Source organism: Ziziphus jujuba, chromosome 5 (genome assembly GCF_031755915.1).
Source record: "Ziziphus jujuba cultivar Dongzao chromosome 5, ASM3175591v1".
Taxonomy (NCBI): Eukaryota; Viridiplantae; Streptophyta; class Magnoliopsida; order Rosales; family Rhamnaceae; genus Ziziphus; species Ziziphus jujuba.
The window spans coordinates 29,526,309-29,588,355 of NC_083383.1; the positions used below are offsets into that span (position 1 = coordinate 29,526,309).

A 62,047-nucleotide genomic window follows, 5' to 3' on the forward strand; every position below is an offset into this window, starting at 1 on the left:
TGCTCTGAAAAACGTTTTTTGCCTAAAAAATTTACACACATATTTTTATCCTTGCGCATAAATTTTTTATCCACCTACTTGGTAAGAGATAGGCATATAAATAGTTAGATGTATATTATAGAATAAGACAGATGCTGACTGTGATTTTTGTTATATAATTTTGATTTGATGTTATATAAATATGGCAGATACAATTGAACGCCTTTGCAACACATAAAAACCCAAAATACTTTCCGGATCCAGAAAAATTTGACCCATCTAGGTTTGAAGGACAAGGGCCAGTTCCGTATTCATATATCCCATTTGGAGGAGGGCCTCGAATGTGTCCTGGAATAGAGTATGCTCGTCTGAGTATACTGGTTTTCATGCATCAGATAGTCAAAACTTTTAAATGGGAAAAGATAATCCCTGATGAGAAAATTACTGCAAATCCAATTTCAGCTCCCAGCAAGGGCCTTCCTATTCGCCTTTATCCGATCAATCAAAGTCATTACTAATTGGCTTCGTTATTGTCAACTTAATTAATTATGCACCATGTCATCACTTTGTCTCTACATGTTTTCTTAAGCTTGTTTATGCTCATGTTCAACTTTTCTTTTTTCTTGTCTTTTTTTTCTCTTTTTTTTTCTGAATAAGTCATGGTCAAAGTTGCATGTGCATTCGTCGACTGTGCTTAATAAAAATTGTTAAGCGGATTTCAATGTCCGACTTAACACGTTGTAAAATATTATTTCATATTTGAATAGTTAATTTATGTGGAGTTGTTTTATTATTATCGTTATTATTATTATTATCGGCCAAGATATTCACTTTCCTGATCATCTTTTTTTATCATTATTGGTAGAGATGTTCAAACTCTTCATGTCACTAGATTATCCCCACAGATTCCGCCTCATGAATTCCTCAAGCAATCTTGGATGGTTCCGTTTAAAAAAAGTTTCATTGAGCAATTTTGTTGGATAATTCAACTGTCAATCAATTGTCAATTGTCAATTTAACCATGAACAACCAAACGCATGCAATTAAAAATAATAATCCAATATAATAAGATTAAAAAAATTAATTTCAACCTTTGTATTTAAAAAACAATTAAACTGCAATCCTTACCTTTTAGATATGCTTAAACTCTGTCAAAACTATCCAACGTGGCAGCTCAGTTACATTAATACCCCTATTTGCTTTAGAAATGTGGGCCCACCTTCGCTAAATTATCTACTTTTTACTCTATCAAAAATTATTTTTGTATGATTAGAAACCGAGAAAGATAAATCAACAAAATTTTTAAATGTTAAATATAAATTTTATAAAATAAAATTAATAAAAGCTAAAATGCAATTGACTCTATTAATTTTATAATTTATATATATATTAAAAAAAAAAGGGTTTTATAAGAGTGCCGTCACATATACATATTGTGTCTCATATCCTTAGACTGGTTTTAGATTGGACAACTCTTTTTTTTTTTTTCTTTTCTTTTTTTTCTTTTTTTTTAAATAAGATTGGACAAGTTAACCATATTAATTTGTGACAGTCTCTCTCTCGCTTCCTTCCAACACCCAGAACCACACCCCACCCCCCCCCCCCCCCCCCCCCCCCCACCCCCACCCCCCCAAGCAACCATGTCTCTCTCTCTCTCTCTCTCGCTTGTTCTTTCTCTCAATCAAATGAAACTAAAAAAGTTAGCTCAAGCTAGGGCTAATACTAGGATTCATTAAGCTAATAACATTGAAAGGATGTTATGAAAAATTGGATGTCTTTCTATAGACCTGCGCTTACTTAAGCAGTTTAGTTCTTTAGATTGTCTTATAATTAATTCCACCCAATTATTTTAAGTAGTTCCGATTAATTAATTATATGATCGAAACCATATACAATATATGCTAGTTTTTTTACTATTATATAAGTATAAATCCTCTTTTTTTTTTTGGATAATAATATAAATAAATCCATTAGAAACACCATGTATAAGTCATGAATTATTGTGTTGCCAAAAAAAAAAAAAAAGTCATGAATTATTGAAGTATCTTTGATAAGTACTTAATTAGATTTTGTTTGCAGTGTTATGTTGGGCTTTTTTTTTTTTTTTTTTTAATGAAAAGTTGTATTTCTGGACATTGTGTGTGTAGTAGAAAAGTTATGTAATGGAATATTATTAAATATCTGTTTCACCAGGCCCAAGACAATTTGAGGGATGGAAAAGGCTACTTTTGTTATTCAGTGTTTAAAATAAGTTTATTTTCTCATTTTGAAATACAAATCAAAACCAAACAATCTTCTTGTTTCAGATTAGTCCTCTTTAATTTCTCCAACTTTTCTCTCTATATTTTTCACTTTATTCTTTCTTCTTTAATATATAAATACTACTTTGAATCTTATATTTATATATAAAACTCATTACTTATTTTTATAACTTAATTACAATATATAATACAATTTTGTTTTAAATTCAATGAATACTATATAAAGATATACAAAAACAATTATTAACTAAATACCAAACCAAGTGCACCTCAATAGACATATACTTTACCTCGTTAACTTTAAAAAAGGTAACAAAAAAGAAAGTTTAGGATAATAGTCATGTGTGTGTATATATATATATATATATATAAAGGGCAATAAATTTAAAGAGGCAACCATATTGTTGGATTATTAGTTTTGGTTAATGAATGGTCAGGGAGCGTTGAAGCTTGAACAAGGCAGGTCGGCAGGCAATACCTGTAAAGCAAACTACTTCTCCCTAATTATTACTTTGTTTTTCTGCTGCCAACTTTTTTTCTTTTTCATTTATGTTTTCAATAATTTGCTCCAACTAAATTTAATATATAACGTAATACTAAAAAAAAAAAAAAAAAATATATAACGTATTCTATCATTTGATATATATATACATTTAATAAAAGGTTTCTGTTCATAAAACGAGTGTATCTATAGCTCTCTCTGTGTTAAATCTAAAATGGATTAGTTATTAGACACGTGTAGCATTTTCATTATGCCATGTCATATCTTGAGTAACGTGTAAAAACAAATGATATAGACAAACCCATGTACATACGTAAGAAACCTCTTGAAGTTCCATACAACACAACTCAATACTAAAAGAGAAGAACTTTGATTGCAAATACATGCACGTACATATATGTAGGATATACATAAGGCAGCTATCATCTCCCTCATTTAATTGTTTTCCAAAGAAATAAAATAAAATAATGTAATGTATGTGAATATATATATATATATATATATATATATATATATTTATATATTTATATATTTATATATTTATATATACATTTTTATATATATTTTGATCATGTATGTAAATATATTTGAAAGAATGATCTTTGGCATTATATAAAAATTGTTAGGCGGATGTCAATGTCTGATTTAACATGTTGTAAAATATTATTTCATATTTGAATAGTTAATTTATGTGGAGTTTTTTTTATTATTATAGTTATCATTATTATTATTATCGGCCAAGATATTCACTTTCCTAATCATCTTTTTTTATCATTATTGGTAGAGATATTCGAACTCGCCATGCCACTAGATTATCCACGTAGATTCCGCCTCGTGATTTCCTCAAGCAATCTTGGATGGTAGCAATTTTTATGGAGAATTCAATTGTCATTTTAGCCATGAATAACCAAACGTATGCAATTAAAAATAATAATCCAATATAATAAAATAAAATAAAATTAATTTCAACTACAATTTTTAAAGTTTTGATAATATCTATTTTAACCTTTGTATTTTAAAACAATTCAACTGCAATCCTTACATTTTAGAAATGCTTAAACACTGTCAAAATTATCGGACGTGGTGGCTACAGTTACATTAATACCCCTATTTGCTTTAGAAATGTGGGCCCACCTTTAAACATAGAAAAAGAAATTATGTTTATTTTCTTGCACTAAATAATTAATTTCCTTGTTTTCTTTTTTTCTTACACCTCTTTTTTAATGTTTATTTGTATTTCTTTTCAATACATTTGAATTTAATTTGCGCATAAAATTTTGCAAAAAAATCTACTTTTTACTCTATCAAAAATTAATTTTGTATGACTAGAAACCGAGAAAGATAAGTCAACAAGATTTTTAAGTGTTAAATATAAATTTTATAAAATAAAATTAATAAAAGCTAAAGAGATAAATAAACAACATTTCATTACGAGTTTTATATAATAAAATTTAAAAGTAAAAATGAGATAAATCAATAAGATTTAATTATTGAACAAATAGATAAAATCATTTATAAATTTATATATAAATCCAAAAGCATAAAAATCAAATCCTTTATAAAATTTTATTTTTTTCTTAAGACCAATATATATATATATATATATACATTTTCTTTGGCCATTAATTTTTAAATGCAGGTTAATTTACCAAAATAAAAAAAATAGTGGACGTTACTCATCACATAGCAAATACTCCCAACTCCAGTGTGTAATTCCAAACTTGCGAAGTTTGAAAAGCAGCTTCATTCTTTAAGCCCCCACCACAAAAATAAATAAATAAATTTCCTTCAGGCATGTCTCACCATTAATTCCTCTACAGTAAAAACCCAGAAACCTTATTAGTCCCAACAAAAAAAAAACACTAAATTCTTCTCTGCTGATTCTTGTTCTTGATTCTATCGATTTAGGTTCTCTTTAAAGAAGCCAAATAAATGGCCGGTTCTTCCCTCATGAACACCTTAAATTGGGTTCTCTAAGTGACGAGGTCCTAAGCCTCCAGAAAATCAAAAACCCTGTAGAGATAACCCACATTGCCCACTAAAGTGTTGTGATCGTCGACATGATAATGTAGAAATAAAATATCCAACATTAATTCATCCAATTAGTTTTAGATGTTAATCTTTTAAAAAAGTATATATTTATTTTTTAATACTAAAACTCTAATATGGGAAAGTAAATTTTTAAAATTAAGTATTCAAATTTATACAAGATCATACAGGATTTACTTTTAATATCCACTGAACGATAGTTTTTAAAAAAACTATTTTTATACATATATATATATATATATATTAAGTATTTATTTTATTGTTCATAATAAGTTTTATTTATTCTTTTAAATGTTTATTTATGAAATTTATATTGATTTTTTAACCAATAAAATAATGTCGTATTACCTCATAAATTTGGTAACCAAAACTTAATATCTATTCACCGTAAACAATTTTACATATTAAAAACGAAACCTTCTATCAATTTCATTGCCATATAAAGTGATACTTGTATTATAAATTAATTAAACTGAATTCTTGAAAATTATATAAGCATTAAATGTATGCGGATTAGAAAGAATAATAAAATAGTTTAGGATTAACCTTTAAGCTTAAAAAAATTATTTTAAAGTCTCAGTTTAGAGATAATCCAACATTCAAAGTTTTGAAAAAATTTCATGTACTTTTAGGAGTTCTATCAAGATCCTTCCAGAGTTACCTATTGAAACTCTAAGATTGTCCCAACCAGGGAAAATCCCCTTTAAATTTTTACAAAAAATTTGATAGTATGTTCCCTATAAATTGGACTCTCTCAAATATTTACTACATAGAAAACATACTCCAAAGTATAGATTTATCTTATTATTCCCCCCTCATTACATGTTTCCACAAATTTATAGAACTTCGATAAAAACAACATAAAATTATAAATATATAAATATAAATAATAACAATAGATCATTAGTACCATTTGATTAGTCAAGACCCCTTTTTGAGTTTCTTATTGAACCTTAGGATGGCCCTGACTCTTCTCAAGTTTTTACTCAATATAGGAAATACGTACTTTTATGAATTCATAACTGCCTACGCCTCCCATAATTTTACAGCACTTCATGAATATACCAACAATAAATATAAGTAAAAAGATAATGATGATGATGATAATAATAATGATGGTTGATGGATAATGGGTCCTAAACACTAAATCATATAATCTATATCTCAACATTAAAGAAAACATACAGATAGAAGTTTATACTGTTAAGAAAACATACAAAGAAGTTTATACTGTTAAGAACCAATAAATTGTAAGATCTCTTTAAATAAAATAAATTACATTAACACATACTTATAAAAATAATACTTTAAACTAAATAGCTAAAGTCATGCTAATAATTTCAATAATAATATCCCTGCCCTGAACCAAGATGAATACATATTTTCTTTGTATATGTATATATATATACACCTAAATAAGAATATGTATACGATCTCTCGAAGGACTTAAGTAACCTGCACATAGGCTATATGCCTACTCAAAGATTAGAATATCTGTCTAGAGGCTAATACACTTACCCAAATGTTAATACACATGTTTGAAGGCTACAATACTTGTCCGAAAGCTAATACACCTGTACGAAGGCTGAAGTACCTGCCCGAAGGATAATATACCTATCCAAAAGCTAAAGACTTGCCCGAAAGTTAACCTAAATTTCTATTGCGAATGTTGTATGAACTTTTCCAATACTATACAATGTTACACATGTTTCCCAACCCCCAAATCTATTAAATCATCAATTCAGACAAATATAATAATTGTGCAGTTGACAACAATAATTATAGTCGTAATAGTAGTAGTAGTAATAATAATAATAATAATTAGGTAAAACAAAACTAAATATGATAAATATGTTATATAAACCGCACATTCGTAGCAGAAATATACCCGATGTATCATATGATAAACCAATGCACGGTCCTATTATATCAACCTTCTATAGGTATACCACTACCAGAACGGTTAGGGGTGATTGCCTATAATGGTCATTTAATCCATTGATCTTATAGGGAGCAGAAATACAATACTAAACCATTCATGGACCGAACCGGGGCAATTCGTTGCTCCAGTATGATATAGTACACCTGACACGTAGCATAATATATATATATATATATATTGAAAGGACATTTAATGCACCATACAATATACCAGTACTATTAAGTGATGCTTAGTATCCCAAACACGACTTGACAAAAAAAAGGAGAAGAGAACCCGCATGCGGCCTCTTTAGCATCCCAAATGTGTCATTGTTAAATAACCTATCATCCTACTGCTAAAGGAGCAGTGACTAATATTGTCACTATAATAATAATTATCTACCCTCGCTCACCTTAGTGCCTATAAGACGACTAAATATAATCTATCATCATTGGACTATAGGAAGGGTGGTTAATGCTATCACTGCAAAATACATGTCTACCTTCACTTACCATAACACACAAAAGATGATTACATATGACCTACACACTAACATCGATCAGGTGTATAACGAGAACACTGGTACTTTATTGTGCATCTAAAAACTAATAATCATGAATAAATATACCAATATGAAACATTTATTTTTCATAATCTCATTTTAGAAACTAAAACAAATATTAGATTATAAATACATAACTAAATCAAAGAAATTTCATATAAATAATACTTAAATTCAACAACAAATCAAATAATTAAATACAATCATAATCAATTTACAGTACTATAGATACACTGGGTAAGAACATTAAGAACCCAATTCACTTTTCTAAACATAATGAAATATAATATAATAATAATATAATAATGATATAGTTATTGATAATAATAATAACAATAGTAAAATATATTTCTCTCTCTCTCTCTCTCTCTCTATATATATATATATATATATATCAATATCTGAATCTGAATGTACATGAGCATGGTTGAGAAAAGCCATAATTAAAATTTAAAGTGAAAAAAAAAAGTAATGATAATTACATATTTAATCAAGCCTAACTTCATACAAGCATTTATAAATGGATAAAATAAATAAATAAACAGATAATTAAGGAAATAGATACATACAAAATTAATTAGAACATTATCATTTTTCCAGTTTTGCTCATAACTCGGGTTTGGACGGGTTAAGTTGTACAACTCTTACCACGCATCACTTCCCAGCTTAGTAAAACGACTCCACAATCAATCATGATGTATAAATCATTATTATATGAACAAATATGTAATCCTCTACCTAAGAATGGCAATTTTCCCCGAATAACTCAATACCAGGGTACACCGCTTCTAACGGGATGAGCTTTTTTTTCAAAAATTGGGATTGCAGGGCAAGTTAACTCGAATCGGGGATGAGCTAGAATCGGATCCCCCGATCCAAACTCGACCCGGTATATAGAATTATTTATTTTTTATTTTTTATAATTTCATTGTATTATTCTTTGTATATAAATAGAAATATTTATTATTCTTTCTCTAGTTGTGACTAAGCAATTTCATGACCACCAATGAAAATAGTCAATGAAATTATCAAAATATTTATATTCAATGAAATTGTAAATACTTTATAATTAATATTTAGTCAACTTCAAACACTTTTTTTTACTATTGATATTGACTGCCAACATCACATTGATGTATTTTATTGAATTTTTGTTATATTTTAGTCACTTTATTTATTTTTTATTCATAAAAAAAATTTATATAAATTTTTCAAAAAAAATTATATCAATTATTAAAAAAAAAAATTGATTTGTCCCGTCCACAATTGGGAAATCTGCATCCCTGCCCCACCCCTGAAAAAAAGGGAAAAAACCACTAAGACTAGATGGAAAATTCCCCGCAGGAATAGAAATGAAATTTTAAAAATCGACCCCACTCCATTCCGTTGATATTCCTACCTCAACCAAGTATACCTAATTATATAGACATATCCAACCACATGTATAAATATACACACACATTCAGTACTTTGGGAAATTCAGAAATAAATAATAATAATCATCATAATAATAACAATAGTAATAATATGTATAAATTTTAACATATATCTACAAGCAATTAAGAGAATGAACCATTCACAGCGTTGAAAATATATCCTTTCAAATCCATGGAAGAGTCTTATGACTAGGTGCAACACTTGTAACGTTTAGCTGCTACTCCTCTGCATGGTCAGACGTCTTAGGCACAATCCAACCTCAAAAACCTCGAAACATTCCCCAATAGATATGTTAGACTCCTAAAACTTTTACAGTCTATGTAAATATATTTTTAAATCTAAAAATGTATATATATATATGTATATGGATGTGTATATATATATATACATATTTATATCAAAAGAATACACACACAGAGCATATATATATCCACAAGGTTATGGAAACTATATAAAAATTCAAGTCAAGAAATAAATAAAATGACTAAATAGATAAATAACTAATTAAATGCATCTATATATATAATTCTCCCAACATATATATATATATATATACATATATAATTATATACATGTTTATATGTGCATTTACATATTAAAAAAAAAAAGAAAATAAAAGAAAACATATATTCAAACTTTGTAATAGTTAGGGCCATAGCACCAAATATAATTTTAAAAGAAAAAAATTAACACTCACTAATTCATATATATACAATTATATATATATATATATATATATATATATATACGTGTATATATATATATATATATATATAATTTAACTTAATTGTGAAGTCCAGCCGCACCACCACTGCACCGACAGTGTGAAGACTGCTCAGCCACCATCTTTGACAATGGCCATTGCTGCATTTAACATCGAACTCCAACTTGCTCAACAATTGTGGGCTACTGTCAGAAGCTGTTGAAGATTGTGGCCATGCAACCGACCTTGTAAGCCTATAAATAGGTTCATCCCGTTGCATGCAAGGCAAGCCAAGAGAGCAAGCTCAATATCATCCCAAGTGAGGAGTATTGAGAGTAAACTCTAAGAGAGAGAGTGTTTAAGTTCCAGAGAGAGCTTGAGAGAAGAGTGAGCAATTCCAGAGAGAATTTGACAATGTAGAGAGAGGTTCCACGTGAGAATCCTCCATGAGAGAAGTTTTTATTTTTGTATTCTATTTCCAAGAGAGTAATAGAATTTTTTTTTTATGTTTCTTCTCATATTTCTTCTCTAAAGTGGTCAGAGAACCATAGCATTCAAGGAGTTCCAAGGAGTTCAATGCCTACTGTAGAAGACACAGCATTCAACATGAGAAGACGGTCCCTCGCACCCCACAACATAATAGAATAGCTGAAAGAATGAACCGAACCATTATGGAAAAGGTCAGAAGTATGATCAGTATGGCTAAGCTGCCAAAGCCATTCTGGGGAGAAGTCGTTCTTGCCGCCTGCTATTTAATTAACAGATCACCGTCAGTACCGTTAAATTTTGAAATTCCGGAGAAAGTGTGGTCGGGTAAGATTCCCTCCTACTCTCATTTGAGAGTGTTTGGTTGTTTAGCTTATGTACATGTATCCAAGGAGCTCAGACAGAAGCTTGATGTAAGATCTACTCCATGCATCTTTATAGGATATGGAGATGAAGAATTCGGATACAGGTTATGGGATCCAAAAACAAAGAAGGTTATTAGAAGTAAGGATGTAATATTTCATGAAAAGCAGAAAATGGAAGACATTGAAAAGCCCAGAATGTCTCCTAATTGTAGTTCTAGTGCCGAGAATTTTGGTCCTAATCCAGCACTAGCACAAATAGCCACAGAGGATAATGAGGTGTATGAAGATATACCATAAGCAGACCAGAAGGAAGAAGGGGATATTGAGCAGGGGGAGACTCAATCCTCTCAAGCAGCTGCAGGGCCATCACAGCGGTCAGATGATGGTACACCTCCTGAAACCAGTGATTTACAAGTTCGGAGATCTGAGCGAGGCTGAATTCCATCAAAGAGATTTCCAGAATCTGAGTATATTCTGCTTACTGAAGAGGGAGAGCCAGAGAGTTTCCAGGAAGCTGTTTCTCATTAAGACAAGGAAAAGTGGTTGCAAGCAATGCAAGATGAGATGGAATCCTTGCAGAAAAATCATACTTATGAGTTGGTTGAGCTTCCAACAGGAAAGAAGGCACTAAAGAATAAATGGGTGTTCAAGCTCAAGAAAGATGGCAGCGGAAATGTGGTGAAACAAAAAACTCGATTGGTGGTCAAAGGATTTCTTCAGAAGAAAGGAATTGACTTTGATGAGATTTTTTCACCAGTAGTAAAAATGACTTCAATTCGAGTCATTTTTGGTTTAGTAGCAAGTCTAAACCTAGAGCTTGAATAGATGGATGTGAAGACAGTATTTCTTCACGGTGATTTACATGAAGAAATCTACATGGAGCAGCCAGAAGGATTTGACGTTTCAGGGAAAAAAACCTCGTATGCAAGCTGAAAAAGAGTTTGTATGGCCTCAAGCAAGCACTAAGACAATGGTACAAGAAGTTTGACTCGTTTATGGTGAGTCAAGGCTATAAAAGGACTGCAGCAGACTAGTGTGTTTATATTCAAAATTTTTCAGGTGGAAACTTCATTGCACTTTCGCTATATGTGGACGATATGTTGATCGTTGGACAAGATGCAATGAAGATTAGTCAACTGAAGAAAGAATTGTCTAAGTTCTTTGATATGAAAGACTTAGGACCAGCTTGTCAGGACCCGTCCAGAATTCCTTCCCCGGAACCCTAGACAAGCCCTGATCCTAGGGAAACCTACCGGACCCTCCAATGGAAAATCCGACAGAGCCTCCCCTAAGGGATTTACTTACCACAAATTATCTGCACTGAAAACACACTTCTAAATCACCCCCTTATTTCTCCCGCAAACTACAAATTGTTCCACAAATTTCAGCACTTCTCAAAAACAACAACAGTCCAGTGCATAAATAAAACATAATTATCCCAATAGTATACAGAGCTTTAAGAAGTGCTAAACAACAAAAATACAACAAGGCTGAAAGAAATAATACACTGAAATGAAAGAGTACAAAGATACTTCTCGAAACACAACAGCAGCAGAAAACTTGGTTCGCTCCGGAAGAACGTCTACCACCACTTGCACCTAAGGGAACGGAATTTAAGAGTGTGAGATGCTAATCATCTCCGTGAGTGACCCTATCTACTAAACACTTTTAATAATAAAATAATAATAATAAAAATTAAGGGAATTGAATAAATACCAACAACTAACAAATAAATAATAATAACTGTTGGAAAATAATAATTTCCCTCAAAACTCTCACCAATCGCTCCGTTTGAAATGTTCCCTTTTTAAAACCTTTTCGCAAAACCCAATGTACATACCTCCCAAAAACCAAGGGATTAAACCATTTGATAAACAATAATTAAATAAATACATACCCCAATATATAATAAAAATATAATAAATTATAGTAAATAATTTTGAACACCTTTGGGGTTTAAACCATTATTTGCAATTTACACCGACGCACCACACCATATACCGGTGATGCCCTCCGATACCCAGCGTCCTGAGCACCGACTGGTGGGGGGGGTTTAAAGAGAGAAACCTGCAATGGTCACTTCAGCGTCCCGACAGTACCGCTGCTAAAACCATCAACCCGGCCAAGGAGGGGGGCGGCTGTGGCCAATAACAACTTGCCTGCCCACGGTCCAATGGCAACTCACGGGTGAAGTAATAACCGCACGCTAAACCGCATAATAACCGCGTGCTACCACGTGTCCATACACCATATACCAGAACACCAATACTATATGAGTGCGTCTAAAAATAAACATTAATAACCAACCATACCGTTTTCCAAAATTACCGTGGGAAGTATACCAAATTTTCACAAAACACTATCCCACATATTTTCATTTAATAACCCGGTACGAAACATTGATAACCAACAAACCACAATTTTCTCGAAGTACGAGATGCAACCATAAAAATACCGCGGGCATAATTTATAAAATTTAACCAAATATTTTCGTAAAATATTTAACCCAATTATGCTCGGAAAATCAATTTTAAAAACCACGTACAAATACTACCAAAATACACCTTGCTCATGCATAATAAATTAAACTACAATATAATTTATAAATAAATCACACCACATGAGCATAATTTAAATACCAATTTAAATACCAATTAAATATAATTAATTGCCCAAAATAATTTTTGAAGGTGGGTCACTCACCTGGAGCACACAAATCAACTAAGATCCTCCTCGGGATCAACTCCACTACTCGCGCGTGCACCTAAACAACCACAGTGCACAAACCAAAAATATTAATATTTTATTCGGATAATTCCCAAATGGGTACCCGGGGAGCGAACACCAAACGATATCTAAGGGTTATGAGTTATATACCGAATCGAAGCTCGCGTGATGAGGATCACGGATTCGGTCTTACTTTCCGGTGATCGGACCCGACGGGGTCGGAATCTCGCCGGAAAACTTTTCGAGTTTCGGCTCCACAATTCTCCCAAACCGTCTCGAAATGGCTGAAACGGAAGCCGAATTTAGGTTAAGGAGGTCGAACACAGTTGACTGGAGCTGGCTGGAAATTTGGGTACTTGCCGGAACAGTACTTTCCGGCGAGCGGCCGCGGTCACCGGCGGCGGCGCGTGCGGTGGCCGTTGATCGTGAAATTTTGCAGACTTGTAGATCGTGAGGAGAGCAACCCAACGAGACCGGCGGTGAGCAAAACGGAGGCCGGACGGCGGAGAAATCACCGTTTGAAGATTTCCGGCCCCTCGCCGGAAAACACTCCGATCCCGGCGCGTCGGTGGTCCGATGGCCGTGATTTTTGGTGGGTCGGCCGGACTTAAGGATAGGATCAAGGGTGTATGGCGCGTGTGGCTGGAAAATGGCCAGAAGTGGCTCGATTTGCGGTGGCCGGCGGTGGAGGGGAGAAACTCGCAGCCGATCTTCGGACGTCCGATCCGGGCGCGTCCGGCAGCCGTTCGCCGTGAAATTTGGAGGTTTTGCCGGAAATGAGGAGGGGAAGCTTGCTGGCCAGTGTGTGCACAGTAACTCGGCCGGAACAGTTGAAAATCTCCGGTGGCCGTCGGATCCTCTCTCTCTCCTTCTCTCTCCTCTCTCTCTTTCTCTCTCTTCCCCGAGAATTTTATCAAATAAAAACCCCTGTGTGACACTGTTCATTCCACGTGGACCAATCAGAAGCTGACACATGGCGTTTCACTGTTCACCAACCCAAAAACATTAAAATATTACGGTATCCGGTAAACTTCAAACGTCCATAACTTTTTAACCGGATGTCCGTTTTAAGCGTGCCGCTAGTCTATGAACTCGTATCAACGAGTACTTCAAAACCATACACGAGTCAAAGCTCATTTCCCCATAAATAAAAAGTCAACTCCGGCACCCCTGGACAGTTTGGACCGCAACTTGTTTCATCCATAACTTTCAAACCGTAGCTCCGTTTTCGACGTGCTACCAGTCTACGAACTCGGGGCATCGTGCACTTCGCCATGGTACCCTAGTCAACTTGAAATTCCAACTGGAGCAAAAAGTCAACTTTTGACCCACTCGGTCAACGGTCAACGGTCAACCTCGGTCAATGTGCACGGATTCCGGTGCGATTTGGGACGGGGTGTTACAAGCTTAACAAAGTTTGGGAATGCAAATAATCCGAGACAGGAAGAATAGAAGGTTATGGCTATCTTAAGAGAAGTATGTTGAACGGGGTGATAAAGAGATTCAACATGGATAAAGTCAAACCGGTCAGCATTCCACTTGCAAATCATTTCAAGTTGAGAAAGAGATTGTGCCCCTCATCCAAAGAAAAGATAGAGGAGATGGCTTCAATACCATATTCTTCAGCGGTAGGAAGTCTAATGTATGCAATGGTGTGTACCAGACCAGACATTGCTCACGCAGTAGATGTTGTGAGCAGATTTCTTTCAAATCCTGGAAAGAAACACTGGGAAGCAGTCAAATGGATTCTCAGGTATCTTAAAGGTACATCAAAGCTGTGCTTATGCTATGGGGGAGGTGATCCAATCTTAGAAGGCTATACAGATGTAGATATGGCAGGAGACCCTGATAATAGAAAGTCTACATTAGGTTATCTCTACACTTTTACAGGGGGAGCTGTGTCATGGCAGTCAAGATTGTAGAAGTGTGTTGCTTTATCCCTACTGAAGCAGAGTACATTGCCGCAGCGGAAGCAAGTAAGAAAATGTTGTGGTTAAAGCGTTTTCTCACAGAATTTGGCATCAAGCAAGAAGACTACAAGATACATTGTGATAACCAAAGTGCCATGGATTTGAGCAAACACTCAATGTATCATTTTCGTACAAAGCACATTGACATCCGCTATCATTGGATACGCGATGTAATAGATCAACAGTTTCTGAAACTGATGAAGATCCACACAAAAGAGAATCCAGCAGATATGCTAACAAAAGTTGTTGCTCAAGAGAAGCTGAAACTATGCAAAGACATAGCCGGAATGGATGGCAGATGACCATCAGTTTAAATGCGGCTGGAGGGGGAGAATTGTGAAGTCCAGCCGCACCACCACTGCACCGACAGTGTGAAAACTGCTCAGCCACCATCTTTGACAATGGTCATTGCTACATTTAACACCGAACTCCAACTTGCTCAACAATTGTGGGCTACTGTCAGAAGCTGTTGAAGATTGTGGCCATGCAACCGACCTTGTAAGCCTATAAATGGGTTCATCCCGTTGCATGCAAGGCAAGCCAAGAGAGCAAGCTCAATATCATCCCAAGTGAGGAGTATTGAGAGTAAACTCAGAGAAAGAGAGTGTTTAAGTTCCAGAGAGAGCTTGAGAGAAGAGTGAGCAATTCCAAAGAGAATTTGACAATGTAGAGAGAGATTCCACGTGAGAATTCTCCACGAGAGAAGTTTTTATTTTTGTATTCTATTTCCAAGAGAGTAATAGAATTTTTTTTATTTTTCTTCTCATATTTCTTCTCTAAAGTGGTCAGAGAACCACAACATTAATTTCCCTAATAAATACAAAAATTTACTCAAAATGACAAAATTTCAAATACCCAGCCAAAATTAACAAATTATATACCAACTAAAAGCTTAAGGAATGAGAATCAGAAATACTTAGCTCAAACTTGCATATCTCTTCACCGATGATCAGAATTCCATCGGAAAGCTACTGCAAAAATTGTCTTCTTTGTACTACTCAAATGAGTTTGAATTGAGGAAAATGGAGGTCACCAACGGATTCAAGAGGTTCAAAGTAAGGGGAAAGGACCAAAATCTTAGCCTAAGACAACCAGAATCCAGCAGCCGGCCCATGTGTCCATACCTCCAGCTTTCAAACATATTTTCTGAAACGTGGTCCACCATTGAGGCAAACAGAAAGCACTGTTTTGTTGCTGGAGTGGTGGGTCATCAATCGACGATGGTAGTGAGGACCAGAACAATCAAAATCGAAGCAACTTTTCGATGTAAGAAGCTATCATCTTAGGAGAGGGGAGAAAGGGGGTCAATGTCGGGAAAGAAAAAGGAGGAGAGAGAGAAAGAAAAAAAATTAAATGAAAAGACATGACACGTGGTTTTATTAGATTGTGACATGTGGCATATGTCAATTTTGACATGTAGCACTTGTCCAAGATATTTTTTTAAACATTCATTTACACATTTTTCGATAAAATTCATGATAAGGTCAACCTCCAAAAAAATAAATATAATTCTATATATCTATAATTTCTTAATCGTGAGTTCAAATTAATCATACTGTTAGTACGGATTCATATTTATAAGCATTAAACGATGGTACAAATGTTAAAGTCATAATTTATATGGATAAAAAATTAATATTGATCTTATTTGATTGGTCTAAAATTTATATTGTTCTGAGCATAATTTTTTAATCTCAATTATGATTTTAGTGTGCTATCACTCTAATTTCACTTGGTCAAAACAAAATTTCACTCATAGCAAAAAGTTAACTATAAAGTTCACTTAGTTAATCTCAATCAATTCTAATCAAATTCGATCAAAAATTCAAATTTAAAACATTTTTTCTTATCAGATTGTTACAAGTATCAACTCCTGTCTCACATTGATACAGCTCATGTATATATGTCATGTGAGACAGAAGTTAGTACTCTCAAAAATAGCAAAAATTTTTTCCAAAGTTTTACATTCATCATGATTACATATTTGTGTCATATATGAGTGGATCATGGATGCAAAATTTAACTGGCCACACATTTTTTGGAAAAGCCTCATAGGTCGTTACAAATTGATATATATTAAAGCCATTAGACACGCTTCAGTAAAAGGTGGTGGATTACATAACTATAATTTGTAGGTAATCCGATGTCCAAAGTCTTAACCATGGACTACGTGCTGTGTATTTTAAGTAATTTAAGGACTCCAAAAGTTAACTTGATTAGCACTTTTTGAAAAGATTTTATAGACCACTACAATATATGCCATCAACTTTCTTTTTTTTTTTTTTTTCTAACATATATGCCATCAACTTTAATTTGTTGAAATTAGGTTCAATTAATATGTATGTATATATATACAGGGATTGAACAGCTTAGGGGTCAAAGTTTAAAATAAATAAATAAATAAATAAATTATAACATATGTAGTTTTCATTTATTATAAAAATATGAAATACATAATTATATATAATACTTCAAATTATGGAACTTTTTTTTTCTAACAACAATTATTATAAGAAAAAGGAATTAAAAAGAAAAAGCTCAAAATTTATATAATTAGGAAGTAAAAATGTTATATTGAGAAAATGGTAGAAAATACAAAAATATTAAACATGTTTGTATATGGTGGATCAATTTTGCAAATCTTGATATATATATATATATATATATATATACATAGTAACAATTGATTTCTGACTCATCATCATAAAAAGAACAATTGATTTTATGAAAATTTATATGGTAGTTAATTATTATTAATTTTTTTTATTTTTTATTTTTTGTGGGGGTGGGGGGGCCAAAAACTTCTTTTTTTTTTCTTTATTTTAAAATATTTTGAAGTATCGTCAAAAGTAAAAATTTAGAGTTTTGGAAGGAGTTGTGGGCCATGGCCGCCTCGGGCCTAAAATAATTAGGCCCGTCTATGTATAAATATAAATATTTTATGGCTCATGGTAGTCAGCAGCATTGCACCATGTGGCCAATAATAAAATACAATTTAATTAAATTTTGATCTTTTAGTTTTAATTTTTATTACAATTTAAATCTTTTATATTTAATTTGATGCTATTTAAGCCTGCCTTTAAATTTACATATTTTCAATTTCTATAAAAGTTTTTCTCCAACAGAACATAACCCATACCTTTTTTTGTTTTTTTAATTGGGAACATAACTCATACTCAAAGTTATCCTAATTTATTAAGGATTAGTTACTAGAAGTAGAAATAAATAGAGGGTGTCAGCGCCTTTGCCCCACACTTTTTTGATAAATTGATCATTTATTATGGTATTCGTCTATATTTGTCACCAAAAAAAAAAAAAAAAAAAAAAAAAAAAAAAAAAACCAAAAAAGAAAAAGGGTACTGGTCCTAGCGTCCATAAAATATAGCGTCCATACAGCTGCACAAAATGCGTAAATGTGAGGGGAAGCTTTGGCTGTAATATCGATTTCTGCTTTGATCCAATGTTGTTTAGTTCTCTTCCTTGTGACATTAGTTCAGCCATTCTGGCTGATGCTCCTTTTGTGCAGCTGTAATAAGCATTTGAAGGCCCTTTTGTGTTCGATAGCAATTTCATTATCAAAATGATTTGTTGCAGTCGAGGCTATTAAAGATCCATACATGTGACCAATTGCAACAGTCGAGGCTACATAACTCTTGCATCTCTATTATTTAGAGGAAAAAAAAAAAAAAATACTACTCTTGCATCTTTATTATTATTAGTAGTAGCTGCTTCAATAGTCATTTTTTAAAAATGTTCCTCCTTTAAATTAAATATTCATTGATTTGTTTTTTTAGGTAAATTCATTGATATGAATGTTTTTTTTTTTTTTTTTAATCAACTCATTGATATAAGTGTTGGATCTATATCTTTGCTCAACAACAAATTATATAATATTATATTATAATAATTTTATCAAAGATAATGTTCACGTACGAATATACGTTAATGACAAGCATAAATTATTCATAACAAACAGATAGACAAGAGATTAAAAAATAAAATTGAAGTTCATAAGGAAACCAGATTTTTATTTTTCCAACCCTTTATAATAGAACTTTCTGCAGACCGGTTCTATGCGGTAGAAAATTGAACCGACTAGGCAACTACTCTAGCCATGGTTAACGACGACCCAAAAAATGATAAGGGAGTTTTATTTTTATTTTTATATTTATTTTTATTTTTATTTTTATTTTTATTTTGGTTGATAAATAAATTGATTGGAAGACAAAAAGCTGAACTCCTCATACAAAGCACGTTAATTTGTTATATTAATGCACCAAAAACTGTTCAAAAATCAATTTCCCTTAATTAACATTGAGCTAGCTTTCCAGGCAAAATGTTTTGTTTCCAAACCATCTGCTATATAATTATAAAATAAACATAAATTACCTAAACAACCGTTCAAGTTCCACAAACTAAAACACATATGGAAAATAACAATGTACTGCATAATTTTAAGTCTTCTAGTTGATAATTAGAGCTAGCTAGGAAAATCATCATTTATAAGGATGAAGGCGAACAGGAAGCCCTTTGCTTGGTGCTGAAACTGGGTCTGTTGTAATTTTCTCATCAGGGAAAACCTTTTCCCATTTGAATGCTTTCACCATATTATGCATGAAAACCAGAATTTTCAAACGAGCATACTCTTTTCCAGGACACATTCGAGGTCCTCCTCCAAATGGAACATATGAAAATGGAACTGGTCCTTCTCCTTCAAACCTTGATGGATCAAACTTTTCTGGACTGGGAAAGTATTTTGGGTTCTTATGTGTGGCAAATGCATTCCAATGTATCTGCATATAATATATAATCATCAAATTCTTAGCCCCAAAACAATATATAATCATAAACTCATAAAGGGTTTATATATATATATACAAAATAAGCTTAATTAATTGGGTCAATTTGGTTATCAATATCGCAATATTATGGTTTTTTTTTCTTTTCTTTTTTTTTTTTTGGGTGAAAATGCGTCAAAAATATTTAATTAAAATAAAGTGATACAAAAATAATAAAGTGACCAAAAACAATCAACAACAACGACAAGAGTTTGGAAGGGCAATGCGACAAATTTCATAATTTACGGGAAAAAATGAGAATTGTAAATATATATATATATATATATATATATATATCATCATATTATTTAGTCAGAAATTAGTCTATGATATTTACTTACCTTGAATCCTTTTGGGACTAGAAATCCATCATAGACAAAGTCAGTAATGACCTCCCTGAAAGTCCCTTGAGTTGGTGGAACCAATCTCATAACTTCGCAAGCCACATTCCATGAATATTTCATCCTTTGTAGATCCGTCCAATTCAACAACTCTCCTGGTGCTTTCGATTTCGCAATCTCTATTTGCTCTGTCATCAATGTCACCATTTCATATGCATATATAATAATACAGAAACATGAACAAGAGCAAAGTACAATTCCTATGCATATAAAAAATAAATAAATAAAAATAAGGCTTACCGCTTCGAACTCTGTCATAAACTTCAGGAAGCTCAGCAAGATAAGCAATAATGGAAGAAAGCAAAGCACTGACGTTGTCATAAGCACCATGTAGAAGACCATAAATCTTATTAGCAATGTCCGAATCATTAATCAGCTCGCCATTTTCATAGGTCTCCATGAGCAAATGTGACAAAATGTCCGGCGATTTGGGTGCTCTGCCCTCCAGAATATCCCTCCTTCTCTGGGCCACCAAGTGTTTGATATCTGTCCTGATCTTCTTCGCGGCTTGAATGGCTTTGTGATATTTCGTTCCAGGAATATTAACAGGAAAAGACGAGACGAACCCAGAGGAGATATGCCTAATGGGTTCTTCGAGCATCGCAATGGTCTCTGGATTGTCAATGTTCAAGAACAATTTGCAACCAACTGCGAAAGTGTACTTTTTAGCCAGTGGATAAACAGTCACTTCTTTAGCATCCCAGTAAGTTTTCAAATGCTTCTGGGTCTCTGAATCCATGACACCGATGTACTTCTGGAGCGAATCGGGCTTCAAAAATGGCGAGAGAACTTTCCTCATCCTCATGGTCTCTTCGCCCTGTGTTGTTTTCTCTGATGGGGCGAAGATTTTCTCGAATGTTTTCGGCCACCAGGATTTGACGAGCTTGTTCTCGTTCGCGAAGAGGAATTTGTTACCTTCTGCCGTGCAGAAGAACACCATGTTCTCGTTCAGCAATGGGGATTTGAAAATGGTGGTTGAGAATTTGTCCCTCCTCTCTGCTATGAACTTTTCAGGGACACCCTTTTTGGATCCCTGGAGATACGCCAAGGTTTCACCAACCAGAGGCCAACCTTTGGCTCCTGGTGGCAGAGGAAGCTGCTGTTTACCATTTTTGGTGGAAGAAGAGCTTCCGGAATTCAATACAGAGTAGAGGAAATAGAGAGTCGCTAAGAGAACGATAGAGACGATGATCAACTCCATGATCACTGTTTTTGGGTGTTGTTTGTGGGTTTCGATGCTGGAAGAGGAGTACACATTTATATTTAGTTTTGCCTTTTCTTTTTTTGTTTTTTTGCGCTTGAATTATATTTAGTTTTGCCTTTTTTTTTTTTTTTTTTTTGCGCTTGAATTATATTTAGTTTTGCATTGGCATTGATTGGGAGACGTGCAATTAAACCTTTCATTTAATTTACACATCGACAAACCTGACCACTTGATTTATTGGACACACTGGCGGTAGTAGGTAGCATACAATCAGTGCTGCTATTTGTTTTTAGATTTTTTCCTTTTTTTTTTTAAAGGAAAGAGTGGTTCTAAATAAACTGGCTTTAAAAAAAATGAAAAATCAAAGTTTTATTGCAAAGGACAAAAGTTCTCACTATCACAATTTACAAGTCATAAACAAGTGTCGGTACGACAATAAAATAATAGACTGATACGCCAGTTGTCTCTGTAATATTTTTTTAATATATATAAAAGGATTTTTATAATTTATTTTGCATTTTTGTTTATAAATATTTTTTTAGAAATTTACCAAATTTGAGTTTAAAAATTCCATCAGTTTACTTCAATTTACAAAAAACATGTTGAATGAAAATATTGATTATAATAATAATAATATTAGAGTTATATTGTTCATCAAATGATGTGGTAAATATTGAAATAACATTTAATTAACTTATTTTTTATTTATTTATCTATTTAAGAATTTATTTATTCTTATTTAAATCCATTTAAAAGTTTATTTATTCTTGTTTAAATCAATATTAAGTTTTGGTTAATAATATACTGACATATGTTATTTGATAAGTATTTTTAATAATATTGTTGTGAAAATTAACATGTCTCATAAATAAATATAATTATTGTTTTAAAATTGATGTCAAATAATAATGTGTAAAAGTAATGTTAAACTAGTATAGCATATACATTGTCAATCTGAATATATATTTAGTTTAAAGGTTTTTTTAGACATCATAAATTTTACTTAAAAAATTATTTTTAATGAAATAATATATATATATATATATATAATTACCATTGGATAATAAATTTTGAATTGAATATTAATATACTGGGCATTTATATCACCTAAATATTAGTTAATAATTCTATATGATAAAAAAAGCAATTCATGTTCTACTTGAAAATGCTTTAAAGTATTTTTATTTGTTTATGTTTATTTATTTAAGTTTACTCGCTATGGACAAAAAGTTCAAAAGTTTAAAACATATATATGAATGTGACCGATTGTCTTTTTCTTTCTTTTTTTTTTTCTTTTCTTTTATATTAGAATTTGATTTTGTTTTTTAGATTTTTGTTGTATGATTTTAGAAGTTCGATGATGCTTATGGGTACTCTACGAAAAGGGGAGTTTCCCAGTGCCAGGAATACTATAATGGACCGTTTGGTTTAGGGCTGTTATAAATATAATAAGGATATTTGTTAACCGTTCAAATCAAATCCAAATGGCTATGATTATTGCACAGTGTTTTTTTTTTTTTTTTTTTTGTCATGTGGAAAAAATAGATAGTTAAAAAAAATTAAAAATTAAAAAAACCTTCTTCAATATATGACAGAAATCGCCTGCTCGGCAATACTAACTTAGGGAAGAGGGGAAAGAAAAAACTTTTAATATAACAATTTGGACTCATATTCAAAAGCTTTTTTTGATACATGAACCAGATAACCATGGAAGAGTTATTGAACATTGTTCTGACTCATAGCTCTAAGATGACTAGCGTGAATAAGCCAACTTCAACACCACCTAGACTCTTAATCATTAAAAAAAAAAAAAAAAAAATTATGTTTAAACTTTCTATCAGGCTCGTGTGTTAAGGAAAATAAATAAATAAATAAATAACATTGTGAAAATCATCCTTTATTAGAAAAATTTTATCAAATATTGTGAAGTATTTTTTAAAAATCAAATTTTCTTAAAAAAAGTTAATATTTTTAAAAAACAAACTTAATAATATATATATAATTAATTAACAAACCATTAATAACATTTTATACATCATAATTAAATAATAATTTCAAAATTAATTATAAATTTATACTATTTAAATTTAAATGATTTCAATTTTTTATATTATATAAATAATAATTCACATTCAATATTGAAAAATATATTTATCTAAATAATTATTTAAAAATATAAAATTTATAAATTTACTAAATACCTTTTTTTCCAAAAATATTCTTCTATAATTCATAACTGATTATTTTTATCATTTCTAATAATGTTTCTTTTTATCTCAATCACATTCATTTAAGCATTTAAAAACAACCCAAACAAACATGAAAACTTGGTGAAATTATTTAGTAAGCACGTGACACGTAACAATCAAAAAAAAAAAAAAATTCATGTGGCACGTAACGATGGACATTGTAGTTGGCGCTGAATTTTTATAATCCACACGTGGAATGCAAGGATAAATATTGTAATTGAGGAGGAGGTCACTGGGCTTTGTATTTTACCTATCAGATCTCAATAAAACTAAACAATATCTTAAATTAATCAACCTTACAGATCCTTCATTTATGAGGGTGTTGCCAATACAATTATGTACATATATTTTTTTTAATTTGTAGTGTTGCCAATAATATATAAAATAGATTCATTGTTGAAATCTTGTAGTTTGACTTGGCCAAGTTCATGTCTATATCTATATAAATTATATTTGTACAAGATCTGGTTAATTAAGTAAGATTTCATTATTTCGATCGTAAAAATAGGTTTAAGATTTCGTAAATTTTTTACACGTTTTATTATAATACTTGATATATGTGAATCTCTCTCTTTATATATATGTGTTTTGGGTTACAGAAGAGGCTGAAGTCCAAAATAAGAAACCTGCAACCTAAAAAAGCGAGTTACACTAATTTTAGTCAAAATGTAATAAAACCAATATTAGTCATTCAAAACTCAAGTAATCGAAAATGCTCAGCCAGGAATATTAAAAGCAGACCTACAACAGTTTACTCAGGAAATTCAGATCTAAAACAGAGATATATCAATTTTAGCGTGCATTACAAAATAAGGGGGAAAAAAAAAAAAATATATATATATATATATATAAATTAAAGCCTAATTTCATTCCCAAGTGTCATTGTTCTAATATTCAATGCACTTTAAATACAAAGCTACCCCTCCAATAATGAAATTAGGACCACTGAAATGTTGGAGCTAGAGTCACAATTACAAGCTAGGACGAGGAGGTTCTACTTGCAAAATAATAATAATAATGATGATGATGGTGGTGGTGGTGGTGGAGTTATCAACTAATCTATAAAAATCTTTACTAAATAATAAATATCACTATATTATTGTTTTATATTTATTTACTTAAATGTTCATTTATCAGTATAAATTAAAATTTCAACAAATAAAACAAAAACATGACATTTTTGTATGCAACTTCATTTTAATGGACAATTTAACATATTAGATAATCCCTTTAGCATATATATATATATATATTAGTTTTGGTTTAGAGCGAGGAAAGAATTCTAGACAATTATATATATATATATATATATATATAATTTTTTAGGTTTAGATTTTTTTTTTCTTTTTTCAAATGGCAATTAGTTACATTCAACTACTAATGAGTTAAAGGAGACAAACAAAAAAAAAAAAAAAAAAAAAAAAAAGGAGGAGAAAAACAAAAGCAAAAGAAAAGAACAAAAACTGTTATGTTTGTTATTATAAACTTGGTAAGAAGAAGAATTTTTATGGATAATTTGAAAATTTGATTGGATAAGAATGTGCATAAAGTATTATAGTGCATGTAGAATTCTCCCAGAGTCCGGCCCAAAGAAGCCCGGCCTGTTAGAAACCTTTTCTCTGGTCAGTCGTCTCTATTACATGGCTATGAAGCATTGCTTTGCGGCAAAGTCGACTATTTCTGTTTGTAATCGCACATACAAGGTGTATCCTTTTTCTTATACTCTTTGAAATTTTCGGTAAAATTATTTTCATAAATTTGTATGAAATTTTATTTATTTATTTTTTATTTTAGACATTGCATCGTTATTAAATCCCTTAGAATTTCCATGGATGATGTTTTTCGTTTCAATATCCATCTCCTACTTGTACTATATGGGATTTTTCTTTCTGGCAGAAATTACTAATATAGAATGCAAACAATGTTCCTCTCTGTGTTTGAAACAGCAAAACCTCAAGACGTTTGGGCTTTGAGACAGTCAATTTTTGCATCATAATCATTTTCATCCTTCTCAATGTGAGTCTAAACAGTGGTTTATTATGATTGTCATTATTTCATTTTCTTTTTTTTGTTTTTTTTTCTATCTAATTTACTACTAATTTGCAATAAAGTTGTATGATAATTGTTCGTAATATAATGTTGCTAATTGGGAATTTGATATGTGTGTGTGTGTGTGTGTGTGTGTGTTGGGGGGGGGGGGGGGGGGGGGGGGTGTGTGGTTTCTGTTTTTCTTTTTTTTCTTTTTCCCTGGAAAATACTGGTTTATATTCAAGTGGTGCGTAGAAGGGAAGGTGCTTAGAATCTCATAAACCAAATAATACTTCATTTTTTCATTTTAGCGGAAAATATTGTTTTATATTCAAGTGGTGCCTGGAAGGGAAGGTGCTTAGAATCTCATAAACCAAATAATACTTCATTTTTTCATTTTAGCGGCTAGGGGTATCTTAGTTTATTTATTTATTTATTTTTATTTTACCCATAACGTATAATTACATAGTAAAAGGAAACCCATTTGTCTTAGGAATGGTGATCCCTTGTTGTTAAAGTTGATTTCTTTGATGATGTATCCTCTCTCAATCTAAATGTTCCATTTTTATTTATTTTTTTTTTTTTAAGGGCGGACGAGGAACTTGTTGATCAGAAGAAGGATCTTGAGGATTCTTGCCAACCTAAATGTGTTAAGCCGCTGCTTGAATATCAGGTTAGATTCATTGGAACCGGATCCTTTATGTTCTTGAATGAGCATATTTAGAAAATTATATTTAGTGCGACGCCAAGGGTTTACAACTTCATTGGATTTTGCCAAAGAGATGCTTAGATGTTATTTGCATAATTGCAGTACTATGTGTTCTGTGGTCTTTAGTGAACCATTTTTTGACTCATTTATTTTTTTGTGAGAAACTATGAACATCCTGCATTCTATAAACCCGTTGAAGGGACCTGAGAATTGTCTTATGCTGTGGGTTCATCATTTACTGATTAATTTCAGCCATCAAATTTCGCTTCAATACAGATCTTCTCGATGTCCATTTATTTCTTACCATTCTCATTCACTTGGCAGAATTAATCCTAGAGCTTTTGTTTGAAAATCTCTGGCTTTTCTAAAAGTAAATTTTCAGCATGGAAAATTGAAAAGTAATGATTTTTCTTGAGAGGGATTTCTCTCCCCTCAGTGTTGCAAACTTTCTGAAATTAATGGGATTGACGCATAGTTTTAATTTTTAATGTGATTTGGCTTATTGGTTGAAATGGATTGCTACAGTGGAGGCAGTCTGGATTTTGTCTAACTCCTTACATTGTCAATAATGATTTTGGAAATTTTGTGAAGATGAAGAGAGGTTTCTGTATCTGGATATCCTGTGAAAGTATTGATATCCTGTGAAAAAAAAATTTTTTTAATAGAAAATTCATTGGAGAAAGTAATGTACTCCATTTCATTGTGTTCTTTGCCCATCAAATATCTCTGAGGAATTTTTAGCAGCTCTAGAATACATTGTTTAAAGTTATCACAAACATTGGGACATTTTAGCTAATTGAGGTAAGTGGGAAATCTACCTAATATAGGTAGTTTTAGTATACTAGTTCTCTAGTTTTGGGTAAAAGGAATAGATTTTGTGGTCGTTATTTTATTTTAGGTTCTGTATAGCTTACTATAAATATGAAAAGTGTCTATTCCTTTTGTTTCATTGTTTAATCTTCCCTACCCTGTGTTTTTGCCTAACATTCATTAGATTTACACTTCTGCATTCCACTTTGTTTTGGCCCATTTATAGTTTATACTTCATTTGCTATATCATGTTTACAGAACAAGGCATATGAATCGAAGGTTAAATTACATTTAAAAGTTTTTAAAATTAACAGTGGGCTTACTTCTACTTATTGATAGGCATGTGTCAAGAGGATAGATGGTGATGACACTGGTAACAAACACTGCACCGGCCAATATTTCAACTACTGGTCTTGTGTTGATAAATGTGTAAGTCTTTTATTTATATTTATTGTTTGTACAAAGCTTTATGTCTGAATATATGCTGACAATGACTGTTAAAATGCAGGTTGCACCAAAACTATTTGAAAAGCTCAAGTAAGTTTCTGTTTTAGGGTCAACTTATTTGTAGCTCTCTTGCGGTGGATATTGTTTTTGAGCTCAAGGTATGCAACCTTGGTCTTGTTTTGTTTTCAGCAACAATTTCACATGTTACAGTTTCTTAATCACAGTTAAAGAAGATTTTCTGAGTTTGTTAAAGAGTTTTTTATTTGTTCGCTTGCAAAAGGATTTATACCACATTCCAAAAGCATGGCCATCTATGATTGCTTCTAATTTATATAGCTCTTCTAGATGTGATTTGAATTTTTCATAGGAAAAAAGAAGGGGAAATTAACAGCATTCCTTTTACTTAGAGAACTCAACAAAAAATATCCTGCTTAGGTGCACTGTTTTGCATCTCCGCCATTACCTCCAAACCAAAAACTGTAGCCCCAAAAATCACCCTTGTAGGAATTATCTCCAATCTTGTAACACCCAGTTTGTGCAACTGCCAATGGTGCATCTAAAGTACCATTCAGGGAGGAACCTGCTTCATATTTAAGTGCAACACGTCTAAAATGGCAACCAAAGAAGTCATCAGTCAAGCCATTTCCCATTGTTGGTAATTCTGGAGTGCTACTGTATGCCATTCCTCCCCATCGAAGAACATCAGCACCGCTATTTATGCTGGTGAATAAACTGCTTGACCAGTATCCCACTGGTGTATCAGTTTCCCCATATAATAGCCACCAGTTCCCTGATGATTTATCCTACAATCACAAAACAACTAAATAAAGAGCTGTATATATAGACATCCTGTCATAAAGTCACTATTTTCTCAGAAAATTATATTGACTTGGGAATCCTCCATCCTAGATAATAATAAAACCTACTATATGTACATACATCATATATATGCATATATATATATATATATATATATATAGACACCCTCAAATGCATACGCAGTAGTGTTAGATCCAAATGCCTTATACATACACATAGATAGTTACATAGAGAGAGAGAGAGAGAGAGAGAGAGAGAGAGAGAGAGAATACCAGTTGGACCTCTAGTTTGACATAGTATTGAGGTCCACGAATGATTGAAATTGGTTCAAGGACCATACCAAGTGCTATTTGGGGATTCAGTTGGACAAACCCTGAACAGTATGTATTGTAGCAGCCATGCATAACTCCATTTACTGCTTGCTGTATTGTAGGATAAAATAAATAAATACTCAATGTTTAGTTTTTTGATAACTCAAATATGATAAAATTATGTTGAGACAGTAGTATTAGCACTTCCAATATTAACTGGCAAAGAAGATGGTAAGGGAAACGTACACCCCATATTGTGTACAGTCGAGTTTGAGCATCTCCGAACTGGTTTATGTTGACCTGAATTAATTAATGTACAAAGATGTTACAATTTTAAGGGAAAAAAAAAATCTTTAAACTCAAATTGAAAAAAAAAATTAAAAAAAAAAAAAACGTTTGAATTAATGGATTATTAGAGGCACAAACATACCATCCATCCAACCCTTATGGTGCTAAACTGCTCAACAGGACCTCCTTCAATTGAGATTACAGATGCACTAAATTGGCCAAGGCTAACATTTGGGTTGTATACACTCACATATCCGCCGGCTCCATAGTATGTAGTTGCATTTCTTGATGCTGCAGAGATCCCTGCAAACTAGCAGATATTCCATATCCATGTTTATACACACACACACACACACACATATATATATATATATATATATATACATTTAAAATATATTCCGAAAATTAAATTTATTAGTCTTGGAATGAAAATTTATTGATGCTTTTGTAGTTTAGGTAAAGCTAGCATATGAAGTAATATTAAAGCATTTGGACATTCTAGCTAGTAACACTTACAAAGATTGCAGATTTGGGAGGACCAACATCTTTTGTAGAGTAAGAAGGTTGAAACTGTTGTGTAAAACTGGTTTTAGCTCTTAATAGTTCCTCCTTTGATGTCCTCCGAATAGGGACTGTTCCTCTTGGACATGCATCCCTCAATGTCGCTCCAATTTTTAGGCTGTGTGACAAAGTTTTGTTTGGAGTAGGAATACTAGACACAGTTGACTTTGTACCAAAGCTTGGACTTGTCTGGAATATTGAAAGGAAGTAACAAATGGTTCATATATAACTTGGTTTTCAACAAGATTAAAAAAATAATAATAACTATAGTTTGGAAATTTATCGTATACAATTATGTTTATAAATTTCTTTGTCCTTTTTCAAAGAGATTGTGATAAAATTGTAGTCCCTTCTGCCGTTTTCCCCTTTTAGGGAAAAAAACAGGAATTTGGATTATGTATAGCAATGAAATGGAGGTTAGAGAAGACCTGAATTTTGTGATGTTCAAGCAAAGGATTGTCCAAAGCAGGTTGTTCGTATATATCCACACAATCATAGATGTCTCCATATTGAGTCTGTAAATAAAGCGAATAGTTTAAGCAATGAAGCTCATTATGTAATCCATTTGAACATATAGATTAATTGAATGCCCAAATGGTGTGAAATTGAGAAAGAAGAAAAGAGAGTAATTATCCGTATCAATACTTAGCAGGACAGAGTAAAAACCAAATATTGAGTTAATCTGTACTGGACTTTTGCAAAGAGTTTAATGGCAAAATATAATTTTCTCAAACATTGTTCTAGATTTGAATCCTCATATCCCCAATAATATAATAATAATAATAATAATAAATTGTTTGTACCTTGATTGTCTTCAGAGGAGGCTTATTTAAGGATTTTAGCTCTTTTTCTAACTGTAGATCTTCTTCTATTGATAAACTGCTAAATCTTCCATTTGCAGAATGGAAAGATAGAAGAAGAAAATTTGCCAAAAAATGTAAAAAGTAAAACATTGTTGTTCTAGTGTTTATTGAACGATAATCAAATTAACTTATCTTCTCCCTCTCTCCACCGACATATTAATGGTACAATTTACCCAAAATAATAATAATAATAATAATAATATAAAAACCCATATTAATACTATTATGAGTCATTAATTATATATGAGTCATTAATTATATATGTAGAGAACTTGCGTTTCCATTTGAAGATAAACTTCACCCATAAATAATTAATAAGAGTAATGAATATGTATACATTTTGAAGATCTTACTTATTAAGGGATACGTATATTCATGAATTTATCCCCAGAAAATGTTATTAAAAAAAATTTTCAAAAAAAAAAAAAAAAAAAGGCACAAAAGAAAAAGAAAAAGAAAGAGCAATTTCTTTAATTTTCTTACTTTTTTTTTTCCTTTTTTTTTTTATATTTTGGAAAGGAATACACTACCTTAATTTATGAATTTTGACAAGCTAGTGGATACTGTGAGAGAGATGGATATTAATGAGTTATGGTAAAAGTACTGTCCAGATGGTCTGCATGCAATTTGGTGCATAATTAATATGGTGCTTAGCATCAAATACAGAAAAACTTTCATGACCACATATGACACATGTTTATTTATTCAAAAGCAAAACCGACCGCAGTTACAAATATCCTTATATATTCGTCACCATGCTAATAAATAGTTATGTACAAGTAAAAATATATATACATAACATATACACGTGAACATGTTTGATATGGACTATATAGTAACCACTAATACACACTTTAATTGATTGAATAACTATGTGAGAATAAAATCGTAACCCAAAAAAAAATACGAAGTATGAACAATAGCTACATAGATAGGTATATAGTACAATTGCTTATAAACTAAAGGGTAGGGAGATTTCACTTATAGAACCATAATGTGAGAAGTATATTTTCAATAATTTTATCACCGAATCAAATTTAAAGATACAAAAAATAATATAATATAAATTAGATAATTTGTTACTTCTCATTAACATTAATAGCGATGAAATACTTAATTAATAATGGTAGTAATTTTATTGCCAAAAAAATTATGGTAGTAATTATTTCACATTAAAAAATTAAAATTAACAAGATATTAAACTTGTTATTTCACCTATAATGACCTTCTTCTTCTTTTTTTTTTTTTTTTTTTTTTTTTTTTTTTTGATAGACTAATGAGCTCTATTTGATGGGTGTTAATTCACCTAGATTTTGACGTGTAATCTACATAAGCGACTTTGGTAGTTCTTTTCTTTTTCTTTTTTTTAAATGTTTATATTTTTTTAATATAAAAAAACATAATTATATTTTTTAATAAGGAAAATAGAAACCTGTAGACTGTTGGATCATAAAAATTAAAAAAGGCTATCCAACGTTTTGGGTTCGTAGCATTAGAGTTGCCCAATGGCCTTTTTTAAAACGAAGTATAATGGGCTATAAAATTCAGTTTAGTGGCCCAAATTAAATATATTTTTTTAAATTTTTTTATAATAACCCAAAGAAAATATTTATGTCGTCAAATATCAAACCGCTGTAAATCCAATATATTTGAGGTGAACCATAACGAAGTAATAAGTCCAACAAAACTGCTATGCAAACATATTACATGAAAGAAATTTAGCAGGAGTGGACCTTAGGACCGCATTAGGTTGTGAAATTAATGAAGTGTTTTCTTTTTTTTTTTTTTTTTTTTTTTTAAATATAATATTGAAGGCAGTATAGTTCGACCTTATATCTTTTATTTGATGAAACAATTGTTTTGTCACTGAATATCTCTTTTCTTTTTTTTTTTTTTTGGGGGAAGATGTCACTGAATATCCCTGTAAGACTAAAATTACACTTCAAATTAATTAAGTGCTTTAATGCATTATATATTGTTATGTTTAAGCCAAACTATGTCGAAGAGAATAATTAATAGGAGTAAGCAAAACGAAAATTATGAATTATTCAACCCTTTTATTATTTATTTCTTTTAATAGATTTTGAGTTGTGTAATTGTGACTTTCATTTATATCCAATAAAAACACGACACTGGAATTCCCAATGGTCCTTTACTCGTTTAATTCGCTCTTTTCTTTCCCTTTGAAAGCGCTCCTTCCAATAATCAGGCGAACTACATAATATATATTATAAAACAAAAAATTAGAACAGTAATTAGAGAAGTTAATCATTATCATCAGTTTTTTTTTTTTTTTTTTTGGGTAAAACATTATGATTAGGTTGACCATATATATACAACAAATTAATTAAAAAAGACAACCAGTATGTTAAATTACCTCCTACTCAATAACATGCTTAGCTCATCCAAATGCACAGCACCTCCAAATACCCCAACCTGAAAATTGAATGTTAAACAAAATTAGAAATATGTTGTAGAGGTTTGGGATTTCACGCTAAAAGATTAGCTCTATAGGAGAGTAATCCAAACCTTTTATATACCCTTTAAGATAACAATATCTTCTTAATATAGGACTTATGTTCATACAATTTACATTTGTAAATAACACTGACCATGATATGTTAAATGTATTCTCTTTTTTATTGCTCTAATTTGAGACTGACCGCAAATGTTCATATGCATACTAATTGCTATTAACGGCTATCAAGTCTATAAGAACTTACTCGGTGGCAAATAGGACATCTTGATTTAGGATCAGCAGCTTTTAGACCGTCCACAATGGTTACCGATGCAACCGAGCAGGCACATATATAGCAGAATATATGGCTGCAGGAAAGTGAAATTGGATCAAAAGCTGTCTCCTGTTGAATAATACCAATTAAGACAAATAAACACTTTTAAGTCATTGACTATAATTAATTAATTAATTAGGGAATAATCCATCATAAGCTTAATTTAATTTTAATAGTATGTGAAATCGTACTTATAAACTCACCAAACAAATTGGACACATTAAGTCAAGATTTAGCGTTGTGGAGTTGAAAAGCGTCACTGAAAGTGATCGTCTCGAATCTGCATGATGTACATGAAGTAACCAGTCAAACAAATTTGGTGAGGTTTGAGTTTCATTATTGGTATCTCTCAAATTGATGTGAAATGCCATTAGCTCGAAAAGCTATGGGGATTTGAAGAGTTCAAGTTGCTTAGATTGAGCTTCTTGTTTAAATCTTAGTCCCTTCATAGAGCAATGAACCTGACCACATATATGTAAGAAAAACGCAAGGGAAATTAATTAGAAATATTATATGTAATTTAAACAATTAATAATAATAAAGAAGAGATTACTTTGTCATATTTCTTTAAGATCTTTTGTATAGCAATTGAATTGACAATTGCATAGGTTACGGGATCGTTCCCTTGTTTTATCAAATTTGAATGAATTATTCCTTGCAATTTCCTTTTCATAAGCCAAACGTATTTGTGAAAGCCAGATGCTAAATGGGACTCTAGCAATTTCTTTGCATGCTTGTTGAAGAAATTTACAGCGCCAAACATGTCCACCACAAGAGAAGGGAAGAAACTCCCATCGCATACTGAAATATACATATAATTTCAACGTTTAAAATTAAAATAAACTAACTTTTTCAATGTCCTACTACATAATTATATTATAATCTATATATATATATATATATATATATGTACATCAAAAAAAAAAAAAAATTCTGTTACAATTTTTATTTAAGGAGTGAATTTACCAATTTATCCAAATTAAAATTTACTTAATTACATTTTATACCCTTGGCTTTTAAAATTTTGTAGATTAAGTCCTTAACTTTTGATTCAATAATTTAGGCCTTTGATTTTTTATTTTTTGCAATTTGGATAATTTTGAATTTTGATTGATCAGACTTGACAATCATCTCATATAATTGATATTAAATTGTATCAAATTTCTAGCTAGAAGATATTAAATGTAAAATTTTAAAAGTAGCTCTAAAAGTCTGCCTTTTGTGTATATTATAATTTAAAATCTGATATAGTTTAACTGTTAGCCAAGTGACTTGAACCAACTTTTTTTAAAAACTAAAGGTTATCAAAGTACAAAATTTTATAAAACAAATTTAATATCTTATATTTTAATATCTTCTAATTTAAAAATGATATAGTTTAACACTAATCATGTAAGACGGTAATTAAAAATTGTAGTCAAATGTTAAATAATGTTCAAATTGCAACAAGTTAAAAAATTGAGGACATAAATTGTTGAGTCGAAAATTGAGAGTCTAAATTACAAAACTTTAAAAGCTAAGGGTACCAAAGCATAATCAACCTTAAATTTTTATTTTTTTTTATTTTTTTTTGGCAACCAAATTAGGAGAACAGAAAACAAACAAACAAAAAGGTGAAACGAAAGAAACACAACTAGGAATTGATAATCAAATAACCAATGCACCCGAATCTAGCTAGGGAAATCGACGGCGGCGGTGGTCCAATCGCGTAGCCGAAGTTCATGGATTTTCTAGCCATTCCAGGTCGGCCCTTAAAACTTTACCCCATTTTTTGACCTTCTGAATCCATTCCTATACTCTGTTTACCAACATTCCTCATGGTTTGAAAGATCTTTCAATGGAAAATTTGGCCCAGATTTTCAATGAATTTTCCAGTAACCAATGACACTTTTGACCAAGGTGAGTATGCCAATGTATTCTTTATTTCTTCATATTTCCTATGATATAAAGTTTGTAAATTTTGGATATCGTTTGATAATTTTTTTATTTTTTGATTAATTAATTAAATACTGAAATAAAATTGAACTATGTTTAGATAAAAATTAGTAAAATTGGAAAAAATTGAAGTTGGATTAGTATAATTAGATATTAATAGGACTAATTGAAATGTTTAATTTCATAAACTTGGCCTTCAAGTGAAAAATCCTAATTTTAGTCACCTAATCCTAAAGGTTCGCAGTATAATTGAACCACTTGATATCCAATTTATTTAATTTATAGTTGTATAAATTATTTTAAGATATCTAATAAACACCAATATTTTTTGTTTAATTGTTGGAGCTTGTAAAATATTTTATTATATTACAGGCACTGTATTAAATTTGTAAGCAATCCAACAATGGAGTAGGAGTGAGATTCAGTAATACTTGTAAGTGGTTATATTTTTAAATAGTTTTAGACATATTAGTAGAAATATAAATGGTTTGGATATTATATATATATATATATATAGTTGATTTAAATGTTTATTTTCTATATATATGAATATTAATCCTCACATATGTGTTATTATTTCATGCGAATTTTTATAAGATTTAGTTGTTTCAAATTCTAATAAGTTCATTATGGACTTGTAAATATTGATATTAAGATATTTTGGTAATTAAATCGATATTTTAATTCTTTTCAAAAATAATTGATTTTGAAAAAGAAGATTGCAAATTATATATTTTTAAGCTTGTTTAAATGTTGTATATTTTAAAGTGCTTAAAAATGGTTTAAGGTGATATAAATATTTTACTGTGGCATTTATATTTTGGCATGAAATGGTGATTTAGAAATTTTTAAATATTTAAATAAATAGTTGAATTTGGATATTAAACTATGCTTTATAGTATAGTATTGTTTGAAAAATATGATCTTGCAAAGTTTGTTTTATGAATATTGTACCGTTATTTTTAATTGGTGTACCATATAATATCAATATCTCTATTCAATTCAATATTATATTATATTACGTGATTTGCCACGATACCTATAATATGGTAAGGGTCGTGAGATAGGTTCTTCCCACAGATTCATTATTCCCACAATAGCTTTTGTACATTAAAAATCATAAGATGGGTTTATCCTATAGGTTACGATACTTTTAGTGTCAGGACCCGTCCAAAATTTCTCATCGGAACCCTAGACAAGCCCTGATCCCAAGGAAACCCTACCGGACCCTCCAATAGAAAATCCGGCAGAACCTCCCCTAAGGGTTGGACTTACCACAACTTTCCTACACTGAAAACACACTTCTATATTCATCCCCTTATTCCTCCCACAATACTACAAATTGATTCCACAAACTTACAAAACTCCAAAAGAATAACAGGGAATCAATGCAGTATTTAATAAAATGCGTCTAATACAGTATACAGAGCATTTTACAAATAAATATGGAATTAATAGAATGACAAATAAAGAAGTAATACAAGATGGAGAGGAAAAAGGGAAGAAATGTTTCTTGGAGTATCGGCAATGAATTGAGACATCGGGCTCGCCCCGGACGATCAACGTCTCCCAACCTGGACCTAGGGGAACGAAATTTAAAAACGTGAGATACTAATCACCTCAGTGAGTGACCCTAACTACTGAACACTTTTAACATTAATAATATAACAAATAAGGAATTTAACTAATACCAACAATTAAATAAATAAATAATAATAACAACTGAAGTAATATTTTCTCTCAAAATCCTCACTATTCACTCCATTGGAAATGTTCCCCTTTTAAAACATTTTCACAAAACTCAATATTCGTATTTCCAGAAAACCAAGGGATCAAACAATTTAATAATTAGTAGATAAATACCCCAAATATAAATAAAATGTAATAAATTATAATAAGTAATTTTTTGAACACTTTGGGGTTTGAAATTTCTTTACCCGAAAATTTATACTTGACGCAGCATACCATATACCAGTGATGCCCTCCGATACCCAGCGTCCCGAGCACCGAGTGGCGGGAGATTAAAAAGAGAAACTTGCATACGGAACTTCGGTGTCCCGACAGTACCGCTACTAAAACTGTCATCCCGGCCAAGGAGGGGAGCGGCTGATGTGCAATATATAATTCTTGCCTGCCCTCGGTCCAATGGCAACTTACGGGAGATATAATAACTTGCGCGCTAACCACATATACACCGGAACACCAATACTGTATGAGTGCATCTAAAATAATTATTAATTTAATTATTACCGTCCCGATTTTTCAAAAATCACCGTGGAAAATATACCAGTTTTCAATTCACCATCCCACATTTTCTTTCAACATACCCGGTACGAAAACATAGATAACAATATAAAAAATAATTTTTCTCGTAACACGAGGTCCAACAAATAATATTCCACGGCATAATTATAAAATTTAAACCACCAATTTAAACAAATAATTTTCTTAAAATATTTAAACCAATTATGCCCAAAATTAATATTAAAACCACATACGATTTATTACTGAAAATACTTTGCTCTGCGTAATAAATAAAATTAAATCACCATAATAAAAATCGGGGTTTCTGAATAACCCAAAATTCCATTTAGCACCAATAAACATACACGTACTTATAAAATAATATTTTTTCATAATTATAATTAAATTTCACCACATGAGCATAATTGCAGATATCAATTAAACACCAAATAAATATAATTAATTACCCCAAACTATTTTTAAAGGTGGGTCACTCACCTGGAACACGCAATTAACCTAAGACCCTCCATGGGATCAATTCCACGACTCACCCGTACTCCTAGAACACAATTCACACACAGTCAAATAAATTAATATTTTATTCAAGTAAAGAATACCCGGTACCCGGGGGGTCTAACACAAACGTTAACCAAAATTGACAAATTATATGTCTATGGAAAGCTTGTGAGATGAGGATCACATTACCAACCTCCATTGGGCTCAATTCAACCGGCGGTGGCCGAAATTTGGCCGGAAAGCTTCGGCCGGTTTTGATCCCTTCGTATCTTGCACATCGACGGGAATTGATTTAATCGGAGCTCAGAATCGGAATCAGAGGGTCCAAATTAGTGGGAAAGGATCGGATGCACGACCGGTGGCTGCCGAAAAACCAGCAAACCAGCGACACATAGACCACGGGCGTTGGAGGCCGATCCCGGCGCATCCGCTGGCCATTCAGCCGGATATTTGGCCGCCGGTGTCGCCCAGCTGTGGGCTCTCACGTCGGTCGGCGCGTGGATCCTTCCGGTGGCCGGTGAGAACAAAAATGGTGAGGCCGAGAGGGAGAAAGGAAAGGAAAGGAAGAAGAAAGAAGAAGAAGGAAGAAGAAGAAGAAGAAGAAGGAGAAGGGCTCGTGGCCCTTTTTTCACACGTGGAGGAAAAGAAAAAAAAAAAAGAAAAAAGAAAAGAAATAAAAAAATAAAATAAAATAATTAAATAATATTAAAAATAATATTATTATATAAAATAACAATAAAATAATATGATATTAAACACGGTTGACATGTGGCATCTAAACATGGTGACACATGGTCACATTTATTAAGTCACACGTGGCACATTGTTACACGTTTTAAAAATAATATTAAAATAATACAGTATTTGAAAAACTCTACAGGTCCATAACTTTCAAACCACATGTCCAAATCGGACGTGCAGCTAGTCTACGGACTCGTATCGACAAGTACTTCACAACCATGCATGAGTCAAAGCTCAACTTTGCATGAATAAAAAGTCAACTCCAGCATCCCTTGGACAGTTTGGACCTCAACTTGTTTTGCCCATAACTTTCAAACCGTAGCTCCGTTTTCAACGTGCTACTAGTCTACGAACTCATGCCAATGTGTACTTCGTAACGGTACCTCATTCAACCTAGAATTTCATCCGAGTCAAAAAGTCAACCTTTGACCCCTTGGGTCAACGGTCAACCTCGGTCAAAATTGGAAAACTTCCGTTGTACTTTGGGACGGGGTGTTACATTTAGAACGCTAAAAATAATAAGGTGGGAGTGCATCCCACAAATTTCTTTTCTTTTACTGTTCGTTAATGTTCCGAAATATTATACATCATTTGATAGTGCTGGGTATACTGTGTAGTATATTGTTTATGTTTCTGAGTACATTGTTGATTTTATGATATTTATGGCCTTATTGCACTTTCATAATTATTCTGTGAAATTATGTTTATACTATTTTATACTCTATACTTATATTATAATTGATCTAATTTATAATATTTTAATTTACATTAGTTTATACTATTTAAGCATGGGTTTTATAATATTGATTTAGGGTGCATATTTGGATTTTGTAGAATGATTGTTAACAGGGAATCTTTCAAAAAAGTGAGATGAGACGTATTGAGAGAAATATTTACAAAAATAAAATATTAATTTTCTATTGTATTATGCTACTCAATGATATATCTTTATTTTATGTTTTATTTGTTTTTAAATTCATTCCCTTATATACAGACAATTAATAGACAGTCTAACTCGTGCATCACCTATTATTTTATGTTTTCCAATACGGCAGCGGTATTTATCTTTCTCTATCCATATTTATTTTCTTAGGCTTATTTGCATTAGTTGTATTATATATAATTTTATATATATTCTTAGAATGTTCTGATCTAAATTATGGACATAGTAATAATCCTATTATGTATGTATAGAAATGGCTTGTAGTATAATAGACTGTAGATATTGAATATAGTTGTGGATTTACATACTATTATAGCTATCTCTATATATTAAAGTATTATTTGATATTGCGTATGTTTTTTTGTCTACGGTGAGGTGAAGTTCCATTGGGTTTTTCTATAGATTGCCCAATGAACTACACTAGGTGGGATTATCCGGGAGTTCTAGAAAGGTTTTCGGGGCAGATCCTATTAGCAAATATCTTGATAGATGTTTTGGTATCTCTAGTATTACATATACAAAAATAATTCCCTTATTAATGCATGTCAAAATAAATAAATAAATATACAAATCAAAGTATCTATATTGCGTATTCCAATGGTTAACTTGGTCTAATAGTACAACCATTGAAAATAAACCTCACCTCTAGATTTAACTTTGATTTAGAGTAAATTTCCCTTTTACCTAATTATAATGAGTTCAATGTCGTCCAAAAAATATATATTTTCCTATGCCATATTATCTTGGTAGACTAATTGATAACTTTATTCCCATTTTGGAGATTCTTGATGCATGTGACATTTTACGAACATATAAAAACAAATTAATTTTTTATTCCAAATTCCCTTGGGTTGTTCCCGTCCCATCCGACCAATCAATCAGAAAACAAATCAATAGCAAATCCCCTTTCATTTGTTCATGCATGGATTACATAGCGTGTTTTCTACTTTTTTTTTTTTTTTTTTCAAGACAACAATATAGAATCCAAATCTTCATAACATAATATCAAAAGAATAAAAAAAAAATAAAAAAAAAATCCTTCTATTGTACCAGGTCCTTCCACTTAATTAATAAAATTTCTTTATTGATTGATCCTAAAGATTCTTTGGTAGCTGATTGTTAATTTCTTGGTAAAAGAAATTCAGAGTGGCTCATGAATTCTATTAATAGATAAAGAAATTCTATATATATATATATATATATACACACACATACAAAATCATAGATAAGAACTTTTCTCATTAGCCTTTGAATTATTTTAAGATGCTTCTGAATTTTAACTTTAGTTTTTTTTTTTTTTTTAATCATTTATTTAGTTGGGTTAAGGATTATAATGTATTCTAAGCTTAAAAAATATAGATTTCACCTAAACCTGGTGGAATCCAGGACCTAAACATATACTTTTAGTGATTTTACCACTAAGTGAAGCCTACACTACATATTTTAGTTTTGGTTGATGAAGAACCTAGATAAGAAAGTCCTTATACACTCTGAAGTTAAAATTTCCCATTTACTCCAAAGTAATTACTTTATACAATCCTCTGCTAGAAGTGAAAAGTAATTTTATAGGTAGCTATTTGATATAGAAACGCAATAATTTATCATCAAATTGAGGATTAAACCCACATTCGACATCCATGGTGGATAATGTCAAATCAAAGTGTATGAAACCCTTAGCCCCGTCTCTCATAGATAGCTGGCCCTTTGCATATACCAATTAAGAAGCAAATTCAAAGGCAAAGGTAAAGCAACATATACAATAAAAGAGTCAAGTTTCGCTTTATTTGTTGCTGAAAAATATACATTGCTTTTTTATTTTCTCCCTTAAAGTGAAAAGGCAAAGGATTGATATCGCTAGTTGATATAGATAGGCAAAAACTAAAGCATGCGTGTTCTCGTATTTTAACCAATAGATATGGATATATGTTAAATCCATCTTTGATTCCCTCAAACCCACACCCTTCTATGATGATTCCAGGATCAAAATGGCACAGTATTATCTTATCCTTTACATATATATATATATATATATATAGAATTACTGAGTAGACTCTAATTAATAAAGTATAAAAAGCCAAACCAGAATAAATCATAATGATCTAAATAAAAATATTAATTTTATTCCCTAATAGAAATTTTTAGGATTAATAGTAATTTAACATAATATTATATTTCAAAATTTTAAAAACCTAGATTCATGGTATTCAAATTAGTTGTTTCATTATTCTTTTTTTCTTTAACTATATCGTGTATTATTATTAACTGGTCGTATGTGGAAATAAAAATGTCACTCATAGCACACGATTTGTACTAAAAAGCATATGTCATTCCTCAGTTACAAATTTTTGCCCATTTCTACAATATTGGTGAACCGCTCTTCTTAGCAACAACGTATATACTAGCTTTATCAACAAGGTGATAATTTCTAGGTATTACCTTTTTAAAATATAAATCAAATGAAAGTCCACATTCCATTAGCTTAAGTTTTTGGAATAAGTGGTAGTTCAACATGGTATCAGAGCTAAAGATGCAAAAGGTCTTGAGTTCAAAACTCAACAACTCCATCCAAAAAAAATTAATTAAAAAGAAAAAACACATGTATGGATCCAGAAAAAAATTCAAAAGAGACGGGTTTACATTTGATAGGGAATGTTAGAGAAAAATATAAATCAAATAAAAGCTCACATTCCATTAGCTTAAATTTTTAAAATAACTGATAGTTCAATACTCCACATATGGTAGCTTTTGGAATAACTGGTAGTTCAATACTCCGCATATGGCTACAAACGCTAGCTCTCTTACTTACCATTGCCAATTAGCCATTGTAAGATATTTTCAACTCTCAACTTTCTATTATCCATCTATTTTATATATGTATCTACACCACACAGTCATAACAATTTTTATTTTTTTGAAAAATGTTATTTTTTTGAAAAGAAAGTAATTTCATTAAGAAGAAAATGTGAAAGAGGCATATCGGACTCCAAAACAAAAATTTAAAACTTAGAGTTTTCCTCTAACCGGCAAGACTCATTTTCTACTAGTGACAAGGCATGACAAGCCAACAGACGGCGGCTTGTTTGGCTTCACGACGCCTAAAATAATATTATTACATATTCATGTGCGCTCTTCTATAATGAATCTATCCATTAAAAAAAATGTGCCTATAAAAGAAACACTAACTTTTTGACACTTGGTTCAAGTTCAATTATTCCAACACAACTTACTTGGAATTAAATGTACCTATGCTTTATGTATGATAATATTATAAAGTTCCAAAAGAATGGGCTTTGTTGATTGGCTAAAGCTTTTTATTATGATAACCTTTTTCATACTCGAATTCAAGTTGAATGCTCATTATCGAAACTTATTGGTCATTGTCCTTAACGCATTTGTGCTGTATGACGTTTCCTTAACAAATTATATAGGTGCAAGTGATGGACAAGGAAAGAAATTAAAGGAATGAATGCTATAAAGTTTGTACGTGTGAGTACATGTGCATATGAAAGATATATATAGAGAAACTTATGCAAAGCCTTCACTGGAATATTTATTTACATATACAGACATATATATATATATATATATATAGCCATTCTCTTTATCAGGACATCATGGTAGTTTTACTATCAAATGCTTTTTTTATTATTAACTTTTGGGTAGCTTTAAGATTACTTTGAGATTTAAAATTTATATTAGTCTAAAGAAATATTAAAATTTTAAGTCGACAAAGGTTGTAGCCACTTGAGGGAGTTACAGTCCACTTGAGCCAATCAACTTGGTTAAACCAAAGGTTATAGCCATGGCTACCCAACCTCCGACCAAAACCCTCACAGACGACCTTAAAAGAGGAGCTTTCCCTAACACAGCACCTAACCAACCAAAAACCATCAAAGCCAAGCTCACAGCCCCAATCACCACTCCCAGCCTCACTTTGTACTCTTTTATAAATGATGCAGCCAGCAATGGAACTAATGCACCCACTGAAAAGGCTAGAGCGGAAGCCGCAGCTGCTTGCAATGGATTTGGCAAGCTCTCTTTCTCTTCTTCTTCTTTTATTATGTCTCCTTCTCCATTAGTACTCTCCCTTTGTTTGTCTCTTTTCATTTGGGCCACTTCTATATCCAGTTGCGAATATACAGACACAAACTCTCCTATGGCCATGCTACAAGCACCGGCTACTAATCCGGCGAACCCGGTAAGTATCATGACCTTAATGTCCTGCTTGACTGCTCCAACACCCATCATCAACGACGCGGTGGAGACTAACCCGTCGTTTGCACCTAGAACGGCAGCACGTAGCCACTGTGAACGTTTCGAGTAGTCGAAGTCTTTGGTTTCAAGTTCTAGGCTTGTCTGTTGCTCGAGATCGTTGGTGGGGATGACATATTTTTGGTTGTTTAGGGATGTTTGGGTGGAAGCCATGGAAATGAGAGAAGAGCTAATTAAGGAGTTTATGAGGAAGAAGATAATAACGATGATGGATTTAATGAGGAAGTGTGCAAGACACACGCACCCAATAAGGGTATTTATGGAGGAATTGGTGTTCAAAGTATGGTGGAGAGAACGAAGATGTGGGGTATAGCCACTAATGAAATGAAATGGAAGTCCATTGTATGGAAAATTCTATATATATATATATATATATATATATATCTTGTATTTTGTATGACAATATTGAGAGGAAAAGCTTATTTATCAAAAGAATGTTTGAGCATAAAGCGAAAATGCTATGGTGGTCAGACTGTAAGACTTGCCTTTCAGATAATTAAGACTTCAAACTTTTGTTTAGAAAACGAAATGTAGAGAGAATAATTCTGCTTTCTATAAATTATTTCTAACCTTTAATATGATTGATTTTGGCAGAACAGTCTAGTGTAAAGCCATTCTTTCATTAAATAATGATTCCGAAAGGAAAATTCAATAATAATTATAATAATAATATCCTCAAAAGCTTGCCTCCTGAATTTAAATATTGTTCACTAACAAAATTAAAATATGGATAATTATGAAAAGGAAATTAAATTAAGTAACCAAATATATGTAAATAAAAAGAAAAAAATTAATTATAAGGAATAAAATAATAATTAATAATTAATTATAGTATAATATATATCAGCACGACTCTCTTACTGTCAAATCTACAAAAGATTAGCAGAATCCAGTCGTGGTGCTCACTTAACAAACAAAATTTGTCCACTGACTTTAATTAGTTGATAAACTGCGCGCAATTAACGGGTCTTTAGCAGACCAAGTTGTATGAATTATAAATATAAAACATTCTTGGATTAACCCTACAAAGAAATTAAATTTTCAAAAATATAAACTGTAAAAAGGGAAGAAAGTAAGCTGAGCACATCTGCTACTTTACTGCAATTGAAAACAACAAAATAAATAAATAATTAATAATGATAATATTAATAATAATAATAATAATAATATTATTATTATTATTATTATTATTATTATTATCATTATAATAATAATAAATAATAATATTATTATTATTAAGGGTTTTAGAAAGAATCAAATTTTGTCCGGATGATGGATTGGAAAAGAAGACTCCTTTATAGGTGGTTACTCCAACTTCATGATTAAAGCATGACATCTATTCAAAACAAGGAGAAAGTAGGGAAAGAAAACCATAATACACGTAGAAAACGTAAGCATTCATGTTTTTCTTTCATTATTCCTTTCAGTTATAATACTTTTGCTAATATATATAAATATCTATATATATATATATATATTTGGTAGCTTTTGATCCCTCAATAATATATATATTCTCGGTTTTAGAAGATTTCTAAGAATTTATGTATATTTATATATTCTATATATATATATATATAATTTGTTTGTATGTATAATGAAAATTTTATGGACACATACAATTTAATTTCAATATATATATATATTCTATTTTAGTGTAACAGTCCATGCAGAAAAAACGTTCTGTTAACCCACTTAGCAAATTAAAACAACTTTTGTGTTTAAATATTAGAATTAAAAAATTACTATAAATCAAAAGCACAACCAACAGCGCCAACTTTCATATTGTCTTTGAACTATGGTGCAGATGTCAAGAAAATTAACCACATTTTTAAAAATTCTAATAACAGAAAACCCTTATCACTTCCAATAGAATTTTGAAAATTCATGGTCAATGTTAACGTACCTTATGTGCTTATTGAATCCGGTTCTCCTAGTGTTAGAAAATTTTTAATTAATAAATGAGACATAGAAGTCGCGCAAGAATTATGAACCACCAAGGAGTCTAATTCAATTGGTTATTTCCCAGCTTTACAAGCTTCCACAGACTACAAATTTGGAAAAGCAAAGGACTGACTCTTTCGAACCAAGACGACGCTTCATATACGGCTTCTAAACTCACACACACCTCATAGGGTGTAACAGTTTTGTAACGTTATCTGCTAGCATCCACGTTTTAATGAAAGAGAAAAGACAAAAATAAAAGAAATGAAATTTAAATATAACGGTAACAAAATGAAATGCAAACAAAATTCAAGTAAACAACTTTGTAATGTCTTCAATGATGTAATTCTCCATCATTCCCTCCTCTGTGGGAAAGCCCAACCACGAGGAAGGAATATGAAGTCGGAGTAGCATCAGGAAGATGATATTCAAAGAAGTCAACAATGTTGAAGGTGTTGGAAATCTTCAAATCTGTAGAAATGTCTAGCTAAAGGGCATTATCACCAATTTCTTCAGAATGCAAAATGGGTCATGCTTCTTCATATGCAACTTGTTGTACTAGCCAGCTGAAAAAAGTTCCGTTCAGAAGAAACTATCACCAAGTCCCCTTCATTGAACATTTAGAGGCAACAATGGGCACTAGCAACTGCCTCGTAGTTCGCATTTGCATTTTTCAAATTCTGGTTAACAATATTGTAGGTGTCAACAATTTGCGAAAAGCAACAATCTTGTTCTCTTGAGATGGAATTGAAGCCAGATCGATGGTGTGATTTGATGGTTTGGTAAAAGGGTCATTCCTGTCAATCTGTTGATCATGAAAAAGTAGGTGAACTCAACCCAAGACATGGATTGTTTTAATGTATCCCCAACAAGACTTCGCAGCATGTTGCCAAAAGTTTGATTCATCACCTCTGTTTACCTATCAGTCTGATGGAGGTAAGCATTGCTAAATTAACCTCCTACACAAGGTGCACCAAAAATGACTAAGAAATCTAACATCTTTTTCCAAGATGAGAGACTTGGGAACACATGAAGACGTATATAGATTGGCCACAGAGAAGGCATGCATAACCTCCTTGCATGTAGAAAGTGGGCCATCTTAGAGAAATGATCAACTATAATAGTGAAGATTCAAATTTACCCTAAGTGAGGGGACTCCCAAAATAAATTTAAGAGAAATATCCTCCCAAATGGTGTAAATAATAAGGAGAAGAAGTATGACCCATAGAAGATTGGCACACAGCACATCTCTAGACAAATTGAGAGACATACTGCTTGAAATGAGACCGAAATGACACTCTTCCACCAATGATATGGTTTTGTCATGGCCCATGTGAATAGCCAAGCCTCCACTATGGAGTTCCTTGATTAGCTTAAGTCGATGAGATCTACTGAATGCAAATTAATGCACCTTTAAAAAGGAATCCTTTATGAAAATGACAATCAGCAACAGGTTGTTTTGAAGTACATTTGTGCCAAAGGGACCAAATTCTGGATCATCTAGATATTGGCCTTTAAGAGTGTTGAAAGCCACAACTTCCATTTGCAGCTCAGTGAGGAAAAGGGTTTTTTGAATAATTTCATCTGCAGCACAATTTTGAAAGCCAAATTTATGACAACTAATGTGGGAAGTTACGGAATATTGGCAGACTACTTAGTGTTTAATCCCACATCACCTAGGTGGAGATCAGAGGATGACTCAAATGTATTGATAGTTACTCTCATAACGCTAAAGCCTTTTTAAAGGAGTTGGTTTCAAGGTTCGAAAGAACTCCGAGGTTAAACGTATTCAAGTGAAAGAAATTCTAGGATGGATGACCTTCTAGAAAGTTCTGAGAAAAAAATTTCTTACGAAGTGCAATGGTTAAATTGGAAACAATATTGGTAGAAAGTGACAAGTTTGTCAGTAGAGACAAGGTAATACAAATAGTATCAAAATCTATACACAACCAAAAGTGTGTCAGCGAGGACGATGGGCCTCCAAAGGAGGTGGATTGTGACAATCAAAGTGGGCATTTACGGGGCACTGAAAAGCTACTTAATATCCAATCCCACATCATATGTGTGTAGATGAAAGGATAATTCAGATGTAATGATAGTCACTCTCATAACGTCAAAGCTTTTTTACAGATGTTGGCTTTAAGATTCAAAAGAACTCTGAAATTAAGCATACTCAAACAAAAGCAATCCTATAATAGGTGACCTTCTGGAAAACTCTGGAAAAAAATCTCATACCGAATGTAATGTCTAAATTGGGAATAATGTCCGCAGAAAGTTATAAACCTACCAATGGAGGCAAGGTGTTACATACTTTTTTATATTTAATAGAATAATGCATAGCTTACTCACTACAGCCTCGGTTCGTTTCTTGATCCAACTTACTTTATAAGGGCTAGGGTGCTTTATTGTGGAAAGTTTCAGTGCTTTGACCAAGGATTTGGAGACAATGTTATCACTGCTCACATTGTCCATGATCATGTCATGTACTTTCTTTTTAATGGTGCATTTTGTCTTCAAGATCAAATGCCTCTGTGAGTTGTTAGGTTGTTTTGAGGCTAGCAATAACTTCTTGAAACTGCACAGTGGTTCCCTTTGTTGTCCATCAACCAACTACATCTTATTCTATTTTATCTTTAATATTAGCTAATTCCTCTCAATAATCATCTTGGTTTTACACAATATTAAGCTCTCTGATCAAGACAAAGCTTTATATATAACTTCTAGGCTCACACACACTCCTCACAGGGTGTAAACGTTTTTGACATGTCAGTGCTAGCATATCCTAAGCTGAATACAGCGTTTTATTGAAATAGAAAATGGTAACAAAATGAAATGCAAACCAAATTCATATGAAATTCAAATAAACAACTTCAAAATGTCTTCAACGATATGATTCGCTATCGTTCTTTTATTTCTGCCTTTTATCTTTTCAATAAAACGTTGTGTCCAACTAAGGTTGCTAGCAATTGACGTGTAAAAAAAAGGTTAGACCCTGCAAGGAGTGTGAGAGTCTGAAAGCTGTATATGAAGCTTCGTCTTGGCCAGAGAGAGTCGATCTTTAGCTTTTTCCAAATTTTTAGTGTGTGGAAGCTTGTAAAGCTTGGGAAGTAATCAATTGAATTGGACCAAAAAGAATTTTCTAGGGTTTCCTTACCTAGTATTCTCCTTGGTGATTCATCATTTTAGCGTGACTTCTATGACAAAATGTTATCGATAATTCTATTTCTTGTTATTTTATTTATAAGTTATAAAAATTAAAAATTAAAAACAAAATTATTTCAGTTCGTAGCAATTGAAGGTTATTATATTATAGTCTAGATAAAGCTGAATGTAATCAAGAAAAAAATACATTATTACCTAAAAGAAAAATAAAGCAAAAAATACATGGCCTTCACATGAAAATATGAATTAGCTGACTAAAACTAAACAATACTAATCATTTATTATTATTGTTGTTGTTATTATTATTATTATTATTATTATATTATTGTCTAAAAAACAGCTGCCTGCAATAACAATTTTAAATGCAAGTTATGGTAGGTTGGTGAAAATAAACAAGTTTATAAGTCAGAAAAACTCAAACAAGAAATGCATGGATCATATGTCTTTTAATGAAGGTGGTCCTCTCTAACTTTTAAGGTCCATGATTTAACTTCACCATATATATATATATATATACACCATATTATAAATATAAATGTTAGAGAAAAACATAAATTCCTAATAACTTAATTTTTTAAAAAAAAAAAATGGTAATTCACATTGTGAAAGAAATAGTAATTCAATTATCAGTAAAGTATTACAAATAGTTACTACAATTAATTTAAGATTTGATAAGTACCGGATCCTTTGAAACGAATTAAGCCTAGAAATATAAAATGGATTTATACTTAAAAAAGTGGAGTAATGGTTTCTGAAGAGGAAATGCACTAAAGTAGTGAGAGAGGAAGAGTGGAAACAGATAATATAAGAAAATTGAAAGGAGTGTGCATTCCACACGAATGCCACCATCCCCATTATCTTATTCAGTGGAACAGACGTACAAGTTTTAAATTTTAAAGTTTTTTTTTTTTTTTTTTAATCCTTTGTTTTCTTTTCCATTTCCCCACTCAAATATTGTACTATCATTATTTTGCTTTCCACTTTCTCCCAAAAAACAAAAAATTTCTAGATAATTAAATAGCTTAATTAATTAATAATAATTAAATCCAATGCTTCTTTCATGGTCGTAGCTAGGCCTCTAGATTTATGTGTTTTATATTCATAATCAAACGTTATAAAGCTAGTCATATGAACTACTGTAATAGTGGTCCCGGTTGATTAATGATGCCTCTTAATTTGAAGAGCTAACCCAGTTGATATAATGCTCCAAAGAGCACTTTACGAGATGGATAAGTGAAGCACACGAAAAACGTAAACTATATATTATTAATTAACTCATTAATGTTGGCTATAAAATAAAACTATATAATTAATAATATCTTTTTGGTCAAAAAACTACATAATAACAATTGAATTAGAAAAAAACACAGCTCGATATACATTAACGAACATGAACAAGGACAATTTTGCTTGTTATCATTATTCCACTACTTTTTATAGCAATTACTAGAACAATAATACATTATGTACTCCACACCATCACAAAAGGTCGAGGAGGAGCACTGGAGCACTACATGATAACAACAACAACAAGATATTTTTAATATACAGAACCAATATCCATATATAACGCTAGAATGCGCAATTCTTATTGCCTTGTTATTGCCAATATATATATATATATATATATAGTATTGCCTTGTTTATGGTCAAAGGCAATTATAAACTTATCCACCCCAAAAAAGATGCTTTTTTTTTTTTTTTTGTTTGTCTGACTTCTATATAATTTAACTAGCAAATGTAGTACACGAATAATACATTTTTAAGTCTTATCCTATCAAACAATTTAAAAATTCATAAAAGATATTCTATAGTTTTTCTTCAAAATCATTCCTAAAATGTTGATTCTTATATATATATATATATATATTATAATATAGACAAAAACTTACGAAAATGGTAAGACTAATAGTAATAACAAAATCTATTTCAAAAGAAGAAAATAGTAATAACTATGTGGGTATATTTTGTCCCGAGGCTCTTGGCTCAGTGAAAGGGCAAACGCAAGGCGAAAGGTTTTTGATCCGGTATGCCTTTGGCATAATTAAGGTCCAAGGATAGTGCGACTTCACTGACATCTGATGCCCGGTCTAGGGTGTTGGTAATGTCAATTTGCCCGATATTTCATAGGTAGTAATAGAATAGTATCTAGTTTGAGTGACAGGGCTGAATGATCGAGCCCTGGTAGGCTCAGAATCAGCATGAATCAACTAATTATGCTTGAAAATTCGCTCCTTGGAAACTTTAGAAATTTGAGTTCCTAAAAATCAGCTCATGGAGAGGAAACAAGGATTTAGGAAATAAGGAAACTTTCCTAAATTCAGAGTCCTATGGTCCAAACCCATTAGAATTTGGTGAGCTAAATTTCTTGAAGATCTAGAATCTCAATTCCTGTAAAAGTTAAAGGATCAGCACCCACGTAAATGCATTCAACATTCATTGAGTAAGTTAGACATCAACACTGTCTGACTTGACTTGAACATCGAAGTATCTTCGGCTAACAACACATCGGTGCCTTAAAAACCTTCACTTAGTCTTTATTTTGCAAGAATTCGGATTGAAGTTGATGAAGTACAACAGTGCAAAATCATGCTTCTACAATAACAAAATCTATTGGAAGAGTTTTGTAATTAAAGTTGTAAATTATGTAACTAAATTTATTAATCTCATGAAAACAATTATAAGCCTGTAAACATGTCCTCTATTAATTACTACTAGATATATTTTCTATAATCATTAGTGTTATATTTAGTCATAACTACTTTAATGACTAAAGATATATTAAATATATAACAAACTCAAATATATATATATATATATATATTATTATCCAATTAAAATATTTTGATTTTATAAAGTCGGTTTAAATATTTTTTGTATTATATCTTAACTTTATAAAATCAGAATAATCTAATAAATCAAAATCATATATATATATATATATATTTGATAATAGAAAGATAAAATTTAATGAATCACGATATTAGATTGTTATCAACTCCTCCTATCTTAACAAAAGTGGAGAATAGACCTAACCTCCTGTCTTGGATCAGATTGAGTGCGACTCTACTCGGTACTTTCTTCCTTCTTCTTTTTTTTTTTTTTTTCCCTCCTTCTTTGTTGGGATTGTTTCAGTTTGTGTATTGTTCTATTCAGTGGGTCACCTAGGCTACCAAATATGGTAACAAGATATGGTAGGGGTACTCCTTTTTCAATATTAGAAGACAAATTAACATGGGTGGTTCTTATGGTGGTTGCAGGGTCCCCTAGCTTAGTATGACTTCTTTTTTCCTTTGCTGAAATTCATAGTCAGTCAAAAAGTGTCATGAGCTGGAGATTGCATTTGGAATAAAATCATGGTCAAATAAATTAAGGGGAAACCTTTACCAAACCATTGGTCTTGTCTCTGTTTTTTTATTGCCACTTAATATTATGTCTACCTGCATTTGTTTACCTATCTTATTTTATAGGTCGAAGCATTTGTTTGCCTATCTGGTTCATACTGTTTTTATAGTGGACTACACCTTGATTCAAACGAAGAACCCAATTTATAATGCATCTTTTTCGCTTTCTCTCATTGTCTGTATAATTTTAAAACCTTTTATCCTTAAATTATCATTTAACTTTTAACATTCACCATCAAACTATTTTTTCTTCTTCTTCTTTTTTTCCCCCTTTTTTTTTTTTTTTTTTTTTTCTTTCAATCAACCTTCACTGAATTGGTTGTAATGGATTTATGTTTTGGGTTTTTGAAATTGGGCTTTGGACTTTAGGCTTTAAACATAGTCAGTATGGAATGAGAAATCAACAGCTGGGATTATGCAGGACTTCAAGACATCAACAGCATTTCATTTCAAATGCATAAAGTTGGATTTAGGAGATTTAAGTGTTTTTGTTGTTGCAACTTACAACATACCAGTTTTCAGGTTCACCAAAAATAAATTAATTAATTAACATGCTGGTTTTTTAGTTGAATGCTGTCTTACATATATGTATATATACAAATTCGTATTAAACGTAAGAATCATTGAACTTCACTCTTTTTGGTAAATGAGGGTTGAATTATAGTCTAGCCTCTGTAACAAGATTAATGAAGTGCTCCGTAGTTAATGATCATGAATAAAGTTATCAAGTATTGTTTGTTATCTTTTACATAGTTTGTAGAACAGACTTAAATATATCGTCTTTCTAGCATTCCAAACACTCCCTAAACCACAGCCCAAGTTATAACTTTAGTTGTTTTGGGTTTTTGATAATTGGGCTTTTGGCTTGGGCCAGTTTGGAATGAGAATATGTTCCTCATTTTTTTTTTTTTTTTTTTGGGTATAAAAAACGATAATCCTTCAACTTCGCTCCCTTTACTCAAGCAGGTTTGAATCATAGTTGATATCCGAAAAAAAAAAAAAAAAAAAAAAAAAACCGTTTTTGTTAGGATGTCTAATTCCTCTAACGACACGTGCTTAACTCATGATCATGGATAAAGTCATGTATTTAATTTATCCTTACACAATTCATAAAGATTCAAAGTTTCTTAATAATTTTCTATAATAATAAGGTTCTATAACTGTTATTTCCACCTTAAGAATAAATTGAAGTGGTTTCTGACAGTCGCAATAGGCAACTCACAATTTATTCACCAAACCAAAAAAAAAAAAGGGGGGGGCAGATCACAAAACCACCTTGTGGGAAACGTCAAGCAATGCCAAACGATTTTGTGAGAAACAAAGAGAATAACAAGTTTGTAACCAAATCTAAACAGTTGAGTATATCTAAAAATAGATATTTAATAATTGTTATTATTTACAAAAATTTTCATCCACCTTATTTAATATTATTTTATAAGATTCAAATGTTTATTGTGCAATTATGTATAAATTTTTTATTGTTCTAGGTGACATAATCCTTCGATGGAAATTTATATTTATATACGGGGAGGGGAACAGAAAGAGTGGGGTTTATAATATAAGGGCCGTTTTCATTTTTATTTGTTTATTATTATTATTATTATTATTTTGTAATAATATAATGGCATTTGGTTGTTTGGGCTAGGGACGTGATGGATAATTATGGTCAGGTAGGATCACAGGATGGGTACACGTTTCCTAAAGGATAATACAATTTATTCATTTGAAGTACATAAAAGTCTACATGCTAAATTGTTATTTATTTATCATAAAATTAAAATGCCTTAAAAAATAAAAAAAATAAAAAGTTGACGTAGCTAGAAGGATAAAATCACAATGATAGATATAAAGTTGGTTAGGAATCTTTTAAGAACCGATGATAGATATAAAGTTTGTCACAAAAAGAACACACAAAGGACTTGTTCGATAATTTCCAAAATGGACTTGTTCGATGTGTATTTCACCCAAAAAAAAAAAAAGAGAAAAAAGAAAAGGACTTGTTCGATAATAATTCAGCAAAAAACAAAAGGACTCGTTGGGTATACGATACGTGTCAAAAGGATTGCTGATTAACAAATCTGATATGTACACCCTTTTTTATTTTTTTTTATAATATTTTCCACCCAAATTGATGGTGTATTGTTTATTTGGATCTCAAATGTTCCTGCCATGAGACAATTTTTTTGACCAACAAATAATGCACAGCTAATTGTTTCTGATCTGCTATCTCTACTTTTTCTTTTTTATTGCCATTAGACACACATACAGACAAGGAATAAGCAAGAAGCGAAGAGTTTTTTTCTTCTTTTTTTTAAATTATAATATATTCTAAATTAAAAAAAAAAAAAAAAAAGGAATTTCTGTTAAAGGGAATGAGATCTGAAATTTATAAAAGCCTAGAAGAAAAGTTGTTTATTTATTTATTTATCAGAAAAATAAAATTCTTAAAAAATGAAAAAGTTGATGTAGGTAGAAGGATAAAAATTAAATGATAGATGTAAAGTTGGTTTGGAATCTTTGAAGAACCAATTAAGGAATGACTTGCCAAAACCTGTAACAAAGACCGCAAATAGAGGACTTGTCGGGCTTTTCAAAAAAGAAAAAGAAAAAAAAAAAAACTTTTTGGTTTGCTACGTGTCAAATGGATTGCTGACTAAAAATATTTTTTTCTTTTATCGATAACCTTTTATAATTAGAGTAATTTTATATTTTTAATTTTTATATTTAAATTTATAACTTTTGAAATGTAGATATGACCTGTATGGAGTCGGGGAGCACGTGCCTCTCAATTTTTTATTTTTTTTTCTCTTTCACACTAATTTGCTTTTCGACATTTTTAGAATAGAAATCTGAAATTTTGCCCCTTCTATTCTTCCCCTCACACCGTCACATGTTTAATGTTGTCCAAATTTTGAGCTTTTTTTTCCTTTTCATTTATTTTCTTGATTTTAATACTTTTGTTTCTCTTACTTTTATATATATATATATATGTATATATATATATATTTGGTTTATCTACCACTTATTTCCAATTAAAATTATTTTATATAAATATAATACTTATCTACAAATTCATAGTAATATAATAGTTAATTAATTGTTATTATTTATAACTAGTACAATTAGTTAATAACAAAAAAAATACAATTTAAACAAAAATACATTTAATATTTTTTGTCTAATTTTTAATTCATTATGGTTGATTAATTCCTAACTAAACCAATTTTTTTTCCTTTTGCGACAAAGAGTTTTTTTTAAAAAAAAAATAATTTGTACTTAAGTTATTGTAAATATAAAATCATATTTTTCCACTTTTATATATAAATTTAAAATATTTTCACCCTACTTGTTTAGTTTTGTGAATACTTTAACCATTTTCATGTTTTCTATTTTCTGTTTTTGAAACATTGTTTTCAGAAATGAAAATAGAAAAATATTTTTTCTTGTTTTGCGAAAACAAAAAGCGTCTGGCCATTAATGTTTAAAAATAGTTTCCAATACTAAAAAACAGAAAACATGTTTTTAAAAAGTTTTTTGTTTTTTTTTTTTTTTGGGGGTTACATACAAGTTTTTTTTTTTTTCTTTCATACAAAGAACCTTATATATTAATATATGTAACTATAATATATATATATATATATATAATATATATATTTACATAATATTAATTCATTCACATATTAATGAATTATATACATATATAATATAAAATATATATTGAAATATAATATAACTTTTTTTTTCCGTTGAATTTTTTTTGTCTATTATTATTGATTAATTTTTTTTCCTATTAGTATTGATTCATTGATATTATAATATATATATATATATATATATATGTATGTATATAGTTATATTTTTTTTTTGACTGTATGTATATAATTTTTTATTGGTTTATAATTAGCTTTCTAGAATTATATCTCTCCATTCCATGTGTGCCACATTATCAATCAATTATTTTTTTATTAATAAATTATTAAAGGTAATTGATATTATATAATAAAATAATTGTTGCTAATAGGAAATTAAATTTTATAAGCCTAATATAAAATCTCCAACTATAAATATCCATTAAATTACTAATTTTTACATATGAATAACATAGTCATGCCACATTACTTATGAAAGCTGATTTCGATAAGCTGCCATAGCTATTGCTGCTTCGTCTGACAAATCTATACTATTGTTTGATCCACTTGTACTAGCTTGTCAGTACCCGTCCAAAATTCCTCACCGGAACCCTAAATAAGCCCTGATCCCAGGGAAACCCTACCTGACCCTCTAATGGAAAATCCGGCAGAACCTTCCCTAAGGGTTGGACTTACCACAAATTTCCTGCACTGAAAACACACTTCTATATACATCTCCTTATTCCTTCCACATTACTACAATTTGATTCCAAAAATTTGCAGCACTCCAAATGAATAACAGTAAATCAGTGCATAATTAATAACTAAATATCCAATACAGTATACAGAGCATTATACAAATAAATGTGGAATTAATACAATGTCAGATAAAGAAGCAATACAAGATGAAGAGGAAAAAGGGAAGAAATGCTTCTTGGACTTTCGGCAATGAACTGAGACGTCTGGCTCGGCCCGGACGATCAACGTCTCCCAATCTAGACCTAGGGGAATGGAATTTAAAAATATAAGATGCTAATCATCTCAGTGAGTGACCCTATCTACTGTACAATTATGAAGCAACAATAATTATAATACAGTTGTTTAATTAAAAATAATTAAGTAAGTAAATAATTAATAATTAATTGAAAATAATATTTCCTCTCAAAACCCTCACGATTCACTCGATTGGAAAAGTTTCCCTTTTAAAATATTTTCGTACAACCCAATATTTTATGCCCCACAAATCAAGTAATAATTAATTTAATAAATAATTAAACAATCTAAATACCAATAAAATGTAATGAAATATAATAAAATAAATTTAGAATACTTGCATGAAAGAAATATAACATAAAAGAAAAATTCAATATATAATTTATATAATTTGATTAAATGAATTAAGATAAACAGTATCAAAAATATAATTTAAATAATTATAAATAGATGATAAAACAAATTAAATGCACTTAATTTAAATACGATTTTAAAACCTTTAAGGTTTGAAATTTCTATATGAAAATTTATACTTGACGCACCACACTATACACCAGTGATGCTCTCCGATACCCAGCATCCCGGCACCGTCCGGTGGGAGGTTAAAGAGAGAAACTTGCAGACGGTCGCTTCGGTGTCCCGATAGCACCGCTGTTTAAACCGTCATCCCGGTTACGAAGGAGAGCGGCTTATGTGCACTATATAAAACTTGCCTATCCTCGGTCCAATGGCAACTCACGGGAGATTTTATAACTTGCCCGCTCATCCACATATACAGTACAGAACACCAGTACTGTATGAGTGCGTCTAAAATAAATAACCAAATTTTATTATAAAAAGATGCGTAATTTTTCCAAAATTCACTGTGGGAATTATACCATTTTTCGAACTCAACCTCCCACATTTTTCTTTAACATTTCCAACATAAATCCACCGATAATAATATACAAATAATTTTTTCCCAAATCATAAAATCAACTAAATAATATTCCAAAGGTATAATTATATGATTTGAAACCATCAAACTTAAACCAATATTTCAAAAAATAATATTAAAACCACGGGAATTTCATATATAATTGAATTCCACAAATCCTCAATACCATAAAATAATTTCCACAATGCATAAATTTATATAAATACATTTTTTTATTAATCAAAATAAATTCACAAATAAATTCCGTAATAAATCAAATAATATTACTTTTAAATATCAATTCATCTCAATATCAAATACATAAAACATATTTATCAAATATTTAATTATGAAATATTCCAACAATGAAATTTGATAATAATTGCCAAAATCTCAAATTCCTTAAAACCAAAATATTTTATAATGCACAAATATTTAATTTCATTCAATTTTGGCGTCAAAATTCCAAATATAAATTTACTAAATATTCAACACATCAAACATATTTTTCAAACAACCAATTTACACAGAATATATATATATATATCTTAACATCCCAAAATAATTTTCAAGGTGGGTCACTCACCTGGAGCATGCAATTAACCTAAAATCCTCCATGGGATCAATTCCACGACGCACACGTGCTCCTAGAACAACAATTCAAACACAGTCAAATAAAATAATATTTTATTCGGATAAATAATATCCGGTACCCGGGGGGTTAAACACAAATGTTAACCAAAATTGACGAGTAATATACCGAATCAAAGCTTGAGTGACGAGGATTACGAATCTGGTCTTACTTCCCGGAGATCAGACCGGTGGTGGCCGGAATCTCGCCGGAAAGCTCTCGGCTTTTAGAGCCTCGATTCTCCCAAACCGTCGCGAATTGGGGGAAAAGGACCCCGGATCTGAGTTCAAGGGGTCGGAATTAGTGGGGAGGGACCGGTGGTGCAACTGGGTACTCGCCGGAACTGGATTTTCCGGCGAGCCACCGAATCCCACCGGAAACCGTCACCGCCGGTGGCACGTCCGGTGGCTGTGGCCGAGATTTTTGGGGGTTTTGTAGATCAAGGGGATAGGGTTTCAACGAGACCAGCAATAAAGCAAACGGAGGCCGGCCAGCGAAGAGATCCGGATTTGAAGATTTTTGGCCCCTCGCCGAAAAATACTCTGATCCCGGCGCATTGGAGGTCCGGTAGCCATGAACTTTGGTGGGCTGGCCGGAAATGAGGAGGTGGTGAGGGGTGGCTGGCGTGTGTGGCCTGAAAATGGCCGGAAATGGATCAAACGGCGGTGGCTGGTGGTGGAGGGGAAAAATGGCTGTCGCTGGAAAATGCTCCGATCCTGGAGCGTTACCGGCCGGTTGGCAGTGAGATTTGGGTGGCCGGTCGGAATTGAGGAGGCAGAGGCAGTGGGGTGGCGCATGTGGCCCTCCGGTGGCCAGACGATGGCTAACCGGTGGTGGCTGGTTTTTCTCCCCCTTTTTTTCTCTCTCCTCCTCTCTTTCTCTCTCCTCCCCCCTCTTTTCACACCAGTTTAATACCACCGTGGGTGGCACTATTCACCCACGTAGACCTCTAAGATGTCGACATGTGGCATCACTGTTCATGCACTGTGCATAATTTGAAAATAGAATAAAATATTGCGGTAATTGGAAAACTTCGCATGTCCATAACTTTTTAACTGTACGTCCAAATTAGGCGTGCCACTAGTCTGTGGACTCGTATCGACGAGCACTTTACAACCATATATGAGTCAAAGCTCATTTCCCCATAAATAAAAAGTCAACTCCAGCACCCTTAGATAGTTTGGATCCCAACTTGTTTTGCTCATAACTTTCAAACCGTAACTCCGTTTTCAACGTGCTACTAGTCTACAAACTCGTGCCAACGTGTACTTCGTAATAGTACCTCAGTCAACCTAGAATTCCATCCGAGACAAAAAGTCAACTTTTGACCCATTCGGTCAACGTCAAAGTCAATGGTCAACCTCGGTGAAAGTTGGAAAATTTTAATTGTACTTTGGGACGGGGTGTTACAAGCTTCTTCATCTTCAATCTCTTGTTCTTCTTCTTCCCATTGTGTAAACATAACATCATTTTGTGCCCACTTTCGAATGAAATTATGTAGTATACAACAAGCTATAACTATCAAAGGTTGTCTACTTTGCTTGTAAGGTGGCATCATTTTCAAAATTCGAAACCGCGCTTTCAACACACCAAAGCAACGTTCAATAACATTTCTAAGTGAAGAATGCCTATAATTAAACAATTCTTTTGGTCCTCTTGGTTGGCGACCTCTACCATGATATTCTTGCAAATGATATATTTCACCTCGAAATGGAGGAAGAAAACCCACGGTACATGGAAATCCAGAATTAACAACATAATATTCACCTAAAAAGATACAAAAAATGAAATCATGTATGGAAATTTTTTATACAAAAAAAAATCAAATAATACAATAAATTTTTTTATGTTTACCTTCTTTATGTAATGGAAATTTATTCTCAGATTTTGTAATTGCATCAAGAAAAACTCTTGAATCATTTGCAGTGCCCTCCCAACTAGCATAAACGAAAGTAAACATCATGTTGAAATTGCATGCACATAAAACATTTTGAGTCACTATAGATTTTCTACCTCTATAGCTAACTTGCTTTTCAGCAGAAACATGTGCACTTATGTGTGTGCCACCAATTGCACTAATACATTTCTAAAAACACCAAAATATTATAGTATTAGTTTTCAAAAAGTAACTAAGAGTAACAAAATTCATAAATTATATTTACAAAAGCAAGTATTTACCTCAAACCATGGAAAATATTTTGGACTGTTGACAATATGTGAAGGCAATGGAGAGTTTGTATGACATATCAATTCTTTTCCAAGTCTACATATTGCTATTAGTGTCAAAGTGAAATGTCTATCCACAGTTTCAAGGGAATGTTGAAAACGATCCGCTATAAGTCTCATTCCAACATTGTGACCAATTATTATAAGAAACATAACAAGTGCTTCTTCAACTCTAACTTCTGTAGTATCTTTCAAATATTCATGTTGCTTCAAACAAGTACAAAGAGAAATAAAAGTATTTTTGTCCATTCGAAACAACTCATAGCATGTTTTTTCATTCCCATTCAACAATTCTGTTATAAAATTTTGACCACTCAACATTGAAGTTTTTTGAGGTATTTTTTTCTAGAAAACGTTCAGTGTACTCACATACATCAAGAAACATCATAAAGTCTCGAAACTCTTCATCTGAACTAGAAGAAGAGGAACTATTTATATCATCCATAGATGAGTTTTACCTATTGTCCTTCCTGCATATAATATTAAAATATAAATATATATTAAGACGAAAGAATTAAAAGATCTCAACTTCTAAAACAATTTAACCATCCAATAATCAAGCACACCATTAACCAATTGTAGGCAAACATAGCATTCATTTGAACATATCATCTAAACATATAAAGTCTAAAAATCCAAACATATAAAACATACAAAAATCTAAAAAATCCAAACATATTATTCCACAAACATTAAACCGACAAAATTAAATCCTAATATATCAAACTAGCTAAAGACTATCTAACCAAGCCTTCTTCCTAGGCGAAGACATATGGATAAATATCTCTCTCCAATCTACCTCTCTCAACTTTTCTACTGCTTTAAGATAAGTATAATTGTCAACTCCATCTATTGCTTCAAGAAGGCTCACACATGTGGCAATGGAACAATCTTTTGCATTACCAATACTATTATCATCCACACTATAGGAACTTTTATATCTTTTTTCCTTAGCTTTAGCAACTTCTGTCTTTGCCCTTGCTGTCTCAGTCCATGCTTGGATTGCATCACTCATTTGTTGTGACCTAGTTTCCTTTTTACTTCTACATTTTGAGCTAGATGATGGAGTGCGTTTGCTCAAATTGTTTGTTAATTTATCAAGAGTAGAAAAGTGATCATCACGACTAATGTTAACATGTGCACTCTCAGACTCCAATTCCATCTCATCATCAGTATTGGGTGGATCACTAGTAGATGCATGACGAAACACTC

The 62,047-nt window shown here is 31.5% G+C and overlaps 5 protein-coding genes and 1 pseudogene across 6 annotated transcripts in view; 2 read left to right on the forward strand and 4 right to left on the reverse strand.

Moving 5' to 3' along the window:
• LOC107421649 (cytochrome P450 716A75-like) overlaps positions 1-549 on the forward strand; it is a 2,481-nt gene extending 1,932 nt beyond the window's left edge. The window contains exon 3 of the mRNA XM_016030928.4: positions 189-549. Coding sequence (XP_015886414.4) covers positions 189-497 — 309 coding nt within the window. The 3' untranslated portion in view covers positions 498-549. The remainder of the gene's footprint in view (positions 1-188) is intronic.
• Positions 550-19,246: 18,697 nt separating this feature from the next.
• LOC107406771 (beta-amyrin 28-monooxygenase) lies at positions 19,247-21,513 on the reverse strand. The gene is made up of 3 exons (XM_048474957.2): positions 20,442-21,513; positions 20,142-20,329; positions 19,247-19,755 (listed from the first exon to the last, which is right to left on the reverse strand). Exons 1-3 carry the CDS (start codon positions 21,400-21,402, stop codon positions 19,459-19,461), a joined length of 1,446 nt encoding a protein of 481 aa, XP_048330914.2. The 5' UTR covers positions 21,403-21,513; the 3' UTR covers positions 19,247-19,458.
• Positions 21,514-25,203: 3,690 nt separating this feature from the next.
• On the forward strand, positions 25,204-27,900 carry LOC107421656 (cytochrome b-c1 complex subunit 6-1, mitochondrial). Of its 2 annotated transcripts, none has more exons than XM_016030935.4 (5): positions 25,204-25,357; positions 25,601-25,670; positions 26,271-26,355; positions 27,541-27,630; positions 27,710-27,900. In XM_016030935.4, coding segments are annotated over exons 2-5 (210 nt in total). In that variant the 5' UTR covers positions 25,204-25,357; positions 25,601-25,668; the 3' UTR covers positions 27,743-27,900. The 2 variants fall into 2 exon arrangements, with proteins under 2 accessions (XP_015886421.1, XP_015886422.1); XM_016030936.4 differs by having other exon boundaries at positions 25,305-25,392.
• A 132-nt stretch (positions 27,901-28,032) lies between these two features.
• Positions 28,033-30,651, reverse strand: LOC112490127 (protein neprosin-like). Its single transcript, XM_048475091.2, has 7 exons — positions 30,431-30,651; positions 30,056-30,142; positions 29,583-29,816; positions 29,209-29,376; positions 29,025-29,078; positions 28,740-28,889; positions 28,033-28,451 (listed from the first exon to the last, which is right to left on the reverse strand). The coding sequence occupies exons 1-7, from the start codon at positions 30,578-30,580 to the stop codon at positions 28,080-28,082; spliced, it is 1,215 nt and encodes a 404-aa protein (XP_048331048.2). The 5' UTR covers positions 30,581-30,651; the 3' UTR covers positions 28,033-28,079.
• A 1,944-nt stretch (positions 30,652-32,595) lies between these two features.
• LOC112492105 (probable E3 ubiquitin-protein ligase BAH1-like 1) lies at positions 32,596-35,020 on the reverse strand (annotated as a pseudogene).
• Positions 35,021-43,158: 8,138 nt separating this feature from the next.
• On the reverse strand, positions 43,159-44,238 carry LOC107406772 (vacuolar iron transporter homolog 4). Its single transcript, XM_016013962.4, has one exon. It carries the CDS (start codon positions 44,084-44,086, stop codon positions 43,415-43,417), a length of 672 nt encoding a protein of 223 aa, XP_015869448.1. The 5' UTR covers positions 44,087-44,238; the 3' UTR covers positions 43,159-43,414.
• Positions 44,239-62,047: the final 17,809 nt, after the last annotated feature.

Bases quoted from the DNA above. Each gene is read 5' to 3' on its own strand.
- LOC112490127 (XM_048475091.2), bottom strand. From the start codon at position 30,580: ATGTTTTACTTTTTACATTTTTTGGCAAATTTTCTTCTTCTATCTTTC. The intron at 28,890-29,024 runs GTACGTTTCCCT...CCTACAATACAG, and splicing joins GACTGTACACAATATGGGGT to CAAGCAGTAAATGGAGTTAT. The intron at 28,452-28,739 runs GTATTCTCTCTC...TTGTGATTGTAG, and splicing joins TCAAACTAGAGGTCCAACTG to GATAAATCATCAGGGAACTG.
- LOC107406771 (XM_048474957.2), bottom strand. From the start codon at position 21,402: ATGGAGTTGATCATCGTCTCTATCGTTCTCTTAGCGACTCTCTATTTC. The intron at 20,330-20,441 runs GTAAGCCTTATT...CATTGATGACAG, and splicing joins TTATGACAGAGTTCGAAGCG to AGCAAATAGAGATTGCGAAA. The intron at 19,756-20,141 runs GTAAGTAAATAT...TATTATATGCAG, and splicing joins TAGTCCCAAAAGGATTCAAG to ATACATTGGAATGCATTTGC.
- LOC107421656 (XM_016030935.4), top strand. The intron at 26,356-27,540 runs GTTAGATTCATT...ACTTATTGATAG, and splicing joins AGCCGCTGCTTGAATATCAG to GCATGTGTCAAGAGGATAGA. The intron at 27,631-27,709 runs GTAAGTCTTTTA...GTTAAAATGCAG, and splicing joins GGTCTTGTGTTGATAAATGT to GTTGCACCAAAACTATTTGA.
- LOC107406772 (XM_016013962.4), bottom strand. From the start codon at position 44,086: ATGGCTTCCACCCAAACATCCCTAAACAACCAAAAATATGTCATCCCC.